Raw genomic sequence first — 72089 nt, 5'->3', positions numbered from 1 at the left:
GCGATCAAAAATTATTACATTTGTGGGTAAAGTGCATTATTACATTTGTGGGTGAAATTATTACATTTGTGGGTAAAGTGTTATTACATTTGTGGGCGTTATTACATTTGTGGGTAAAGTGTTATTACATTTGTGGGCGTTATTACATTTGTGGGCGTTATTACATTTGTGGGTGCAACAGGCCCCCAGCTTTGAACGCCGGTGCCTTAACCACTAGACCACAGAGACGGGTTAGTGGCTAGGCGACCCTGACCGTCAGATAGACAGATTTTCGACACCATACCAATTATACTTTGAAGTTAATGTGAAGTTGGGTTTTGAACAATGACAAGCCGCCATGCCTCAGCTGGATCAAAGCTATATTGCTTTTATACAAAGCTAGTGCTTTGATACAGTATAAGTAGGGGAGAAAGTATGGGTTCGATTCCCGGCAGAGACATTTTTTCGGCATCACCAATTTTTCCAAATAGTCCAGTAGATATTTTTCATACCCGGAAAAGTTGTTAAGTACAAGGTTTTTTTGTTGATTTGTGTTCTAGATGGGTATTGAAGTAAATTCAGCTTGGTTGCCACCTTGGCAACCTTGAGCAATTTTTTTAATTAGCCTAATTAGCATAATCATCTAATTAGCATATGTCCGATATGTAATATACTACTTCTCTTAAACCAGAAAGATTAAAAACACAAATAATATCATTTTACTAAGAGGTCCTGTGACGAGGAATCGATTTATAGCAATAATTTAGATATTTAAGTTATGCTATTATCGTAATCAGCCTAATTAGCATAATGAGCTAATTAGCATTAGTGTAATATATACGTATTTGTGGATGTCTATCCCCAAAATGCACAATATGTAGATAATGCATCCCTTCTAGGGTTTTCTATAGCGAGGAATTCATTTATGACATTATTTTTCAAATTTAAGCAATGTAATTGCTGTAATTAACATAATTAGCATAATGCACTAATTAACACATATACATGTATATGTGTAATAGATATAAGAATATATATTTCTTTGTCATTTCATATCGAGAATGTCCGAAATCATGATTAATACAGCTACCCTATGCCTGTTTTATATGGCGATGAATTCATTTATGACATTATTTTCCCTTCTTACCAATGTAATTGTCGTAATTAGCATAATCAGCATAATGTGCTAATTACCATTATACATGTGCAATATATACTTTCCTTTGTCATTTTATATCGAAAATGCTAAACACATAAATAAAACAGCTATCCCATGGTTTTCTATCACGAGGAATTAATTTCTGACGTTATTTTTTCCTCTTTGCCAATGTAATTGTCGTAATTAATATAATTAGCATAATGCGCTAATTAACATACATGTGCAATACATATATATTCCTTTGTCATTTTATAACGAAAATGCCCGAATACATGAATAATACAGCTATCCCATGTTTTTCTATGACGAGGAATTAATTTCTGACATTATTTTCCGCCTTTTTAACCAATGTAATTGTCGTAATTAGTATAATTAGCACAATGCGCTAATTAACATATATGTGCAGTATATATATTCATTTTATACTGAGTGAGAATTCCCGAAAACATAAATAATACAGCTATCCTGAGCATGATCGGTTAAGGGTTCGCATTGAGGTGAAAATTTTTTTTTTAGGTACTTCTATCAAATTTGTTTTTAAAATAATCTTTGATATCTCAGGTTTCAAAAAACTTAGTTTCATGAAGATTGATGATTCCGAAAGTACCGGAATAGTCCATTTTATTTCATGGGGGTGCTGTTACCTCTCATCACAGACGGACATTTCTACTCAAATTAAATTCACTCTAGTTTTATTGTTTTTAAAGTTACTCTAATTTGGTTTGGATGTGCTTGCACTCTGAACATTACTCTATTATCAGACATAATATAGTAGAAAAAAAATATTGGGAAGTAATTTTTTTTGGTAGGTGTTAACATTTCCATTTTGAAATTTCCGTCCGTGATGGAAAAAAGATGAAAAGTTTTTTTATTCTTTATCAGAATAGAAATAAAAAATAAAAAGGTGTAGAGGTATCTCTCTATACACTGTACATCATTTTATTTGAACATAGCTGAAATCCATACATTTTTTCCATATCATAAACTCAATCAAAAATGATCACGGACGGACATTAATTTCATCACGGACGGACAAAATTAATTCACTCAAATTCAATTCACTTTAATTTTATTGTTTTCAAAGTTACTCCAATTTTTTTCAATGGTCTTGCACTCTGAACATTAATCTATCATCAAACATAAATTAATAGGAAGAAAATATGGGAAGTAAACTTTCCTTGTAGATATTAACATTTCTGTCCGTCCGTGATGAAATTAAAGTCCGTCCGGGATCATTTTTATTAGGATAATGTCTATGGATTCAGCTTTTTATTCTTTATCAGAATAGAAACAGAAATAAAAGTGTGTAGAAGTATTTCACTGGACACTGTATATCATTTTATTTGAACATAGCTAAAATCCATACATTTTATGCATACAATATATCAATCAAAAATGATCACGGACGGACATTAATTTCATCCCAGACGGACAAGTGAAATACTTGTGGAAAGATTGATATATGCAAATGAGAAACTTTGCTGAGCAGATTATGAATTAATTTTAGCTTCTAATTGCAGTGAGAAGTGGCTCTGAGAATTATTCAGAACTCAAATGGAGTAACTACCTACAACTCGTCACATTTTATTGTGATATCTTTGTTTGGCCATTATTGGGGCTATATTTTTGTCAGGAAAATTTTTACAAATTATTGGAATGCAGATAGGGTTGGAAAGCTGCATGTACATGTATACGCCAAAAAAGCAGGTAATAAAATATGGCAAGAACAAGTCCAAAGCTGTAGATTTCATCAATTCAAGCTTGCAGAAAGTGATGGAGAAGAAAGTAGAATGCAATGCATAATCTGATATTAGCAGAAAAATCAATTTTTCCATGTTCAAACCTATGGATTCACGATGCTTCTAATAGAACATGACATCACAGTCTTGAGGCTTGTGAAAATTAAATGATTACCTTTTTTTTTGAAGTCCATTATGGAGCTAATTTTAAGCAAATCGCTTAATATCTGGTAAACTGTGAAAATGCATAAAGCTTGCACTGCAGTGTTTAAAAGTTTTAATAAGCTTTGGATTGGTATATCAATTTCAATTTTGGATTCGGTCAGTGCCTAAATACATGAGGGCTGTTGATATTATGGGGTGTCTCAACTATGATATGTGCAAAAGATGGATTTAAAGAGAGCCCCGACAAGTGTTGATCCAACAAACAAGCATAAGGATCAGCGACCTGTTGATCTTTTCAATTTAGATTTTTGACCTTAAAAAAAACCCTCTTTGCTCTTGGAAAATTAATGCCTAAAAATCATCAAGATCATAAAAATACTTGTATCAACATGATCATTGATCAACTAGCTGTTGATTTGGAACCTAGTATTCTACAATTTAAAAAAAAAATCTTATTTTGACAAGAACTGTGTTTAGAGCAATCATATGTCTAGATTATACTGTGCGTCTAGCATAGAAAACAAGTTGCTATACATCTTAAATCAAGTTGCAGCAACTTGATTGAAGTTGCAGCAACTCGATTGTGCAACTAATAATGTTTGATAATATTAAGATATGTACAAATCATCAATACAATAGCATTTGTTCCCCCAAGAAAGTATTAAGAACTTCTTACAGGGTACTTCCAATGTATTTTGATTGTGTCCGTCCGTGATGTCCGTCCGTGATGGAAAATATTTGCAATTCTCTCAGAACTTTGATATTGGTTAAGAATTCAATTTGCTGAACATAGAAGCTAACATACTCGAGTGTTAGTTGCCTTAACAATTATTGGTCCATGTTAAGCTGTTTAGATAGAAACAATAAAAATGTACAAAAATTCTAAAAACCACATTTCTATCATGTCCGTCCGTGATATGGCACATTTAGTGGATACCTATGTTTGTAGGTAACCATGGCAACAAACTTTTTTCATCATTCAGCATACTATGTCCTACCCTTCACTACAAAACACAAAGGAACCTTGTTCATCTTATTCCTAATTTGTTACAAGCCTTCAAAACTTTCAAAATCTATCAAATGTCCGTCCGTGATGAACCGATCACGCTCTCCTATAGTTTTTCGATGATGAGGAATTCTTTTGTGACATCTTTTTCCTTTTAATGTTATTGTTATAATTAGCTTAATTAGCATAATGCGCTAATTAATACATATTTGCAATGAATAGATTTCTGTGTCAAAGTACTGTCTACATCAGCCTGAAAACATATATAATTCAGCTCTTCTAATGTTTTCTATGTTGATGAATTCATTTATGACAGTAATTTTCCATTTTAACCAATGTCAATGCCTTAATTAGAATTACTGGCCCAATGCACTAATAAACATCTATGTGCAATATATCAAGTATATATTCATATGACCGGTGTGTTGGCTCAGTTGGTTGAGCGTCTGTCTCACAATCGGGAGGTCGGGGGTACAAACCCCGGCCGCGTCAGACCAAAAGACGTAAACGATGGGAGTTGTTGCTACCCTGTTTGACGTTCAACGATTAAAGGGATATAGCCTCGTAGATCTGGCCCTGCTCAGCGGCTGCCGGGCCCACGATCAATCGGGCAAAGCAAATTTTCGGAGTATTTCATTTCATGTCTATTTCGAACAATAAATTATGGATTTTCATTTTTTCATTTTTTCTATGTTAGTTTATATCGAGTGTGCCTGAAAACATGAAAAAATACAGCTATCCTATGGTTAGTGGTAATTAAAATACAGGTGCAATACATATATTTCGTTGTCATTGTAGTTATTGTCTCGCCTGCATAGCAGAGGGAAACTATAGGCGCCGCTTTTCCGACGGCGGCGGCGACGGCAGCGTCGTCAACATTGATATCATATAAACTAAGCAATGTAAATGTCATTATAACTTAGAAGTATATGAACCTAGTTCATAAAACTGGGACATAAAATTAATCAAGTATTACTGAACATCTTGCCTTAGTTTCAGGTCGCATGACTAAGGTCAATGGTCATTTACGGCCAATGAACTAAGATCTTGTTGGGGGAATACTTACCGGGTATATCAAAATCTTAACCAAGGATAAGTTTTTGAAATGTCGTCATAACCTAGAAAGTGTATGGACCTAGTTCACGAAACTTAAACATAAGGGTAATCAAGTAATACTGAATATTCTGTTTGAGTTTCAGGTCACATGACCTAGGTCAAAGGTCACTTAGCGTCAATGAACTTTGGCCATGTTGGGGGTATTTGTGGAATTGTCATAACTTTAAAAGTTTATGGATCCAGATGTAGTTAATGAAACTTGCAACCATGTAGGCCTATCCTTGTATATCCTGTGCGCATGTCAGATCAAATGACCAATATCAAAGGTAATATAAGGTCAATGAACTTTGGCCATGTTAGGGGTATTTTTTAACTTGGCATCATATCTTAGAAAGTTTATGGATCTAGTTCATGAAACATAAACATATGGGTAATCAAGGATGAAGGATTGTTTTGCATTCATGTTAGGTCATAGTGATCATGGTCTAAGGCCATTTTGGATCAATGGACATCTTATGAATTGTTCTTACGTGAATATTTTATGCAATAGCTGTTTTCAAAGTCAAAACTGCTGCTATATATAAAATCGCGTAATGCAGGCGAGACTGCCAGAGGCGTTCCACTTTGATTAGCTCATTATGCCAATTAAGCGAATTACACCATTAACATTGTTTAAAGTGAAATACGATATCATATTAATTCCTTGTCATAGAAAACTATGAAATAGCTGTATTATTCATGTTTTCAAACATATTTTAATATAAAATGACAAAGGAATATATATATATATATATATATATATATATATATATATATATATATATATATATATATATATATATATATATATATATATATATATATGTATATTGCACACATATATTAATTAGCGCATTATGCTAATTACGAAAATTACATTGGTAAAAAGGTAAATATAATGTCATAAGTGAATTCCTAGTCATAGGAAATCATAGGATAGCTGTACTATTCGTGTTTCCAGGCATTCATGATATAAAATTACAAAGGAATATATATTAACATGTAAAATATTGCTCATAAGTTAATTAGCGCATTATGCTAATTACGCTAGTTAAAACAGTAACATTTGTTAAACGGGAAAAATAATTTCACAAAACAATTCCTTATAGAATAATACCATATGATAGTTCTATTATTTATGTTTTCTGGCTGTTGTAGTACTTTGACAAATAAATAAATAAATATATATATATATATATATATATAAATGTGTAAAGTTATATATGTACAACAGCTTTTGGCAACTCTTTTTTATTTAAATATTGTAAGAAATGGATGAAGAGAACAATGGTAGGCGTAGCTTAAATCAAGGTTCCCCAGAGCTATCTACCCTTTGGAAAAATTGGTGATGCCGAAAAAATGTCTCTGCCGGGATACAATATTTAAATAAAAAAGAGTTGCCAAAAGCTGTTGTACATGTATAACTTTACACATTTGTATTTCTTCTCCCATATGTGTACTGTATTGAAGCAATAGCTTTGATCCAGCTGAGGCATGGCGGCTTGTCATTGTTCAAAACTCACCTTCACCCGACAAAGGAATATATAATTGGTATAGTGTCGAAAATCTGTCTATCTGACGGTCAATCGGATCGGGCTCGCCCTAGCTACTAACCGTCTCTGTGGTCTAGTGGTTAAGGCACCGGCGTTCAAAGCTGGGGGCCCGGGTTCGATTCCCGGCAGAGACATTTTTTCGGCATCACCAATTTTTCCAAAGGGTAGATAGCTCTGGGGAACCTTGATTTAAGCTACGCCTACCATTGTTCTCTTCATCCATTTCTTACAATATATATATATATATATATATATATATATATATATATATGTTCATTAGTGCATTAGGTTGATTATGCTAATTATGCTAATTACAGCGACTGCATTGGTTAAAATGGAAAAAATAAAGTCATAAATGAATTCCTCGCGGCATAGAAAACCATAGGATAGCTGTATTATTAATTTTTCGGGCATTCTCGATATGAAATGACAAAGAAACATGTATTTTATATATATTACACACATGTATGTTAATTACTGCATTATGCTAATTATGCTAATTACGGCGATTACATTGGTTAAAATGGAAAAATAATGTCATAAATGAATTCCTCGCTATAGAAAACCATAAAAGGGTTGCATTGTTTACGTATTGGGAATTTTCTGGATAGACATCCACAAATACATATATACAGTGTATTACGCTTATGCTAATTAACCCATTATGCTAATTAGGCTGATTACGATAATTGCATAACTTAGATATTTAAAATATTGTTATGCATGGATTCAACGCCACAGGATCTCTTAGAAAAATGATATTATTTATGTTTTTAGTCTTTCTTGTTTAAGAGAAGTAGTATATTACATATCGTACATATGCTAATTAGGCTAATTAAAAAAATTGCTCAAGGTTGCCAAGGTGGCAACCAAGCTGAATTTACTTCAATATCCATCTAGAACATGAATCAACAAAAAAACCTTGTACTTAACAACTTTTCCAGGTCTTGTACATGGCCTATGAGACCGTCTACTGGACTAAAAGGGTAAATAGCTCTAGGGAACCTTGATTTAAGCTACGCCTACCATTTTTCTCTTCATCCATTTCTTTACACAATATTTAAAATAAAAGAGTTGCCAAAGCTGTTGTACATGTATAGCTTCACACACACACACACATACAGTGCGTATAAATAAACGGGACAGTTTTGAAAGTCTATAAAAAAATTGTTTCAAATTATTATATCTATATTTTGATGTTAATAGATGCTCTAAGATCTTATCTTTGAAATGCCATTAAAAAAATAAATTTTGTTCATGCTTGAGCGAACACTGGACGTTTTTGTCGGGGGTTCAAAAAGAGGCTTGCGCCAAAATGGCAAAAATGAGAAATTTGATGATTAGACTTTTGGCTAATCAGCAGACTTCCTCTTAATGTTTTCATTATCTTTGCCATCATTTTCAAATTATGCTCTTAAATTTTATTTACGAATGTATTTATTTACCTGAATTGTATTGTTTTTCATTTAAACTTATTTTACCTTTGACTTTTCCTTCATAAGTAAGAAAAGACTTTTTGCCAACCCAAGTAAGAAGATTTGCATTATTAATTAGTAGAATATGTAATTATTCAAATCCTTTTATTATGTGAATCAAATTATGCTATGGAACCTATAAAAGACATGAATCCTATTTTCACGAGGTTAATGAATCCTCCACCAAGTTTAATTATGTGCTTGACAGGACAAACAGGAAAGGATTCATGTCTTTCAATGGCAATGGTGTATTGTGTCAATTTTGAAGGAGCAAGATATGGCAGATGGGATAAAATGTATTCAAAAGTTGTGAAGCGAGCAAGCAAAAATTACCACTTTTTTATCAAAATGTCAAATTTTGTGATTTTGACATAATATTCAGAAAATGAAATCATATTTCACTTTCTATGTTTTCTGTTATTTTCCTTTCCACTTTTTTTCCCTTGCACATAACTTTTTGTTTGTGGGGAGCACCCCGAGTCCCCACCCTCAGTATGCCACTGTTCATAGGCACCATAACTTTTGAAGCACACAATGAAAGGATTGGAAAAAATCACGCTCTCCCATACTTTGGTTTGAAAAAATGTTCTTGCCTAAAGAAGGAATATTCAAAGCTAAAGGAACAACACAACTATTCAAGCAAATAAGTAGATTTGGAAATGAATTTTGACCGCATAGTTTGAAAATTATGGCAAAGATAGTGAAAAGGTTTAGAGGAAGTCTGCTGATTAGCAAGAAGTCCGACCATCATATTTATCATTTTATGCCATTTTGGCGAAAGCCTCCTTTTTTACCCCAGACAAAAACATTCCGTGTTCGCTCAAGCATGAACGAAACTAAATTATTTTAATGGTATTTGAAGGATAAGAATCCAAAGCATGTATTGACACCAAAATTTGAGAGATTATGATATGAGACAAACATTTTTATAGACTTCAAATCTGTCCCGTTTTTTTTTTATACGCACTGTATATATATCTTGAGGTGCTTCAGTTCCCAGGGCCATGCCGAAATATGAAAACTGCTGAAATTATCGGTCAGGCTATCACAAGCAAAATGCTGAATTCATAAGGAAGCTATATATTATTGTTCACTCTGCATAGCCAACCTGATAAAGATGATTAAACTTGTGAAGACAGTGGTGGTGGTGGTGGTGGTGGTGGTGATGATGATGATGATGATGATATTGATGATGATGATGATATTGCACCATCCAGGCACAGAATCAAAAGGTAGTCAGGTACAGATTTGAGAAAAGTAGACTGATTTAGGCAAATCGTGTTAATGCTGAATTAGAAAGTGTTTTAGCATAAATTATTTGAGGATTCTGTGTCCAAATTTGATGTTAAAATGAAAAAAATATGGCCGCCCTATTCTTGACGTTTTTGCTCTACATATATTTTGACACCAAAATTTGCAACAAAAATGGTTATCAACTGTCTTTAAAAGCGTTTGATCTTAGGAATAACATAGTAAACATTTACCAAAATCCGCATCAAGGGAAGTATTTATTATGAAGATGGCGTGTAAAATGGCCGCCATTCACTGAATATAGTTATCCAGCCTAGATTTCCTTTTCGGGGGTTATTCAGGGGATTTGAGCGTAAATGGTCTGCTGATGCACTTAAGAGTGAACTACAGAGTACCTGGAAATCTAAGATGCAGTAAAAATGCCTGTCATAGATTAAACATTCAAAATGTATGTATTACCTATTTGAGTGTATCTAATTTGGGTGTTATTCATTGGTGGTTTTAAGGGTCAAGGAGTAATTGAGACAAGTTCCAAGGACCGCATATATTCGAAATTCCAAAGCTTCGTTATTGCGAAGGTTCGGATATTCCGAAGGTTCGTTATTGCACGTACCATTCAGCCACTATCAACTTTTACATGACATTTGTTAAAATTCTGCCTTGTCTGTCGTAGCATAATATTTGGCTTAGACCCATACCTATACCCCTTTGCTCGAGAATTTTAATTTAAATCATAGTTTTTGAGTGAGCGTGTGAAGCGTCCCCTGATTCTAACGACGAATTGCAATCATCATGACAATTATCATACAATAAAGCATGATATTAATTAATCATTAACCTCGTTATCAAATTTATTCAAACAATACACACCATTTATTTCTGTTCGTTTCTTATTTAAGTAAACAATAACTTTGAAATTGTTGTTAATTCAGATAAACTGTTAACTGATATTCCTAAATCACTATCAGGCCTTGTGCAAAGTACATCAATATCTTCCTTTCAGTGTTCTAACCCCTTTGAACGCAAAAGACCTAATGCCCAAGATAAATCAATAAAGGAAAACAACATAAAAATATAATTTTAAAGGGGCATATTACTTCAATGCTCACTCAATACCCCACCCCCTCATCCAATATATATTTTTAAAAACTTCAGATCTTCGATAGCATTTAATTGGATGCTTTGTTACCTGATATGCTCTGACAATTTTGACAGTAAAGGCGCCAAGGAATAAAGACAACGTTCTAAACCTCTTTTTAAAAACAGGTTCTTAGATTAAAGGATTGCTTGGTCTTAGATTTGGAGTTATTTCTATTTTTACTATAAGCGTTATTTTGAGAAAAAATGACTGGGTCTGGCTGAAAGATTACGCTATATATCCATGTTATCCAGCATTAATAAGATTATGGGGTCTTTATACAGCTTTTGTTGTTGTATTGTTATTTACAATTTTAAATAACAGGGTTTGGAGAAAAGGCTTAGCTCGATTTTCTTTTTTTTCCCACTGGAATATCATTAGGGTATCTTAATTTGGACTTATATTATAATTTTTGAAATAACCAAGTCTGGAAAAAGACTTTGGACTTATATTATAAATTTTGAAACTACCGGGTCTGGAAAAAGACTTTGGAATTTTGTGCTATATGAAGGCATTACTACACGGTTTTAGTTTTTAGTTTTAAATAACCGGGTCTGGAGCAAAGACTATGCTTGATTCTCAATTACTAATTCCTCATATATTAACAATACGTTCTGTATAAACTAACAACAACAAAGATATTGATTCCACCAGTTTTAATTAACCGGGTCTGGAGAGAAGACAAAGCTTGATTCTCATTTTTATTCCACTGGAACATCATTATTGTTATTAGTTTGGACTTATATCATAATATTTGAAATAATCTGGTGAAAAGACTTTTGATTTATATCATAATTTTTTAAACAACCGGGTCTGGAAAAAAGACTTTGGACTTATATTAATATTTTTGAAATAACCGTAAGGTGTTACTACATTAGTGGGCGTTATTACATTTGTTGGCGTTATTATATTTGTGGGTGCAACATCCCCCCCCCCCACTTTTTTCAAAAAGCATGTGCAAAAATGTAAAAATGACCATACGATTGTGATTTTTTGCATGGTCAGCCCCCATCCTCCAACTTTTGGCTCAGCTCCCTCCCCCCCCCCCCTTGAAAACCTTTCCGCAGCCCCAGGCCTGTATTATGATGTATCATCATAGGGGGTTAGGGTAGTATCCTTCACAACTTGCTTGATCATGTTAAAATTTGAAAATGTTGGTGGCTCCCCCGATTATAGGCCCCTTCCCCATTTTAAAATTCTGGATCCACCACTCATTTGCCCATAGATTAAAGTGGTCATGAGGAATTGTTACGAAAAGAATACATTTATGCCGTAGAAAGAGTATACATTCCTAAGTTTTCGAATGTGCTCGCTCAACAATGAAAATGTTTAAAATGAGTCTGTGACATTGAAAATACCAATTTTCCCACTTTGATGCGTGCTCACTCATCCATGAATAAACATATCGATTTCATTTTTGAACTGAATGCTGCCAATAGGTTGATAAAAATTACTGCCAAATGACATTGCTAAAGACAGCCTTTAAAAAATGTTCCACCATATTGAATGAGGGGATACTTATTCTTAAACATATGCACCGAAAATGTACACAAGTTTATGAGAGACGAAGTCAAAATTTTCACAAATATGAAATGAGGGTTTGTTTCATGAACGGTTTTTGCTACTTCTGCCAACCGTTATTTCATGAAACTTCATACATGGTTTCAGAGTAACACTATCCAAAAGGCGCGCACACCAAAATAACCATTCAACGCGGCACAGAGTGGGGCCAATGCTTATAACTTTCTTCTCATTTGCATAATTTTCGAATATTGTGTGCTCACTGATGCATTAAAAATCGGGATATTCATAAAAATCAATGAATTTGGACCATTTCAAAGTTATAAACGCCATATTTAGAAGGTCATCTTGTACTCCTTTTACACACTCAACGCCTATCTTGCATGTCTTCATGCATTTTCTGCCTTGAAAACTTTTTGATGATTCACTTTAATTTTTACGGTTGATAGTAGAATAAACTGCCGTTTTTGGACGCCATCTTGGTACCCCGGACGATCTTTTGTAACGTTATATACATGATATAACCTGTCTCAATACCATTAAAATTATGACATTTTGAAAACTAATTTCATTAAGATTTAGTTTGTAAAATGTCATAACTTTAATGGTATAAATATTATGACATTTCAAAAACTAAATTTCGTTAACATTTGATGTTGACTACGTCGCCGACGGAAAAGTGACGTCCATGCTTGTGTTTTGCAGATAAGCGAGGAAAAAATGACGGACACGCCAAAGCTATCCCAATGTGATTGTACCAGTATTGGCCAAAAATCATCAAACATTTGGCCATGTTATTTATCAATCAGCAGCTGTGAATCAGAAACTTGGCAGCCATCTTGGAATTAAAGATGGCTGATAAATTGATTGGATGCTTAATGTTTGCAACCCTCGATATCAAAGACAAAGCATACACCCCTATTTGTGAAATACAATCACCCAGAGAAATCGTTTTATATGAAAAACTGCAATAAAATGCCGCCATTTTTTGTCAATTGGAGGATAGAAACGTCGGAATCAAGTTTGGCAAACAGCATTTTTGGATTCAGATCGTTGGGCTAAATAAATTCAAAGCAATTGACAGAAACTAACAGAAATGCCCAAAGCTTTTTTTTTAAGAGATTTTTTTTAAAATATGGATCTACTTAAAAGGGGACATAGAACATATATCATAGACCTGAGGATATGTTTGGTATCTATGCTAGGCTTTCAACGGTAAACAAATGGATCTGGTTATAATCATATGTAGATATCTATTTTGCCTTGATAATAATAGTGATATTTTATTGAGCGCACACACCGTCCAAAGACGCTCACGCCGCTAGCGCAGCAACAGTTCCTTTGGATACCAACATTTTATACACGTACATTACAAACAACTACTTAGAAATATATAGAAATCTTTATTCATTACTAAGTACCATCCTCCGATCACCATCACTGAATTTCGCAGCTACATCCTGGTGGGGCCTGGTGCCCTTGTGTTAAAAATTACCTTAAAACCCAAGGTGGCTTCTTAAAATGGGTACTAAAATGACTGTTGTTTATGCTTAATAGTAGACATAATTAAGTCACTATCCACCTGTAATAAATAACTATGGTGCCTACACACTAAGGAAAAGGTTCCATTTTGAACCCCTGGGGTGCACCCTGGGATAGCGTATCGTATCAGCCGAGTGTACCCCTTGGATGCAAAATTGAACCTTTTTTCTTCGTGTGTACCCTTAAATGCATGCGGATAAGTTACCATTATTGTTTCATGAATTGCTAACAGACCCATTTGATGTAATTTTAGAATCTACCTTGGATTATTGGAAAGCTGACCATCTTTGCTACTTGTCTGGATGTATTATTTGACCCTTAACACCATGGTGCAGACACCGAAAAATATTTCTCTCAGATTGATATTGTATGAACTCTCACCATTATTGATTAAAAAATCATTTTACATGTAGATGCCACATTGAAAACCCTCTTGGGTTTTTAGGCAAAATGGACAACTGCATATCTTTGCAGCAAGTCCAAACGAATCATTTTAAATTTGAATTTGATACCGTAGTGTGGACAACGAAATCATATTTCCTGGGTGGATTTTCAGTGAATGGAGGCAAACTCGGATGCCATCTTAAAAATAACTACCTTCCCGGACGCGGATTTCGGTACATCATTCCTGAGGTCAAGAATTAACAAAAACAGTTGAAAAACCATTGGTTGAAATTTGTTCCGGGTAAGGATATATTTGTTCGTATATTGACCCATCTAATAATGCTATTGTAATGAAACGATTTCCTTCATTGGCGTGAAAGAGTACTTCACACAGATATTCATTCATTAACGGTGTAGGGCTAAGCCCGAGGGCTGTGCATGCTAAGGCACTTTGGAAGGCTAAAATAGTACAAAAAGCTGACATTATTTTCATGAAAATAGAAAATATGTGTTGTCTACAAACACTCATTTTTTTATTCTGAATATTTTGACCACAAAAACGGGCCGTTAATCTGTCTTAACCTCTTTTTCTAACCTCTGTCATATTTTTCATCTCTTTTCTCTCCTATTGCACCCTTAGTCAGATCCAGATTTGAAAAAATGCTCAGATCCAACAACTTTCTATGACTTGAATTTGCTAAGAACCACAGTTCCCGTAGTAACCGTCGGATAATACATACTTTTTTTTCTGATAATAGCAGTAATTTTTCGGGTTGCTGCTTCAATCGTCATGTTCATCCTTATTACTATTTTCATATATATTTTTCATTAAAACGATTTAATCTCTTCAGTAATATCACCGAGCAAACAAATACAGCTATATCTCCAACAAGTTGATTCAGATGAAAACCGACAATATTAAACAAGCATTAGAGCATAAAAAGGTAATCGGACTAAATTCAATTTTAAAATTAAAATTTATGTTCTAAACTTTCAAAGTCTCTCTTCTGCAAAACCGATACATTATTGCAAAGTTCTCCCAAGTTACGCCTGGTTATCTAACTAGGAATTTTTTCTCTAAAAGTACAAACCTTTATAATGCTTTTCTAGACGTTTGAGAAAAATATATTAGGTTAATTACACATTTCAATTACAAATATAACATGTCCCATAGTCAGTCAGGGGCCCGTTTCATAAAACTTTTGACTTGCAACTGTAACATCTCCCATATCTATGGCAAATCTTGTTATTGCAATGGCAACTTGTCATAGTTGCAAATATCCGTTTCATAAAAGCAATGACAAATTGTTATCGTAAATAAAAATAATTAAATGAAAAATAGTTCGTGAACGAGCCTGATATGCAGCTAATAACAGCCGGGTTTTTTCTTCACACACGTCGTCTGCGAGAAAATTTTGATGGTGACAGAATTTACGGAAAATTTGAATCGGAGATGTAAGTACTTTCTACTTATCGTATTTATATAATTATTACATCATTTGATAAAGTAATAAATAAATCACTTCCGAAAGAATGACATTGATAATACATGTCATATTTCCATCGTTTTCTACGAGGTAAACATGCATTTTGCCCGGGGATATCGTGGAGGTATCATCGAGATGCCGAGTGCTCGCTATCCCGGAGCTTCGGCGTAGTACACGGCAGTAGTGTTGATGTGTGTGGGGTGGAGCTCGAATGAGCGGCGTTGCGACTGTCTTGAGTTGCATCTGTCTTTCTTTCTGACTTAAGTCTTTAATTACCTAATTCAGTGCGATATGTGAACAGCTGTGTGAGAGTGAGCCTTTTTTTGTGGCTTGGGTTGTTGTGGGCGACAAAAATACAGTCAAGTCTCGAGAATCATGAATGGGTTAATAGATTGATGTTCACGCTCATGTTTGGCCTCGGCTTGGGCATGTTTTTTTTTAAGTTGAGGGGGCAGGGGGGGAGGGTTAACTTACACAAATATTGTACTCAAGCTCTGTAACTGTGAGGGGTTGTTTTTCTTAAAGTTTTCAGGGGGGGGGGGGTGGCTTGCGAGTATAAAAAGTTTGGTGGCCAGACAGTAATAAAAAAAAGGCAAAATTAATTTTTTTTTAAAGCTGTGAGTTAGCAAAAATTTGACCGGCAGGAAGTTGGTTGGATATTCGATATTCAAACTGTGAAGTTGGTTTGATATTCAGGTTCGATATTCAAATGCGTGTGAAGTTGGACGGATATTCAATATTCGATATTTAAAAATTAGGGGTTTTGAAAGCTAGCTAGGGGGTTTAAAAGGTGCAGCACGTCTCGGGCAACCATAAAATCACTGGCTTGCCCTAATACGAGGACTTTCAGGGGACAAAAGTCAGTGAATAAAAGGGTATGAAATTTTTTTAAATTTTATTTGAGAGAGGCCTAAAGGGTATTCCGACAGCCTAGCCGGGGTAATCACGTGTCCTAACTTGTAGAACTCGACTCGGGCAACAAGATAAGCCCTAGCTTGACCCGGCGCATGCACATTTAGGGCTCAAAGTAACAAAAATGAAGGGAATAAAGGGCTATTCAGAGCATTATTTGCATGTTTTTTGTTAAATTCAATTGACCATTGACCCCCCCCCCAAGAAAAAAAAATGAATAAATGAAATAAAAAAATTGAAAATAATAGAATAAAAAAACAGGCAAAATATGCATATGGGCAATTCCACAGGTTGGGACAAATCTGTAACGTGAGTAACCGACACATTCCAAACTTTGCCAGGAGCATAATAGAATTTCCCAAGTTTTGTTTTTATACAAAGGATAGTCAGACTGTGTACTTTGTTGTGATACGGAGATGTTTAGTTCCTATCAATAATAATGGAGTTACAGCTCCAAGTATGAGTCAAGGTGTCTCCAAATGTAACGTGAGTAACCGTGGAATAGCCCATATATATATTACCGGTATATATAATCTATACAGAGGGGGGGTGGAATCTAGATCTAATAATAATGTGTGCATTAGAAATTGCACATGGCGTTGATGATAGACACAATTTATGTGCTGGAAATGACCGCATTTGTCAGGCCTCGGAGCTGAGACATCAAGATAGAGCGACTGAGGCCAAGACATCAGGCTTCGAGGATGCAAATTCTGGTCCCGAGGCCAGCCTCGGTATACAACACTGAATATAGAATCAACATGCACTCTATACCCTACAAGATTGATAACAAAGACATATATGTGTTTCAACAAGAAATTGGTCAATGTATATCTGAATGGGGTATTGTACAGTACGATTGATCAACCAATGATACGAGTTGTGTTCTGATATTTAAATCCATGTTCCTCTTTGACCAATGTTGTCAAATAAAAACCTTGCTTTGAGCATAACATCCTCAAGGTGGTCTGAAATTCTATTAGAAGGTACATGTACTCTTCTGTGGAATTTCATTTTATGCTTTGACTGCTATATCTACAAGTTTTATTATCAATATACTAGTGTTCTGAAGTTGATGTGTTTATAATCAAATGTTTTCATGTTTATTCTACTTAAAACATAATAGATGGAGACCAGCAGCGTGGCAGCAGGAGCAAATTTTGGCCGTGATGAGGCGTATACCACCATCAACAATGCTGCAATTGCAGTCACTACCACCACTGCTGCCACCACTATCAGTGCTGCTGATGCCACCACCACCAAGTCTGCTTCTGCCACTGCCATCACCATTGCCACCGCCACTACCAAGACCACTCCTGACACAAAGCCCCCAAGTCCTCAACTGACCAGATATTGCAGCTGGAGAAGGATAGACCAGGAACTTCAAAGCCAGGGCTTGTTGGTCTCCTACAATAAGAAAAATGCCAAGGGCCCATCTAATGAACTTCTAGAATATTTGGCCACAGTTGTAGAAATGCAGAGACTAACATAATGCCCCAGGTAAAAATCAATTTTAGATATGATGGATAGTCTTTGAAATATGGGTTGCAGAATGAATATCAGTAAAATCCATCATGATGTGCAATCTGATTTAACCCTAAAACGGCGGTGGGGGTCCAAAAATTTTCATGTTAAATCCACAACATGAAAGATGGTGCCGCGTCATTATATGCCTTTTTTTTAAAGATTCATGAGTTTTCAGACAAAATTTTTTGACACCTGGGTACCCGGTTCTGAAATTACGCAACATCATGTAAGTACACATGTCAGAATTGCTTTAAAATGTGATTTCATGAACAAATCCAATGCAAAATCTGTTTCTAGCTAAAATTCATAATTGCATCATACTGGTTAATATTTATTTTACTGATTAAAATCAATTAATTTCATGGTGCTTATGATCAGAAAATTTTGTCAACAATATAAAAAGTATAAAAAACAAAGAAATACTTCAGAAAGGAAAAAAATACAGATGAAAGGGATTTGATTTTTATGTGTCTGAACAAAAAAAAACTTTAAGGGATTTGTTTATAGATTTCCAGCCAACTTCTAATTTCATGCATGATTTAGTAAAATATATTTATTAAAAATAAATTTAAATAATTCTAGAATGATCAAATATACAATTTTGTCATCTGTGGCAGGCATTTTGCATTTCTTCACAATTGCACAATTAACGGTCAATCTTGAGGGCCCCCACCCCCCTTCCGCCAATCTTTCCTGCCTCAAAAATACCCTTGCAGTCTTATTAGGGTTAGATTATGTTTACATTAAGCAAACATAAAATTCCTACAATGGATTTCAGTGGCGTAATGAGCCAAATATTTTGAGAGGACTAAATATGGCGGATGGAACAAAAGTTCTCCAAAGATGTGAGAGAGCAAAATTTTTGAACTTTTTAATACAGAAATCAAATATTTGGAAAGATTTTGATGTAATAATATTCAGTAAATACTTCTCTATTTTACCCTTTCCCGTTCCCTTTCTTTCTTATTCTCCTTTTTTTTCTTGGTCGTGAAACAGGGGGGGGGGGGCATGGCCCCCATCTATACGCCAGTGAAGGATTTAATACTTTTTGCATGTACGATGACGATGCTCGCTCTCTCTCCCCCTCACCCATCCTCACTATGTGTATATGTGTGTGCAAGATAAATTATGAGGAATAATTGCATGAAGTGACGTTTCTCAACCAGAGATTCCTTATATATTATTTACTGTTGCATGTTGCATTTTTGTTCATATTAACCCATCTTGAACCCTTTACCCCCACCCCCCCCCCCCCCCTGACAAAAACCTACTTTTTGAAAATTTCAATTTAATTTATTCCTTCAGGTGAGGCTTTGTCCGCAGTTCCGGAAAGACAAGCCATGCCAAAATCAACGACTGAAGGGTTTGGAGCGCCAGACAAAGAGCCTAGAAATGTGATTTATCCGTAAGTTAAACTTATTTATAATTCTGATTCATTTTGGCATAGGAAGTAAGTCACATAACAATTTGAATGATTTTTGTCTTCTTGATTTGCTCTTTGTCAAGAATCCAAATTTTAGAATTAAACTCTAAGTTTGAGGTGTTGATGAAATTTTTTTTTCAGCTGCAAAAGTAACAAACCAATATCAATCATTGGTAGATAATGTGACTTGCTTTCTCTTGCCAAATTGGTACATGTACATGAATATTCTGCATTTCTATAATGATTGACCCCCACCACTACCACCTATAAAGATGCAACATGTCAAATTACTGTCAAACTCACTTCATGTTTTTAATTATTAATATTCCAGTAAAGGAGTAAAAGGACTCAGAAAGATTACCCGAAGAAGCTCACAGAATTTTTTTTTTCTGGTAGACCCTTTACATTCATTTGATGAATTGAGTTCATACAAAATCAACTGAATATAGGTGTCACGCGCGTAAAACATTCCCCATAGACTTGTGTGTTAAAATGGCACTTTTGAAAAATTCATAAAAAATAAATGTGAAATTAGAGGGTGGAATGTTTACTACCATTGGATAGGATATATATCTGGCATTCCATATCTGACCAGGAAAGGGTAGCGTAGCCAGCTCATTTTAAAAATAAATTGCCATTTATGAAGATAACTATGAATGGGTCAAATTCATCGACTCAAACAGTAAAATAGCCCTAATTAGTCCGCCAGTCAAAAAAATAGTTCCAAGTCAATTTTTTATCTTCCCAATTTGGGCGAAGGAAGTTCAGTAGTTACCATTTCTAGAATCAGTGTTAGATTTTGAATCATATTCATACAGTTTTGTCAATCAGCCACATCAAATTGAAAAAAATTCGAATGGGTTGGGTCGAACGAATATCTTGAGCCCTCCTGATGTAATTAGGCTCATGGCACCTATAATGAGTACAAAATCCTGTTAATACATCTTACTAGATGAGGCTATTCTAGTAAGTCATCCGGGGGGGGGGGGGGTGCCTGAGGATCTTGTCCATTTGGATAAATCTTGCAAAGTATCAAAAGGTGCCTTCACCCCCCCCCCCCACTCTATTAAGGGTTAACAGTGAAAGTGAAATTAGGAATAACTTTAGTATCTTGCTTTCATGCATTATAAATTAATTACTATTTCAGGTACTTCAATCACATGAACAGTAGCAGGAGCAAAAACAGCAGCAAACACACAGGAGATGTAACGACTACATTGACCAATACCAACAACTACAGCAGCATCAACAATATCTGCAAAAACCACACTGGCAACCTCAACAACATCAAGATGTTCAACAACCACTCCGGGAATTCAACAAACACATCAGCAGAAACCAACAGCAGCAAAAACAGCACTTATGAAATGAATCTTATTTGAACTCAAAAGCCAATGGCGCAACATCTTTTACAAAATGAGACATCATTTATTCATTCTTTTACAGGATAAAGAAAAGCTTTTTGAAAGAGTAATTTTGCAGGAACACAATGGATGTTCCTATGTATCTATTTATTGAAATAAATTTTACTTTAAAAAGAAAGAATGATGATTCAATAAATATCTACTTTTTATTTGTCAATGAGTAAAAATACCTGTATTTTCTATTTAGAATGACAAAAAGCAATTTATCAAATCAAAATCATCAAAAAATTGAGCAATATGGCTGTTAGGCCCTCCAAATTGTTGATATTTTGATGAAAAAACTGTTTCTGCTGCAATATTTGATGCAACTCAAATAGTTGCGTCAAATTTGTGGCAGAAATAGTCATTTGCCGCTGAAAGTATCTGCGGCAAATATTTGACGCAGCTCAAATAGCTGCGTCAAATATTGCCGCAGAAATTGTCATTTGCCGCTGAAAGTATCTGCGGCAAAGTTTTATGAAACGGTAACTTGCCGCTGTTTTGAGATTTGCCGCAGAAACACAGATTTGCCGCTGAAAATGGGAGTTGCCGCTGCGGCAAATGTTTTATGAAACGGGCCCCAGGTATGGAATTTTTTTATAAAACGTTACGAAAATATGCAGGGGGTAAATCTACCGGGATATATCAACAAACCAATTATTTGATATTCATAGACCAGACAAGAGAACTTCAAACTGATGGGACATTTTTAATATACATTTTTTGACGAAAAAGAATGTGATATGAAAAAGTCTAGGCTAGTCCTACAGGTAGATCTACATTTTGTTTCCTTCTAAAAGTTAGGAAACACGGGGTCTATATTTTTGTATAAGAAGGATATGTTAAAAATCGATCTAATCAGTACTGTTTATTGTTATCAAACACGATATGAAATATTCACACAATTCTCTTTCAACCTTCATAATAATGCCATGAAGAAAAACTGACTTTGTAAGATACCTGTCTGTCGTGACGATGACTTTCGGCATGTATCAATATCTCGCTGTGAAAACTGAAGGAGGCATATCCTTATATAACAGCTGGTAACAAACTGTCCGACCAAAATATGGTCTTACATAACTGTAAACAGCTTTGAAGAGTTCCAAGTTGTCAATTTTATCGAACGTACATAAATTAGGTGCAAGAGCGAACAAAAGCTGAGATTATACCCAGTCCAGAATCTTAAACTCTCAGTGAAGAATCCAAGGTAATTGCCAGGTCTTCAAGTACGCGTCGAGACTACAAGTATCGAGAACAAATAGCTGGAAAGACATAGAGCTCGGTGCTTGTTGCCGCATACCCTTAACTGAATCTTCAGAAAGAGCAATCCAGTAACAGAACATTGAGTCATAACCACACCTAAAAAAACGTATGCGCACGCACAAGCAAGAGAAAAAGTTTAGAGAACTTTGTGCACCCTTGACCTTTGGAGCAATTCTTAAGGGGCCTTAAAAAGCGCGATGTCGGTCTATCCAGATATTTTTTTTCCCAGTATTGTATTTGGTCATCCCTCTTTAGTTTGAATTCATTGGCCAAGACTAGGATTTGTAGATTTTAAAGTCACATATTGTATTTTTTGTGGAAGGGCCGTAGTGTAAGTGTTCTGACTCTAGCCTTGAAAAACATACGATCGTGTGTACGAATCCCACCGCGGTCTACCGTCCCTTTTGGCAAGGCGTCAATACAACTTTGCCACTGCCGACCCATATGCTAAATGGGTACCCGGTAGGATTCGAAAGCCAATGGAGTATTACTAGCAATTTAGTCTTGGCACTCTTTCTGGAATGCTCCCAAGGGAACGGAGAAGGTGCATACATTGCAGGCGAGCATGCAGGGATCTGATGACCGGGGTAATAATAAGCTGTAAACGGTAAAGCGCTTTGGGCCATTATGGGGAAAAGCGCTACATAAAAACTAGCTATTATCATTAATGAGCAATCCCTAAAGGTGATCAGACATAATATCTGTATTTGATATGTTCCTTTTGAGACGTGGTAATCCACAGTCTTACTTCTATCTACATTCTTTTACTTCTCGTCCTCCATTCTGAATATAGTGTTGACTCTATTGGCGATGCGTTTCTGTTTCCGGTGGATTCTAAAGGTCGTGTTGTTGCTCTTTCCAGCAATATGGATATCAGTGGTAGAGAAACGTTATGAGGCGTTTATAGTGTAAGCAAACATTGCATTCCCAACTCAGCATTTTGAGTATAACATGCAATGCTATATGTTTATTTTACGTGTTTGTGTATCCAATCTTAAAACAATTTTTTTGAACTTGAAAATAATTTCGAAATATACGCGTATAGGCCTGCTTTTATATTCTCGTGAAGCATTTTGTGAAAATAAAGATATCGTTTTCGCGTATTTGATATTTTTTAAGGTTCTTCAGAGAAGTATAAAATTGTTCTTTACATTCCTTAAAGGGGAATCCAGCCATGGTCATAAAATGTTTTGTGGGAAAGGAAAATATATATATAAAACAGAATGGTGAAAGTTTGAAAGAAATCGGACAAGCAATGATAAAGTTATGGCTGCTTTCAAATCGAATTCCCTGAGACTATTAAGATTTCAAATTGACAAGTGGGTAAGTAAATTATAAGTGGCAAGTACAACTATCCCACAGGCCATGTACTTTATAATTAGGGATATGTGGTTTTCTCCAAAGTACCCACTCCCCTGGGGCAGTAATCAAAATAAAACTCAGGTAGCTTATCGTTTTATGTTCTCATGAAAAAAAAATATAAATTTGAAATATAACTTTTGAAAAACGTGACATTTTAGTCATTTTATGTAATGGAGTGAATGGAGGAGTAGTCCTTGCCTTACATAACTATGCCTTCACATATGTGGCAATTTGAAGTCTCCATGAATGCAGTGATTACCAAACAAATCTTAAAAGTTTATAAGTTTATTATTGGTGGTCCTATATCAATCAAACTTTTATCTATCAACTTGTCTATTTTTTATATTTTTCCTCTAAAAAAAAATGTTTATTTGAGTTGGATTTCATTTCAAGAACCGTTTAGGTTGAAACCATTAAAGGTCCATTGTGCAGCTTATAGGGCTATCAGTAGCGTGGAAAATCTCGAGAGTTTTAAATTGTCCATGATACAACCTTCTGGGTGTTTTTTACACCTTCAAACATTCAAGAGGTTGTATAAAGAAGCAGAAAGGGTTCCCTTACGAACAAAATTGGTTCTAAAGAAAACCCGTTTCTTCATAATTCTTTACAAGGAACAAACAAAAATCAATTTCTAAAATTTCTCAGAGAGTATACTGGACACAAAAAGATTTGAACAAATGATGAAATGATTGTTAATTACATAAATGATCATTGCACAAAACATTACGTCATCACCGTCCAGACGTTTGGAAGTTAACCTAATGATATCATACAAACTTTATTTATGTCCCCCCCTAAAAGCTTTGTTAAAGAGATAACTCGTATCAGGTACCTGTAAAACTCTCACCTAAACGTGCACACACACTCACTCACTTCACCTCGCCCTTTTTACCCTTTCCGCTTTTGTCTTAACATTTTAAATAATATACTTTTACAATATAAACCCGTGATTGTTTCTCTCACTGTTTTCATGTAGCTCACTCCCACCCGGTTGCTATTCTCTCATGCAGTTTGCTTACGATAGCTGCCCACTGCATTTCTTATCTCTTTTGTATTGCTTAAAGTGGCGTACCGTGGGTCTCGGCATTGGGGGCATGAGCAAAAATTTGGAGTCACTTAGTGGGCACGCGAAGCATGCTCAATTACCAGGAAGGCTTGTACTGACATGAGAAAGAAATTTTAAGAATTGTGGCATTAAACGGATATGTATCTCATTGATCAATCAATGTGAGCTCAAAGTGCGAGCTGAATTTAGACCTAAAAAGAGACATTATAAGCAAATGTTTATAGTCATGACACATACCTGTCTCACTACACAAACAATGCGAGCGCGAAGCGCAGGCTGATTATTTTTTGCATATATTGAACCCAAGCAGGGACACTTTAAGGACTTTTTTTAAACCATGAAGTGCATCTGACCATAGCTATCTAATGCGAGCGCCAAGCACTTCCTTATTTCGTCAGAATTATTTTTAAAAAACATGAAGCACTTTTTGTAGTCATTGTAGCCATGAACATGATAATTCAAATATTGCGAGCGCTAAGCGCCAGCTGAAAATTTCTGAAATTCAAACATGAAGAGGCATTCTAATGCTTGCTCGTAGGAATTCACTAAGACCATAAGCATTTCATTATACGAATGAAGAGCTCGCTTGCAAAAGGGGTTAGGTCATTTTTTCATCAAATTTGATTTTTTTTCTTTTGGTCTTAACGTATAGCTCTGTAAGATGATACCGCAAAAAGTTGAAGTTCCATTGAAATGTGATCCCTTTTTTCAAAAGGGGCTAGGTCCATTTCAGTTTAGTTGCAAAAGGTGTTAGCTCCACACAGAATTATTTTTTGAAAAGAATATTTTAAAAAAATATGAAGACAGGACGATTTATTTTATACCCAATGTAATGTTCTCATGGTAGGATATCGTGAAAATTTAATTTTGCATAACAATATTGCAATATGGGAGAATAAAAAAAATGATTTTCTTGGAGCGGACCTAACCCCTTTCGCAAACAAACTCTCGTGAAGAGCTCATTTGTCAAAAGGGGTTTGGTCCATTGTTCATAAATTTTATTGTTTTCCGTCTCAAAACCTTTATATTTTAATTCGCTCTGATGAAAACAAGGAAATTATCAAATTGATATGAAAACGTGAATAAAAGAATTCATTTCAGTTTACTTGCAAAAGGTGTTAGGTCCTGAGTGATAATATTTTAAAAGAATATATAGAAAAAAATGAAGACAGGTAGATTTATTTTATACCCAATTTTATGTTCACATGATAGGATAGTACATCATGACAATTTAGTTTCTCATAAAAAAATTGCAGTAAGTGAGAATAAAAGAACATGTTTTTTTCTCGGAATGTTCCAAAGTGGAACTAACCCCTTTTGCAACTAAACTCTTCAAATGATGCAAGTGCGGAGCGCGAGCTGAAAATTTTCGATATTCAGACTAGAAAATTGACATTTTAAGATTTTTTTTAGGAAATCATGAAGAGCTAACATATCTCACCAATCAACTAACGCAAACGTACATGTACATGTATAACATATTTTATATATATATTTTGAGGACAATGACCTTTAGAGGTCAGCAGAGGTCAAATATGACCTGCATCCTAATTTTAAAATGAATCCTATGTAAGATATAATACTGGTAAACGTTAAATGCTTTAATCATAATTTTTAAGGTCATATGATAAGACCAGTGCTGGTACTACTACTAATAATCATGGAAAGTTCTCACGATGGCTGCCATTTTGGATTTATTCAAATTAGACGTCTTTCCGCGACATGGGTTTATCTCGACTTTTAGTTTGTCATTTTGGAGACCTCATGGAAATGCATTACAATATCTACATGCTGAAATGAATGTATTGCAAATTTACACGAGAAGCATATTTATCATAAACCAATGATGCTATAAAGTGTCAATATTATACATGTAGTAAGTTAAGGTCATTGACCTTTGTCAGAGGTCTGGGGTCAAAATGTATGATACACAAATTTTATTCTAGAATATCAGGATTCCCCGAAAGTCAATATTGAATAATTTTGTTTGCATCATAACAATATTTATCAAGAACTGATGATGCTAAACGTCACTTTTCTGATATTTTCAGGTCATTGACCTCTAAAAGTCAGTATACATGTAAGTCAAGTCTGACTTGTATTCTAATAGTAGAATAAAGCCTATGGTAATATATAAATGTAACACTGGAGAACGTTTAATATCTTAATCATAACTTTTAAAAGTGCTATGATCAGATCAGTGGTTTTACTACTATTAATTATCATGAAAAGTTCTTACGATGTCCGCCATTTTGGATTTATACAAATTAGACGTCCTACACCACTTGAATTTTTCTGGACTGTTAGTATGTTTTTTGGAGACTTCATTGAAATGTATTGCGGTTTAAAAAATACAATAATACAGATACAATTCATTTGAGGTCAAACCTTATTTTTCCTGGACTAAAAAAGAGATCAGGGTTCGTTCAAGCATTCACAGTGGTTATATTTTTATTGTCCTCTGATGGGAACACTTATTTATACAATTGCAGTAGGTAGGCGGCACTACCGAATCTCAATAATATCGAAAGCAAGCAGTTAGAAACTTCAACGGGCCAAATTTAACGTGTTTTTTCTTCGTTTATGCAATGTAAATTTGAGCCTAGAACTCAGTACATAGAATATCTTTATTAAATCATGTAGAAACAACTTTTCAACATAAATACATGTATATTGAATATTTATTTGTTTCTTGTATTCTTTATTCAGTAAATGAAGAATATACAATGAATATGTAACACATCATTTAATTTATGATATGTAGTAGAAACACAGATTTTGAGTGACGGGCAGAAATGGGTAATTAGGGCAATAAACCTTCTGTAGTACTGTATTATTACTCACAGAACGATCATGAATAATAAATGTATTTAAATATTAAGTATTTCTATATGCCTCCACAGAATGAATCATTCATGTTCTAAAAATCTAAAAAACTTATCCAAAATTTATATAGAAATCGATCTTACCAGAAGTATCATGTCTAGTAGTAGGCCTACATGTTTAAATTAATATGAATTACGAATTAAAATAATCACAAAACATTAAACAATATGGAATATAAAAGATTTCAGCGAGGCAAAATAAGCCTGGATGATAACAGATAATAATAGTCGTTCTGATTCTTCCATTTAAATCGTCGGGTCGTAGGATCGAATCTTACCTCAGGCGTTATTTTCACTCAGCAATATAAACATAAATTAAAAATTAAAAATAATCACAAGACAATAAGCAATATAGAGTATGCGAAAAAAAATTTCACCGAGTCTACATAAACCTGGATGATAACAGAGACTAGTAGTCATGGCAGTGGTTCTGATTCTTCTTTGTCAATTATCAGGTCGTAGGATCGAATCCAATTCCAGGGCTAAATCCAGGCGTCACTTACACTCATCAATTATTTATCAACAACACACACGATGTTTGTTAGGGACAATAAGCACTTAGTAACCAGTATGTAACACACGTCATAAACACACTAATCTTTCAGCAACATTCTTCCCCTTCTCGCCCTTTAAAAAAAGTAAATGACATTGTATAGTTGTTAGAAAACACAGTATATATACATGCGATCATGTCCAACTTTTTAGTTATTATTTGGGCTTTTTCTTTAAAAGCATACTTAGAATACAAATCTATTGATTGGATTTCTATGCAGTATGTTACATGTTGCCTCAACAGCAAAAATCTTTGTTTCTGTTGGCTTGAACTCGAGTATTCAACTAAACTAAACATCGGAAATGGGCCTCGGATTAGCACAATGTTAAACGTTAAAACACTCTTATACTATAACTCAAGTACATTAACTTTAGTGGAAGATTAATGTAACCTCTTGATGATCAATATATGATAATACCCGGAGCAGACAGAGTCTTAGACACTTTTTTAACAAACTATATACAAATTTAATCAATTTACGTTGTAAGGTTATAATCATACAAATATATATACGACATTGTGTGCCCTTGTAGACTTCAAACATAAGAACTAGAACTATCGATGTAGGTTGCCAATTCCCCCACCTGTGTTTTGTTACCATATCAACAGTTTCCAACACATGAACATATATATCTTAACTTTTCTTACCCCAAGACTAAAGTGTGAGATACATATCATGATAACTGTTTACAAACGGATGAACTAGTACATTTTTTGCATAACTTTTGAGATAAGTAGTTAGCACGGCAACACGATTTGTGACGTAGGGAAACATTATTTCCTGCAAATTTTTACCTTAAGACCAATGTGTGAGCCACATTTCATTTCAAACTTCTTTTTGCAGGCCATAGTAAATGACTACCGTAATGCGTAACAATTCACAGAAAAAGCAATGAACAAATAATATAATGACGTTTTGTAATAATATACAGACACCCCTTTTAAACTATTTACATCAGATACCATGTGATTTGATACAATACAGCAACAAGCAATATTGTGAGTATGTAGAGATTGTTGAACATAATCCGTTTTTTTATTCAACATTAGAGAACCATTTATGACTGATTAACCAGTTTTCCTGCACGCCAGTTTTAGGTTTACCACGCATGTTTGTCACGTACTTCGCATTCATTTTACTGCCCTGTATTGACAAAAATGGTGATCCTGATCTCTTTCGTGTTATTTCTCTTTAATTTTGTGCAATTTGCAGGCAATTAGGTTTTTCCTTTTTCTGATTTTTTTATCATAATATTTTAGAAAATGCACTCTACAATAATAATAATAGGCATATATATAAAGCGCCATTTATGTATAAATATTCTATTCCGAGGTGCGATGTCATTATTACTTCCCCCAGCTTGAGCTCGAGCTGCCTTTCAGCGCTCATCTCATGCATTCAATCTCTCTACAAACTTTTTCGACGGCATCTTCCATTCATAACCAGTTTGAATGATTGTACTGTATTTGCTTATTATGTCAAGATGAACAAACAAAACATTATATGCCATCGCGGGAAATTGGAAAGTGATATGAAAAATTGAATGAAATTATGAGATGATAGAAACTCATGGGTTTTTGTTTTTATTTCGGCATCCCATCAATCTCTACAGTATATAAAATGCTACAAAACAGGACATCAACCCAATTATGTAATGAGCAATATAAAATTATAATGTTTTTAATAGACATATTAGGATGTTTGCATTTCTCTGCTTAGATTACGTTTGGAACAAATAATGTAGTTACTCTATTTACATACGATTCAACTTCGTATAACACATTAAAATAATTGCTTGTTTCTAAACAAGATAATAACAATGTAAAAGTTCAATGAAAAGATACAACAAAATAGAGTAATAAGTATCGTATCAGGCATTAGAAATTAATTGTGTTTGAACGTCCATTATTTTCTTAAAGGTTGTAACTGCTTGGTAGGAATGAAATGTCTGATAGAACTATGACAATATTCAATCAAATACAACCCTCCATGGTAGAGGACGGTCTTACAGCTGCAGTGGTTATGTTTGGGTATCTTTTTATCTTCGACCCTTTTGAATCGGTCGGTCACAAAAAATAATTTAAGGACCTGTCCAACACCAAGAAAATAAATTTGAATGAAATAGGGGAAGCAAATCAAGTGTAACAAGCGAATTTTCTTCAAAATCGGATGTAAAATATGGACCGACGTTTTCAGCACCGAATTGTGACGTCACGGTGTCATGGCAATGAACCGGTTGGTTCTAAACAGAGTCGCAGCTGACAATCGTTTATACACATTCTAATTTTGAAAAATGATGATGTGTTTGTCCCTGGTTGTTACCATTATTGTGAGGTTGCAAGCGATGAAATTCCGATAGCAACCTTTTTTTCCTGAGAAACACGTGCTTTGTGATATGAGCAGTTCGCAATACTTCCGGGTTCACTTGCTTAGAACCAGGCCGCCATGGCAGCATGGCAACCGACGTCATCGCTTCAGTAAGCTATATGAGTTTAAGAAGTTACACACCTTTTAAAGAGTCTCGCTTATTTCCACAAAACAGTTATAATTCTTTTTTAATTCTATTATCCAATGTATGTTTTTTTTTACATAAGGAAATCAATTGTCACTGAATCACCATAGATTGCAACAATGGCACATAACATGTAGGAGTACTTGATAATGAAACACAACAGGAATAATGAGTCGGTTACTGTATTAATTCTTCATTTGCATAACGACCAGAATGCGCATACCCCCCTTCCCCCCATGAGTATTATGCAGTGTCCGCGTAAGCGGGGGCGGTGGGGGAGGGGCGGGGCTTTAACCCCCTAAAAATCATTCCGTGGCCAATGTTGCTGAATTTCATTCGGTTTATATGTTTTCTACTTTCATCCTACCATGTTCCGCTATCAATTTGGCCTTGAGTGTAACAAACGAAATTTCTTCAAAATCGGATGTAAAATATGGACCGCCGTTTTCAGCACCGAATTGTGACGTCACGGTGTCATGGCAATGAACCGGTTGGTTCTAAACAGAGTCGCAGCTGACAATCGTTTATACACATTCTAATTTTGAAAAATGATGATGTGTTTGTCCCTGGTTGTTACCATTATTGTGAGGTTGCAAGCGATGAAATTCCGATAGCAACCTTCTTTTCCTGAGAAACACGTGCTTTGTGATATGAGCAGTTCGCAATACTTCCGGGTTCACTTGCTTAGAACCAGGCCGCCATGGCACCATGGCAACCGACGTCGTCGCTTCAGTAATCTATATGAGTTTAAGAAGTTACACACCTTTTAAAGAGTCTCGCTTATTTCCACAAAACAGTTATAATTCTTTTTTAATTCTATTATCCAATGTATGTTTTTTTTTACATAAGGAAATCAATTGTCACTGAATCACCATAGATTGCAACAATGGCACATAACCTGAGTACTTGATAATGAAACACAACAGGAATAATGAGTCGGTTACTGTATTAATTCTTCATTTGCATAACGACCAGAATGCGCATACCCCCCTTCCCCCCATGAGTATTATGCAGTGTCCGCGTAAGCGGGGGCGGTGGGGGAGGGGCGGGGCTTCAACTCCCTACAAAATCATGCCGTGGCCAATGTTGCTGAATTTCATTCGGTTTATATGTTTTTTACTTTCATCCTACCATGTTCCGCTGTCAATTCGGCCTTGAGTGTAACAAACGAAATTTCTTCAAAATCGGATGTGAAATATGGATCGACGTTTTCAGTACCGAATTGTGACGTCACGGTGTCATTGCAATGAACCGGTTGGTTCTAAACCGAGTCGCAGGTGACAATCGTTTATACACATTCTAATTTTGAAAAATGATGATGTGTTTGTCCCTGGTTGTTACCATTATTGTGAGGTTGCAAGCGATGAAATTCCGATAGCAACCTTCTTTTCCTGAGAAACACGTGCTTTGTGATATGAGCAGTTCGCAATACTTCCGGGTTCACTTGTTTAGAACCAGGCCGCCATGGCAGCATGGCAACCGACGTCATCGCTTCAGTAAGCTAAAAAACTTTAATAAATTACACACCTTTTAAAGAGTCTCGCTTATTTCCACAAAACAGTTATAATTCTTTTTTAATTCTATTATCCAATGTATGTTTTTTTTTTACATAAGGAAATCAATTGTCACTGAATCACCACAGATTGTAACAATGGCAAATAACATATAGGAATACTTTATAATGAAACATAACAGGAATAAAAATGAGTCGGTTACTGTATTAATTCCTAATTTGCATAACAACCAGAATGCGCCTACATCCCCCCCCCCCGAGTATTACGCAGGGTCGGCGTGAGCGGGGACTGCCGGGGAGAGGCGGGCATTCAACCCTTAACAAAATCATTCCGTGGCCAATGTTGCTAAATTTTATTCGGTTTATATGTTTTCTTATTTCATCCTACCATGTTCCGCCGTCAATCCGGCCTTGAGGTGGAAGAAGCAGTTCGTGATAAGGCATCGATATTGCACAAACTGCATGCGCAGAAGATGAAAAATCACTCAAATCCTAAGAAATAAATGTACAGTTCTAGTTTACCATATGCATATTTCAAGAGAGATGCAATATTGTGATTGATTGCCTAATATTTATAATCCTTTTTTTATCCTGATATTCAAGATATACATAGCGCATATTATGTAGAGAGCGTTTATCTCTTAATTTGATTAAGGTCATTATCTTCGTCCGAAAGTCAGCGGATAAAATGATAATTTAATTTATTCACAAATTCGGCTGCTTCCTAATTTTGCTGCTTCGAATCTAAAGCATGTTCACTGAAAAGCATTGTCGAATACAGGGCATCGGCCAACATAACTAAAACCAGTAAAGTTGTGCTTTGAAAGTAATGAGATACGCCTATAGTCGCTATTGTCAAAATGTCTGTATGTTCTCATTAAGATGCACATTATCAGGGCGGCGGATCTCGTTCGATCAAAGAAATGATATCGTTGAATGTCTAATAGGTCCATGATTTAACCGACACATGAACAAATGGTTGAGGTGTGGGATCTTCATTATCAGTAAATCTGTTCCAATTATGGTACTCCGAAATAAAATAACTCATGGCTTCTTGTTGGCTGCCATCCTTAAATATTAAGCTCGTCTGATTCGTCATGACCTTGATGCCGCAACTTCATCTTCAAAATGTCTTACTGTGCAGTGGTGTGTGAGAGAAGAGAAAGAAATATACACATATTAATGAGGTTGTTGTGTATTGGGAATAAATAAGACTAATAATAAAATAAGAAAATGAGAAAATAGAGAAAGAGTTATTAACGAGTAATACAAAGAGAGATTCGCATTTTATAGAGTCTGGGGAGAAAGTGAGGGGAGAGGAAAAAAAAAATAAATAGAAAGGGAGAGGGCGCGTTTACTCAAAGAGGGGGGGGGAGGGTATTACACAGTAATAGGGTTGCAAAGGGCGGGAATCTTTCCGGAGATTTTGGACAATTTCCATGGAAATTTTCATTTTTTCACAAAAAGTGACAAATTCTGTTTAAAAAAAAATTATGAATTGATATCCTCGAATATTATATTTTCCATTTGTATTAAAACTATTTTTCATTCTTTAAATTGCCCAACGTATAAATGTTTTATCAAACTGTAAATTATAGTACATGTATCCATTACACATGGAAAAAAACTTTGCATTACACTATTTTTCATTTTTCTTTGAATGTCAATAGTTTTTGATGCCATTTTATAAAAACACGTTAAGAAAATATTGCGCCCCTACATATAGTCTGCACGCACAGACCCATATTGAAGCTTTGATCCATAAGTGGGTCTTCACACAAGACTAGCACAAATACAACTTTTTGTTGAACAAAAGGATCTTCTGGCAGAAACTTTAGGCTGCATATTCAGACCACTTTCCTCGAGGAAGGGTTTGCACTTGTCTACTGTGCAAAGCTTTCACTCGAGTTAAGGATCTGAATGTGCAGCCTACTCATGCCTTGTGCACTGAAGGCCCTCTCGCTCAGGAAGCAACAAGATTTTATGTGCTAGTCTTTGCATGGATACCCACTTGTTAATCAAAGTTCCATCCATGGTGTGTGCCTGCAGGCTAGGTATGCACAGCATACTTATCCCACCAGCGGCAATGGCACTGGCTTGAGTCTTCAAATGGGAAAAAAATCAGGTTCAGGAACAAAAATATTACATTGCTAATTTATTTTTAAAATGCCCCTTACCAACCCCGAAAAAATGAGTGGGGGGGGGGCAAGAAATAGCAACAATGGCTGACTTTGAAAGCAATCAAGATGTAGGATTTTTCACAAAGGGGGGGGGGGGGAAACATGCACTAAGTTTGTTGACCTCAAATGACCTTTGACCTTGATTGGGATGAGAAACTTGTTATTAATTTAATATCTTTTATGATATTAAAAATGACAATCTCATATCAGTTTCATTATATTTGATCTACAGTATTTTCAAAATAACGCACAAAATGTTTAGTTCTAAGAGGGTTAATTGAATTGAATTAAACTTTAAGCTTGAACCTGCAATCTGTATTTATACTCATCAAATTAACGCCACAAACAGCACAAAGTTCTGACTTATGCTATGCAGAAATAAATGATAAATAAAAAAATGGTAATAAAATATTAATAATTCTACTAACAATAATGTTATAATTATCATTAATAATGATTATCCTCATCTGCAAAAAATTAGAATATCCAATAGGCATAATTGCATGAACAGTGTATATATATATCCCTTGTGAAAGCATTTGCAGTGTACATGTAATCATGGACCCTACCAGGGTCCATGATGTAATGCCATCGCACGTAGCATTCAGCCATTAATACAGTAATCAATTGTTACTTGAAATTCATTGAAATTCTGCCTTGTCTGACTGTCTTAGCATAATATTTGGCTAAATAAACTTGCTGAGAAAGCACAATCAAGCTTCATCTGCCAGGGTAATCCTTTCAAATCCTGTATATAAATATGAGAAAACTTCTATTTCATTTCAATTCCCGACATTTCTTTAAAATTCCCAATAATTTCCCGTTTATTCCCATGGATAATTTCCACCACAAAAATTCCCCGGAATTTTGCAACCCTGACCTTTATATTAAATTCGATTCAATTGGGCATATGAATATGAAACAGGCCCAAGTCCTTAGGACGTCATTTCGAGAAAATCTGATTTTTTTTAATATACAGTGCGTCCCAGAATAAACGAAACCGAGATTTAGCGATCATTTATCATAACTTAATCATAAATATAATAGACAAATGACCTACCAATCTAAAGCTTAGAATCTCCTCTTTCATCTGATATTACCTAGATTATTTCTTATTCACGCATGAGTGAGCAAAAACAATTTGAAGAAAGGATACCAAAACCTCATTTGGCGGGGAGTATCTGGGTTTCAAAATGAAACCACATTTCCGAAAAGTTCAATATCTGCTCTTTAATTTGGTACCTCAATTACAGAAAATGGTCAAGAAATAAAAAAGTTCTGGTCATTTGAAATAAGGCTTGTATTTCCATAATTTCATGAGATAAACGTGTTTTCACCGGTTTCCCACAGAAGTTTTCGCATGGTGAACAAAAGATTTAACGCATGGCTGATCGTCAACAAAACGGAGTGTCAAGTGAGTTTGAACGCTAGCCTGGAGAACCTCTTCATTTTATGAAATTATTGAAATTCAAGCCTTATTTCAAAGGACCAGAACTTTGTTATTTCTTGACCATTTTCTGTCATTTAGGTATCAAATTAAAGAGGTGATATTGAATTTTTCAGAAATGTGGTTTTCTTTTTGAAACCCAGATACCCCCCGCCAAATGAGTTTTTGATACCCTTTCTTCAAATTGTATTTGCTCACTCATGCGTGAATGAGAAACAATCTAAGTAATATCAGATGAAAGAGGAGATTCTAAGCTTTAAATTGGTAGGTCATTTGTCTATTTTATTTATGATTAAGTAATGATAAATGATCGCTAAATCTCGGTTTCGTTTTTTCTGGGACGCACTGTATATTTCTGGGGGGCAATTAATGTAGGCCTAGATTTGGCGAAATTACAAAATATCATAAAACAAATTTAAGTATCATATGATAAATGTGTCATGTGATATATGACAAAACTGCATATGACACAAGTGTATATTTTTTAGGAACATTAATGCTCAAGTTAATTGTGGGTGGGTTCTTTTCTCTGATGAACTTGGGTCGCTTTATGAATCATGTGAACTTGGAACATTCTTACATTCATATACTTGGTAGAATTCTGTAGTAAGTAGTAAAGGAATCAGAAAGGTCAGTATGATATGAATGTAAGAAAAGCCCATGTCTAGGACTTGGGCTTTTCTTACACTCATATCAGATTTTCCTCCTTTATTTAAGACATTTCTGAAATGATTTTAGATTCATCATTAATACACAAAATTAGTCATTTTATAAGGAATAATTTCCCATAGGCCTGTATAAAAGTCAATTTCGCCAAAATTAAGACTTGGGCTGTTTTTCATCCAGATACTATATTAAATTCCTTATTCTATTTCCATTCGAAAAATAATGCTAAGTAATATAAATCAGAAACAATGTTACAGATTAACATTCTTACTTCCATAAAAAATACAATTTAGCATATAAATGGAAATGAGGGGGGGGGGGGGTAGGTCCACTAAAAGCAAGTCTTTTAAAGCGTGAATCCTCCTTGGAAATGAAAAAAAAAATATTGTGGACTTATTCATGTATGCGTACATATTATAAAGGAAAGAAAAAAAAGAAGGAACAGAAAGGTGGAAATCAGATTAATGTAAACATATTTTAAATCACTGACCAAATGCAAAGCTAGTCACACAAAGAGGTCTCCGCTGTGAAGGATATATTGCGCATTTCACAGAAAAAAAAAGAGAGAGGGAATGACAAAACATAGAAGACAAGACATAACAAGAGGCAGAACAGGGCAAGACAAGATAAGAAAATAATATGTACATGAGACAAGAGGGGGAAAAGTCAGAAGAGTGAGGATTCTTTATTAGGACAGGTAATTTTCGAAATAGCGTGTGCATAGTGAGTGTAGTAAATCAGCGTGTACCATGCTGAGAAGGTACTCATTAATAGGTTCACAACGTGATAGGATGAATATATTTCCCCACTGAAAAACAAAATCATGTTCGATTTTCAAGTACCGCATTGTAAGCTAACGATGTATACTTTGCATTATCAGATGGTCTCCTTATCATTATGATCAAGTGGTCAAGTTCTTTGTTGAATAATTAGGTTCCTGAAAATTTCAACTACATGTATGTCTAAATAATCATGATAAAGTGAGAAAATAGAGGTAGCCATGCCAGGGATGAAAGAGTTCGGTTTCTGTAGCTGATTTCAGGTATTTGTTTGGCCATTGATTTTCAGTTCGTATTTGTATTCCTGTCTAAAAAAAAGTATGGGAGATCATCTGACTTTCAACTGTTTTAAACGCTCTAAACTTTAGTCAGCTCGTGTTATTTCTGACTACCCCCCCCCCCCCGAATGCAGATTTATAATGTGATTTCTCTGCTTAAGACTACGCGACCCAAAACACATTTATTGCTTCATTATAAATATTCGAAGGCATACTTTCTATCAAAATATTTAATATATATCATAAGGAGATAAGATGGAAGAGCACAATGCACGGATAAGATTTATTTTGCATACTATATGGTTGTACATGTATATCTGAAAAGTAAGCAATGATGCTCGCCATATATCATGGCCAATTGTAAATGGAGACAGAAAATTCGTACATGAGAAACAAACAAGAAAAAAAGACACCTAGCTAATTCCTCTGTATAAGAAATTTGAACTAGATATGTTGAAAAGGGGAATTGTTTGATAAAACGAGGTCTTATGACTTACCTGAAACGGTATGCCATGTTCTGTCTCTACCTCTACCTTATGATCATCATCAGAATCAATACGAGAACGATCTAATCTCTCATCAGTCCCACATCTTATGAATCTAATAATATTAACGTGGAGAGAAGAAGGATTTTGTGTATCTTATATGGTGGAAGGCCGGTGTTTGGTGGGTCTGCTCTGGGGAACGAAAAGTAAAAACACCAGCAAAGGCAGAGACAAAACTGATTAGTTTAATCATTGTTGCAGTCTTAAGGTATAAGATATTAGATTGTAACTACAAGGAAACTAGATTTACAACAAATGAAATCAAATCAAAATGAAATAAAATGTTAGAGCAAGGTATTGTCGTCCTTAACCAGAAGCGCACTACCCCATGCATGCCCATTGCCCATGAACATAAAGTGAAATGTAAGACAACAAATCATTACGCTAATTCAAGTATGGAAACATTTGGTAGGATCTAAACTATGTCACATTATAATAATCATGTCAATACGTGGGGTTCCACATTGTAGACAGACATTCCAAAGAGGGATTGAATTTTAAAGTATCATAATCTTTAATCTCTATATGGTAAAGAGCAGCATAACGCATATTCGGTTTTTTTGCTCTATGATGAGCATTTATTTTACGTTATACATGCACTGTATATGCATGATGTATTATATTCAAAAGTACATGTTTAACATTGTCACGGAGTTCCAAAAGGGGTTCTTATTATAATTTCAGGAAATACCTATTCTCCACAATAAAGAATCAAACCTTGAAAAATTGAAAATGGTGCACCTATATATCAACCGATAAACGCTCGTCATGACCAAACGGAGTATTAAATAAACTGAATATATCATACCTTACGATCTTCAGAAGTTTGAGGTCGTCCGATGATCTGAAAGCTTGAATGATGTCTCTAACCTCACTATTACCGATGTTGAGATCTGTGAATGTGACCTTGACAAGCTGAGATGAGACTTTGTGAAGTGCATTGGGTAGTGAAGTGGGATCATCGTGGAGATAAGCCGAATGACGCTCATATGTTTGAATGGTGAGCTCTGTCGCTGCTGGTAGATGGATCCTCTGGATGACGTCACATCTGATCGTGCCCCGTACCTGTATGGTGATCCTCTTCACATTGTCAAACATCGAACCACAATCCTGCCAACCTCTCAGTGTCTCATCTGTAACAGTCAGATCAGTCACAGTTGAGCTCGTGTTGCAGTCATCCTACAATAGATAAAAAAATAAAAAATAAACCTAAGAGATGACAAGACATCATACTAGTGGAAACATTATATTTATTACCATCCACATCGACTGACAATATATAAGCATACGTATATGAAAGTATAATTATTCACACATTGTCAATAAATGGAAATTGTGTACATGCCGTGCAAATACATAATTAAGACAACAGATTAATTATTCATACACAAAGTAATGTAACATGAACAATATAATTTACACAATGGAGATAATGAAGAGAGGGAGAAATTATCTAAAACGCTAAAGAAGAAAAAACATCCAAAACAAATCATCAATGAAGTGTTCTCTTTACTACGATTGTATTATTGACATTTTAATCATAATTTTTTTAAATGCATTAAGTTTGTTTCCTAGTAACTTTTCCTGCACCCCATATTCAGAACATACTTTCGAATTTAAAGGCTAAATTCACTTATAAACTAACATGTCTTGCAAATTATTTCATGAATAATAACAGCGAACCAATAATTCCATAGAAAATAGAACGAGACAAATAAAAGAAATACCATAGCATTGATGATTTCATCAAAATTTGATTTAAATTAGAAACTTATGGCTGGCATAGATTTTTTTTTCAAAAAACACACTATGCGTAGCATACCAATATGCAAAAGAGATAGTCGATGCTCCTAATTCCCTATCCATTTCGTAATTTGTCGATTTAATTAAACAATGTTTTTATTTTAACAGTACAGAGACTCTACATCAAAGCACAATGATGTTACAAAAATGGCAATTTACATTGATTAGAGATAAATCAAACTATGTTTTACATGAGGAGAAATATATCAAAATACAATTGTAAGTGGGTGAATTTATCAGTTTCCTCATCTGCATGACAATCAAAATGTGTTCATAACTATTTTAGTCATAGCCCTATTAGACAAATTAATGGCAACAGCATTAGGAGCATGAACAAAAATAAGAACTTGTATGGTTTGCATTTAAGTGCTACTTTCTATACATGTAAAAACCTCCTATACCATATATTACCTTAGTAGTTGATGCCATAGTAACATGCAGATGAAATCAAGGTTACAGTATATTAATCCGTAGACAGAAATGGGAGCATTAATTAAATTCATCATGAATATCATCCACTAAACAACACACCAATCTAGTATGACTGTAATCACGGTAATACTAAATCATAATACAAAATATTAACGGAAATCGCGTTTTGCATACGCCTAACTGCTAACATACCACACTCCGTTTTTTGTAGTATCGGCCAGATTATTAACTGAAAATGCAAAATAAAAATTTAAGGTGACATATAAAGCCCCTTTAGTCAAATGAAACAAATGTTTGGTTATAGCACATTAACTTGTAGGGTTTGTGAGTTACTAACATTGAAAATGTTTTCTAATAGGTTGTTAGGTTTAGATAAATAGATTTATTCATTACAAGTGGATTATTGGACACAATAGCACCAATGAAACCAGTACATGATTTGATATTTTAACTATTGAATAAATTGTTCATAATACTCTTTAATGAATTTGAATAAGATATGTGCTACTTGAATACCTAAACATATTTGAAAGAATCAAATAAGATTTACAAGAATAACAATTCAGTAAAGATATGTACAATTTCGCTTTATATGAGGCATCATAGCCCCATTAGACAAATTAATGGCAACAGAATGAGGAGCATGAACAAAAATCAGAACTTGTATGGCTTGTTTGTAAGTCCTAGTTTCGTACGTGTAAAAACCTCCTACATTTATCACCTTTGTAGTTGATGCCATCGACGATGCTGTTGAGTAGAAGTCATCATGATACTGACCGTAGAGTGTGAGGTTCTTCAGATGATTCATCTTACAGATGAACTGAGCGAAATCACGTGATGCAGACGGACGTTCACTGAGATTCTCATTGTGATGAAGAATCTCAATCTGATATAATAGTAACATGAAGATGAAATCAAGGTTACAATACAATAATCCGTACACAGAAATTGTAATATTAAAATCAAATTCATAATGAATATCATCCACGAAACAACACACCAATCTAGTATGGCTGTAATAATGGTAATAAACAAATTATATCATAACAGAAAATCACAATCAAAATAGCGTTTTGAATGTCTGATAACTTACCACACTTCGTATTTTTTTAAAGTATTCGCCCCGAAAAAGTTAAGGTGAAATATATAGTCCTTTTAGTCACATGAAACAAATGTTTCGTTAAAGCACAATAACTTGGTGGGTTAATGAGTTACTAACATTAAAAACATATTTGAAGAGGTTTTAGGTTTTTATGAATAGATTTATTCGTTTAATTTCTAGAATTGCAAGTGGTTTATTGAATAAAATAGCACAAATGAAACCAAAATATGATTTGATATTTTAACTGCTGAATAAAATTTTCATGATACTTTATAATAATTCGTAATAAGAGGTGTGATACTTGAATACCCATAACATATTTGAAGGTAATAAAATAGGATTTACAATAATAACAATTCAGTACAGATATGTACAGTTTCACCTTATATGAGGCATCATAGCCCCATTAGACAAATTAATGCCAACAGAAAGAGGAGCATGAACAAAAATCAGAACTTGTATGGTATGCTTGTAAGTGCGACTTTTTTACATGTAAAAACCTCCTAACATATATTACCTTGGTAGTTGATGCCATCGACGATGATGTTGAGTAGAAGTCATCATGATACCCATCGTAGAGTGTGAGGTTCTTCAGATGATTCATCTTACAGATGAACTGAGCGAGATCACGTGATGCAGACGGACGTTCACTGAGATCATTCTCGTGATGAAGAATCTCAATCTGATATAATAGTAACATAAAGATGAAATCAAGGTTACAGTACATTAATCGGTAGACAGAAATGTGAATATAAAAATCAAATTTATCATGAATATCATCCAGGAAACAACACGCCAATCTAGCATGACTGTAATCATAGTTATACAAAAAGATAAAATATAAAATCTTAATCGAAATCGCGTTTTGCATATCTGCTAACATACCACACTCCGTATTTATGAAAGTATCGGCCCGATTATTAACTGAAAATACACAATAAATACTTAAGGTGAAATATATAGTCCTTTTAGTCAGATGAAACAAATGTTTGGTTATAGCACAATAACTTAGTGGGTTTATGAGTTAATAACATTCAAAATGATTTACAAATGATTTTAGGTTTTGATAAATATATTTATTCATTTAATTTCAAGAATTGCAAGTAGTTTATTGACCACAAAAGCACCAATGAAACCAAAACATGATTTGATATCTAACTGTTGAATAAAATTTTCATGATACTCTATAATGAATTGGAATAAGTGTGCTACTTAGAAACCCTAAACATATTTGAAAGAATCATGTAAGATTTAAGGATAACAGTGCAATATATATAGATATGTACCATTTCGCTTTATATGAGGCATCATAGCCCCATTAGATAAATTAATGGCAACATAATGAGGAGCATGAATAAAAATCATAACCTGTATGGTTTACTTGTAAGTGCTATTTTTTTACACGTAAAAAAACCTCCTAACATATATTACCTTTGCAGATGATGCCATCGATGATGATGTTGAGTAGAAGTCATCATGATACTGACCGTAGAGTGTGAGGTTATTCAGATGATTCATCTCACAGATGAACTGAGCGAAATCACGTGATGCAGACGGACGTTTACTGAGATTCTCATAGTGATGAAGAACCTCAATCTGATATAATATTAACATAAAGATGAAATCAAGATTACTGTACATTAATCCGTACACAGAAATGGGAATATAACAATCAAATTTAACATGAATACAATGCAATAAACAACACACCAATCTAGTATTGCTGTAATCATGGTAATACAAAAAGATATCATAATATAAAATCTTCATCGAAATCGCGTTTTGCATATCATACATGTACATACCACACTTCGTATTTACGAAAGTATCGGCCCGATTATTAACTGAAAATACACAAATACTTAAGGTGAAAGATATAGTCCTTTTAGTCAGATGAAACAAATGTTTGGTTATAGCACAATAACTTGGTGGGTTTATGAGTTAATAACATTCAAAATGTTTACAAATGATTTTAGGTTTTGATAAATAGATTTATTCATTTAATTTCAAGAATTGCAAGTAGTTTATTGATCACAAAAGCACCAATGAAACCAAAACATGATTTGATATCTGATTTGATATGATATTTACAAGAATAACGATTCAGTAAAGATATGTACAATTTCACCTTATATGAGGCATCATAGGCCCATTAGACAAATTAATGGCAGCCGAATGAGGAGCATGAATAAAAATCAGAACTTGTATGGTTTGCTTGTAAGTGCTATTTTTTACATGTAAAAACCTCTTAACATATATTACCTTTGAAGTTGATGCCATCGACGATGCTGTTGAGTAGAAGTCATCATGATACTGACCGTAGTTGAGTGTGAGGTTTTTCAGATGATTCATCTTACAGATGAACTGAGCGAAATCACGTGATGCAGATGGACGTTTAGTGAGAATCTCTCTGAGATCAAGAATCTCAATCTGATATAATAGTAACATAAAGATGAAATCAAGGATACTTTACATTAATCTGTACACAGAAAGGTGACTATAAAAATCAAATTTATCATGAATATCATCCAGGAAACAATACACCAATCTAGTATGGCTGTAATCATGGTAATACAAAAAGATATCATAATATAAAATCTTCATCGAAATCGCGTTTTGCATATCTGCTAACATACCACACTCCGTGTTTTTGATAGTATCGGCCCGATTATTAACTGAAAGAAAATACACAATAAAAAAGGGTAAAATATATAGTCCTTTTAGTCAGATGAAACACATGTTTGGTTATAGCACAATAACTTGGAGGGTTCATGAATTACTAACATTTAAAATGCTTTTAAAAGGATTTTAGGTTTTGATAAATAGATTTATTAAATTAATTTCAAGAACTGCAGTGGTTTATTGAACACAATAGCACCAATGGAACCAAAACATGATTTGCTATCTTAACTGATGAATAAAACTATCATAATAACTATATTGAATTCGAATAACGTAAGAAACAATGAATAATAAAGTTGGATTTTAAGTACTAATAATTGATATGTAGAGCATTGTTGCCCAGTGTATTAGTCTTGAAACAGAGGATCGTGAGTTCGATTTCCAGCCATGGCGTAATGTCCTTCAGCAAGCAATTTATCGAAGCTGTGCTGCACCCAACCCAAGTGAGGAACATTAATGGATACACGGCAGAATTAATTTTCTCAAACGCACTGAGCGCTGAAAGGCAGCTATAGCTAAAGTCGAGTAATAATAATAATTAGCAGTGCGCCTCGGATTAGATTACGTCTTGGTAGATGGCGCTATATAAATACCTATCAATTTATTCATCATTATGTAGACGGGTTCTGTGCTCAAGATGCTTGTTTCATTTAAAGCATAAATCTAACAATCTTCATTTTGTACGCCATGAAAAATACCACATCAAAATCATACTGAAATTAATGATTTTCATACTACAGACTATCGTTAATGTTGGATGAGTCTATTAACTTAAGCAACTTCAGTTCTGGATGTGTTTATCACATTATGTTTTATTTCACAGAAATAAAGCATAGTGGCAAATTGATATAAACTCTAAGAAATAAAAGTTTTGACTGAACAGTAGACGCAAGTTTCAATTCTTGGGCCATTGTCTGAGGTACATTCATTACAAATCCTTATGCAAAAGATAATTAGACAACATCATAATTTCATGAGATACGAATGCATATACATGTAAAGTTTCATTGAAACAAATGGAAAGAAACGAACCAGAGAGAAAAAAAAACGAATTTTGTGTTCATCTTCCGTGCTCATGAACAATTCAAATGAAATGAGCTTTTTACCCTATACAAATTTTGGTTCATATTGGTAATGTAGAGAATGTGTTAAAAGAAATATTTTTTCCCGATCGTTTTTAATTATTATTGTTTTTTTTACATCGATAGCACTAATCAAATATTTGCTGTTTTTTACAGAATAAAAGACTGGACTAATGTTTGTCATTTCGAATATTGTATGCATCTTGATGGCTGTATATTAACTTTGAAATGACAAATTGCCTTTTTCATAAACCTTGCAAAATGTAACTAGATTTTTTTTCAAAACACACACAAAAAAGAAAGCTTTAAATCAAGATTATCATGATTAAAACGAAACCAAGGCGATCGTGATTATATGCTTATCCCTAGACGCTTCAATAATTATAAGGTAAAATAGGTTTAAAGAGGCAAAAATATACCTTTCAGATAATGCTAAAGATTATTTAAACGTAATATTTTAGACATCACGTACATTACCAGACTGACGCGTCTGTCGTTATTTGTTCTTTCATCGTTTGTTTCTATTATATACGTACTTGTCAACAGGGGAAAAGACTAACAAGTAATGGTTCATTTCAATAAAAAAAATCAAATAAACCCCTACCTCCTGACCTTTGACAAACCTAAAATAAAAATGTTAATGGTCTAATATCATTCAAAAAGGAAAATGTAAATACATTGCGTCACCGAAAATAGGGACACCGGAATAAATGTATTTTTTGCCATTAGAATCGTAACTTTTCCTCATAAAATTAATGGAAAAATAATTAGGCTTCAATTCTTTTATTTAATACCTCAACATTTATATAACGCATGCATGACTGAATTAAAACAATGGAAAAAACCCGGCAGGATTAATTCCTTGAATGCATGAGCGCTGAGAGGCAGCTCGAGCTAAAGCCGGGGTAATAATAATAACAACGCGCCTTGGAATAGAATATTTCTAGATAGATGGCTCTATATAAATGCCTATTATTATTATTATTATTATTAAAATGGTGCTACGAATCTAATTTGCACGAGAAAAATTTGCAATTTTTAGTCAGTTTTTCTGGCTTTTACTATTTTGGAAAAACAAATAATACATCGATCAGCCATCTTTTCCCCTTCCATATGAGACCAAAAGCGTAAAATATGATTAACGCAAGGTTAAGAAAAGGTTGGATAAAAACATGCTTGATTTTTACCTATTCAACGGATGGTTGGAAACATGGGCGGAAATCCAGGGGGACAGGGGGGACGTGTCCCCTCTACTCAAAATAGTAGGGGGACACAATATCAAATGTCCCCCTACTATTTTTGGTCTTTGGTGAGGCTAAGAAATATATCACTCAAAATGGGAATAAAACGTGCGTTTTGAGACGAGATGTCCTTTTTTTGCTTGCTTGTCAAATACATTTTCGTCGAAATGACCTTAAATTTTAGGTAATAGCCTTTTCTTTTTTTTTTTTGCTTGTCAAATTTTCCAGACCCTTGTCCCCCCCTACCTTTTGGGAGAGATTTCAGCCCCTGGTTGGAAACAAGCATCCCTCCCCTCCACAAACACACACACAACCGCAGACAATAGGCTAACGTTGAATGCTTCTTGGGCTGGGGAAGGAAAGCCCTTTTTTGTTGCAGGCTGGGTTATGTCACTATAAGATGGTGAAATTAAGATTATCATGATTGATTGATATATTGACTGAATTTATTCTACTTCTCTTTCAATTCAAACGCAAACTACAATACGAAGTTAAGTAAAATATAAAAGAAAAGGGAATCCACTTTGAAGCAATTATGTCTGCTCATTTCGGTTCCCTGGAATAGCGGATTATAATGAACTTATGATAATAATTAAGAATGTTTAACAGAATAATATAATAATACAAACTGGGCCAAGCGCGTTATGTCTATACACAATGTTCGAACTACATATCGTTCCTCTGGTATATAACATTTGACAAATTTGAGTTGAAGAAATTGAATATCCTTATCACTTCATACTGCAATAATTGGAAGAAAATAAGAAACTGAAAATATACCTTTGCAGACGATGCCAAGGATGATAACGTTGAATAGAACTCGTCATGAAATGTGGGTCTGTAGTATTCATCACCTAGACAAAGTTCCCTGAGATGGGGCATCTTACAAATGAACTGAGCCAGATCACGCGATGCAGACCGACGTTGACTGAGATCAGTGTAATTGATGTCAAGACACTCAATCTGGAATAATAGTGACATAATGTTGAAAAAAAATACGTCATCAACAAGGGTCTAATTGAACCATTGAACTCTATTCTACATTCGGTTAAATGAACAAACCTGGATCATCGACTTATTGTGAATTACTCTTCGTCGATCACATAATGTTATGAAAATCACAGTAATTAGCTCTAACAACGATGAATGGAAATATAATTATTCTTAATCATGATAATGTTTATCTAATCAAAGGCTGTTAATTTGCCATATTTCCTTTAATGAAAAAACCTGGTCGGTGTTACGTGAAGATTCATCATTCATTAAATAGGCATGGTGATCCGGGTATTATGTATTCGTTATGCAACATTTGAAATTTCTAAAAAGACATTGAAAAAGACATCAAAGTCATTTCATCTCGTAAAAAAAATAATGGATATGTCGGCCTGTATACTGCCTTCTTACAAATCGCTGATGTTTTTCAATATATTTATATTCATATTTCTATATCAGCTGGAAACTATTAAGATACCATCCTTTCTACCTTTGTCTCATCTTCTCTATGACTTTGCCAGTGTAAATATATATCCTTGCAGTTTAAATGGTACCCCGGGGTGAAATAATTATATCTAAGTAATGTTAAATTCAACGACCAAAAACTGTAAATTCCGGCAATATCTGATGTATAATTTAATCATTGAATTTCAATAATTATTATTTTGCGAAAACAGTCAATTACGCTGTCATGAAAACAGTATGCAATTGTTGTGCTGATGATTTCAGTTCCCGGCTTTCTTTTGTTTCGATATGAAATCCTATCAATACAGAATTAAACATTTGGATATGGTATGTCTCACTTGCAACGAAACCAGTCGGAAAAATACAACAGTGTTGTAATAAAAATCTTATTTTTGTTCATTCACTGTTGACAATGCTTGAATTAATGTAATTTCATACAATATAAAAATGATATTGAAATGTCATCATAAGCGTCTTCATCATGGTCATTGCATATTCACGAATACATGTATTAAACTGCTTTACCAAATGTAAAGCAATCTTCCTTATTCCATGTAGTTTAGATCAAATTATCAACATGTTATTTCTCTGAGTTTGCTTTATCAATTCAAATTATATTGCGTTCAGCATGAAACAAGGCCTTAATAAAGGAATAGAACATACAGGTTACCTTTATTGTGAGCCACTTAGGTTATATGTCATATTCATTTAAATTTCGATTGAATTCGAAGGTACAAGGATATTCAAATTGCTTGTTTTAAATTAGAAGAAACAGCCTCCGAATATATTTGATGAAACAATTAACATTCGAATGGCACCTACAGGTTCATAGTTTATCATTTGAACGTAATATTTTAGACATTGTGTACATTACTAGACGGACGCGTCTGTCGTTATTTGTTCTATTATTATTTACGTACTTGTGAACAAGGGAAAAGACTAACAAATAATGGTTCATTTCAATAAAAAATCAAATGAACCTCTCCTGACCTACATGTATGACAAATCTGAAATAGAAATTATAACGGTCTTTAATCATTCAGGAGAGAAAATGTAAAGTACAGTACGTCCCATGAAAGAGGGATTGAGTATAATTAGCGGACTGGAGTGTGTGACTATAAGGACTATAAGAAGGAGAAATCAAGAATATCATTATGGATTGATTGAATTCATTTTGCTGCTATTTCAATTCAAAAACAAATTGAAATACAAACTTAAGTAAAATATAAAGAACAAACAAGTGGAATGCATCTGGCCGTCTCACCTGCATCACGCGATTTCATATAGCAGCAGTGCTGATTTTTGATAACTACTATAACTCACACAAGATGTTCAGTGATAATTGGTTACTCTTATTTCCACGTTTTATAAAGTTGACCAATACACTTATAGAGATATGATGGCAATTCAACAGATACCTCTAACGTGGCCAAAGTTCATCGACCTTAAATGACCTTTGACCTTAATCATGTGACCTGAAACTCGCACGGGATGTTCAGTGATACTTGATTATTATTATTTCTAAGTTTCATGAATCAGATCCATAAATTTTCAGTTATGGTAATTCAACAGATAGCCCAAATTTGGCCAAAGTTCATTGACCCTAAATGACCTGTGGCCTTGATCATGTGGCGTGAAACCCATGCATGATGTTCAGTGATACTTGATTAACCTTATGTATAAGTTTCATGAACTAAATCTATATATTTTCTAAGTTATGCTGTCATTCAAAAAAACTTAACCTCAGGTTAAGACTTGGTATTGACGCCGCCGCCATCGAAAAAAGTAGGTGAGACAAAAAGAAAAGGAAATCAACTTTGAAGCAAAGTCTGCTTATCTCGGTTTCCTGGAATAACTACCGGATTGAAATTAAAATTTCAAACTGTTAAAATGAAATCATGGTAATAGAAAAGAATGTTCAACAGAATAACAAAAATAATACAAATTGGGCAAAACGCTTTATGCCTTTACACAATGATGAAACTATAATAATATATCATTCCTCTGGTATAAAACATTAGACAAATTTCAGTTTGAGAATGTGAATATCCTCATCACTTCATAATGCACTAATTGGAAGAAAATGCTATAAAACATGAAGAGAACGAAACTAAGAAACTGAAAATATACCTTGGCAGACGATGCTAAGGATGATAACGTTGAATAGAACTCTTCATGAAGTGAGGGACTGGTGGTTTCATATCTATCCCCGAGATGAAGTTCCCTGATATGAGGCATCTTACAAATGAACTGAGCCAGATCACGTGATGTAGACTGACGTTGACTGAGATCAATGTACTTGATATTAAGACGCTCAATCTGCAATAATCGTGGCATAATGTTGAAATGAAAATACGTCATCAAACAAGGGTCTGACTAAACCATTGAACTCTATTCTACATTTGATTAAAGAACAATTAATTATAACCACTATAAATAGGTACATTGTAAATAAATGAAAAGCATTAGAAAAGAAGACATGGGAAATGATAAAGACGGCAATGGGAGGTAGACAGAGAAAGGTGAGTAAAGGGAAAAGGGTCATCAAAAGAGGATATAGATAAAAAAAAATACAGAGAGAAGATTGGGCCAGAGAGATGAAGAAATTTTAGCAAATATTAAAAACAAAAACAAATAAAAGCACGCGGAGACTGTATAAGTCTTTCTTGTAACAAAATAAGTTGCAAGTATACAGTGCGTATCAAAAAAGTTTACACTTGGAAACAAATCCTGTAAAATCACACATTTGTAATATTCGGAAGATTTTTCCACATCTTAACATTGCTGATGTGGTTTACGGTACACCATGTGGAGTGTTATAGAAGCAGTGGATAGAAGAGAGGAAGTGGATAGGCGAGAAAGTGGAGATTTGAGAATAGAGTATTCTTTCTTGAGAATAGTCCTGAAAAGGACTGTAAACCAGAAGGAATGTTGAGTGAGAACAGCTTGAGTAGTAGAGCTGATGAGGAGATGCTGGCTTGCGTCGGCGAGTAGAGATGATGAGTAGTAGAGAGACTCGACGTTTCGGACAGGTTGACTGTCCGTCTTCAGGAGCCAGCATCTCCTCATCAGCTCTACTACTCAAGCTGTTCTCACTCAACATTCCTTCTGGTTTACAGTCCTTTTCAGGACTATTCTCAAGAAAGAATACTCTATTCTCAAATCTCCACTTTCTCGCCTATCCACTTCCTCTCTTCTTCTATCCACTACTTCTATAACACTCCACATGGTGTACCGTAAACCACATCAGCAATTGTACATGCCACCATGCAAACCTTCAAACAACATCTTAACATTGGTAAAGATACATTTAAGCAAATAACGATATAACTGTCGAAAAAGATTCAGTGTCTTCTATGGGACAAACACGCTGGGAAAATACAGAATAATAAAATAATACAAATTTGGTCAAACGCTTTATGCCCATACACAATGTTCAAATCATAATGATACATCTTTCCTCTAGTATATAACAGTTTGAGAAAGTGAATGTCTTTATCACTTCATACTGCACTAAAAAAATGCTATGAAACACGAAGAGAACGAAAATAAGAAACTGAAAATATACCTTTGCAGACGATGCTAAGGATGATAACGTTGAATAGAACTTGTCATGAAGCGAGGGACTGGCGTCTTTATCACCGAGACGAAGTTCCCTGAGATTAGGCAGGTTACAAATGAACTGAGCCAGATCACGTGATGCAGACTGACGTTGACTGAGATCAATGTACTCGATATCAAGATGCTCAATCTGGAATAATAGTGACATAGTGTTGAAATAAAAATACGTTATCAACAAGGATCTGAATAATTTTATTGTACTCTATTCTACATTCGATTAAAGAACAAACATGGATTATCGAATCATTGAAAATTACTCTTGGTCGTTCACATAATGTTATGAAAATCACATCAATTTGCCCTAAAGCCTCTAACAACTATATGATAAATGAAAGGGATTTTTTTTAATCATGCTATATTTGCTGGTGTAATCGAAGGCTGTTATTTTGCTCTTTATTCTTATTGATAAAAAGAAATATGGTTGAATTTCATAAGTAAAGCAGCCAAGCAGGCTGCCATAAATGCAGTATGCAATAGTTGATGTGATGACTTCAGTTCCCAGCTTTCCTTTGACACAACAAGATATCTAATCAATTCAAACAATGGTTTATTAAACTTGCTCCGCATCCAAAGGCTGAATAAAAAGCATGTGTCCAATTTACAATGACAGAATAATACTTACAGTACAAACATGAAATGATATAAATTGAATGCAATTACTAGCATTTTTATCATAACACAAGGAAATAAATTGTTGAAAAAAAATCATACATTGTATTAAATATTTTAATGTTAAGTACGCACATTTAATTATAACCACTAGAAAGAGGCACATTGGACATAAATGGAAATTATTAGAAAAGAAGAGATGGGAAATAATAAAGACGGCAAAGGGAGGCAGACAGAGAAAAGGTGAGTAAAGTGAAAGGGTAATTAAAAGGGCATATAGATAGAACATAAAGAGAGAAGATTGGGCCAGAAAGACGAAGAAAATTATGGCAAAGATTAAAAACAAAGCAAACAAAATCACGTGGATGCTGTATATGTCTTTCTTGTAACAAAATTAGTTGCAAATATACAGTGCGTATAAAAAGTACTCTTAGAAAAAAATCCTGTAAAATTAGACATTTGTAATATCCTTAAGATTTTTGCCTCATCTTAACATTGGTACGGATACATCTAAGCAAATTACGATATAACTGTCACAAAATATTTCGGCTTGAGTAAGCACCACTTACCTTTGAAAAGTTAGTGATAAATTATTTGCACAAGACTTTAAAATAGTTAGGCGAATAAGTGTAGACCTTAATAATGAAGAAGAAAAAAATTGAATTGAAGATATCTTTTACTATTTTTAACTTAACTTGTTTTATTGCCCAAAACACTTCAAAGGGCTTATACTAATCACAAGGGTCGCGCGCGAAATCGCTTGGGTTTTGGATTTCTGGCGTTTTTTTTTTTAATTTCGACTCGATTTTATTTCCCATCGGTGTCTTCAATGGGACAAACACTCTGGGAAAAGAAAATGAAATTGAAATTCGAGTTTCGTTTTAAACTGGCAAGTGCCTTAAATGGTATTACATGATTTCTGTTTTTTTCTGTTTAACATGTAGACGGGTCAATATACGACCCAACGCGCCCTTACCCGGAACAAATTGCAACAAATAATTTTTCAACGGTGTTCTGTACTATTCGACCTCAGGAATAATATACTAAAAATCTACCAAAATCCGCATCCGAGATAGTGGTTAGTTGTACAAGATGGCGTCCAGGATGGCCGCCATTCACTGAAAATGGATACAACTGACACATTATCCAACCTAGAATCCTATTTCGGTTCATATTCCATGGTCTGGGGGTAAAACATTGATTTAGGGTAGAATGAATAATAGGCCCTCCAGTGTACCAGACAAATCCAAGATGGCACCCGAAATGCTGCCGTAGGCTGAAAATCCACAATTAATCTAAATTATTTTATTTTATTCAGGGGTTTTAAGGGTTATATGTATTGTACATTGAAGCAAGTTACAAGGAAATCTAGTGGTCTGGTGTGTCTACAAATCCAAAATTGATTCGAAAAATGGAGTTTAAAATGGCTGTTGATAATTAAAATGGACATAGTTCATTTGATATCCCCATGGGATATAATGATTTTGGTGACTAGACCATGATTTCAATGGTCAAAAAAGACATTGAGAAAAGTTACAAGGACAGTCAGTGGTCCAGTATGTTCAACAATCGAAGATGGCTCCAAAAAGGGAGTCGAAAAGGGAGTCGAAAATGGCTGAAAAAAAAATACGATGCCAAGGATGATAACGTTGAATAGAACTCGTCATGAAGCGAGGGACTGATCTTTCTGTAAGCATCACCGAGATGAACTTCCCTGAGATGAAGCATCTTACAAATGAACTGAGCGAGATCACATGATGCAGACTGACGTTGACTGAGTTTAATGTCATTGATATCAAGACTCTCAATCTGGAATAATAGTGACATTATTTTGAAATAAGAAATACGTCATCGAACAAGGGTCTGACTAAACCATTGAACTCTATTCTACATTCGATTAAAGACCAAACATGGATCATCGAATCATTGGAAATAACTCTTGGTCGTTCATATAATGTTATGAAAATCACAGTAATTTGCTCTAAAGCCTCTACCCACTATAAATGAAAGGAAAATTATTGTTTACTTATGCTGTATTTGCTTATGCAATCGAAGGCTGTAAATTTGCCATTTATATCTTATTAATAAAAAGAAATATGGTTGAAATTCATAATTAAGCTTTATTTTGTGAAAACGGTCAAAAGCACGCTGCCATGAATGCAGTATGCAATAGTTGTGCTGATGACTTCAATTCCCAGCTTTCCTTCGACATAACATGATACCTAATCAATTCAAAATTGAAACATGTGGATTCAATTCAAAAATGGTTTATTAAACTTGCCTCGCAGCCAAAGGTGGAATAAAAAAACATGTGTCCAATTTACAATGACAGAATAATACTTACACAAACATTAAATAATATAAATCCAATACAATTACTAGTACTACTTATTATAATAAAAGGAAATAAATTGTTGAAAATAAAAACAAATTATACATTGTTTTAACATTGTAAATGTTAATAACGCACACTTTAACCACTACAAAGTGGCATATTGTACATAAATGGAAAGCATAAGAAAAGTTGAGATGGAAAAGGATATAGACGACAAAGGGAGCTAAAGAGAGGAAAGATGAGTAAAGAGAGTATGCAATAGGTGTGCTGATGACTTCAGTTCCCAGCTTTCCTTTGACATAACATGATATCCAATCAATTCAGAATTGAAACATGTGGATCTAATTCAATAACAAAAATGGTTTATTAAACATGCCTCGCAGCCAAAGGCTGAATAAAAAATACATGTAACCAAATTACGATAACAGAATAAAACTTACAATCCAAATATGAAATGATATAAATTGAATGCAATTACAAACATTTTTATCATAACAAAAAAGGAAATAAATTGTTGAAAAAATAATACATTGTTTTAAACATTGTAATGTTAAGCACGCACATATAGCCACTAGAAAGAGGCACATTGTACATATTAATGGAAAGTATTAGAAAAGAAGAGATGGGAAATGATCAAGACGGCAATGGGAGACAGACAGAGAAAATGTGAGTAAAGGTAAAGGGTAATTAAAAAGAGATATAGATATAACAAACAGAGAGAGGATTGGACCAGAAAAATGAAGAAAGTTGTGGAAAGAGACTAAAAACAACAAACAAACCAAAGCACCTGAATGTTGTATATGTCTCACTTGCAACAAAATCAGTTGCAATAGTATTTATCTCACAATTAAATCAGATCTGTACACAAATGAAATTTTGTTCGTTCGCGGTTCACAGTAGTTTGATAAATGTAGTTTCAAACAATGAAAAATGTTAAGTGGAGATTTGAAATGAGCGTTTTTATCAAGATTGTTTGCATATTCATTGAAGACATGCCTCAAACTGTTTCATCAAATATAATGCAATCTTAGTTATTCCCGGTCTGGTTATATAATCAAATTGTGTTCTTTGTCTAAGTTTGATTTAGCTATACAGTGCGTCCCAGAAAAAAAACGAAACCGTGATTTAGCGATCATTTACCAATACGTAACCATAAATAGAATAGACAACTGACTTTCCAACTTAAAACTTAGAATCTCCTCTTTTATCTGATATTACTTTTGTTATTTCTCATTCACGCGTGAGTGAGCAAAAACAATTTGAAGAAAGGATACCAAAAACTCATTTAGCGGGGGTATCTGGATTTCAAAAAGAAAACCACATTTTTGAAGAGTTCAATATCTGCTCTTAAATGTGATACCTCGATTACAGAAAATGGTCAAGAAATAAAAAAGTACTGGTCATTTGAAATAATGCTTGTATTTCCATAATTTCATCAGATAAACGTGTTTTCACCAGTTTCCCACAGAAGCTATCGCATGGTGAACAAAAGATTGAATGCATGGCTGATCGTCATCAAAACGGAGTGTCGAGTGAGTTTCCAAAAAAAATTAGCTCTCGATCGCTTTACGCTCGCACTATTTAATAGGGGATTATAGGATTTAACATTTATGTTGGTTAATAAGAATAAAGCTGACTGTTACAGGGGCCACGGAATGGTTTTCAAAGGGGGGGGGGTGGCATGACCACGCAAAAAATCGCAATCCTATGGTAATTTTTAATTTTTAAAGTTTTTTTTAACAACGATTGACGAGCGTATACACGGAATCAGCAGACTACGCTCGCAGGGATATTTTGGGTTGGTAAAAGTGGAATGGCCAGCGATCGACGAAATAATCAGTCGTGGACGGTAGTGGGCGCTATGCGAGTGTTCGTAAATTCAGCAAAATGCTGTTTGAATTCAGCGAGGAAAATGATTTCATTTCTCAGTGTTTATTTGAAATTTTAATATTTCCAAGAAAAAATTCTGTCAATTTCTCATTGAACTGTTATCAGCAATTGTTATTCAATGGAAAAGATCCATTCAAGCGGATTTTTTTGTATCCTTTACCAACACTATCCACGAGCTTTAAAAGGTTGTTAGGTTTTTATTAATATATTTATTCATTTAATTTCAAGAATTGCAAATGGTTTATTGAACACAATATCACCAATGAAACCAAAATATGATTTGATATTTTACTGTTGAATACATCTTGCATAATACTCTAAAATAAATTGGAATAAGAGGTGTGCTACTTGAATACCCTAAACATTTTTTTAAATAATCAAATAAGAATAACAAGAATAACAATTCAGTATAGATATGTACAATTTCGCCTTAATTGAGGCATCATAGCCCCAATGGACAAATTAATGGCAACAGAATAAGGAGCATGAACAAAATTCAGAACTTGTATGGTTATACATGTAAAAACCTCCTAACAGACATTACCTTCGTAGTTGATGCCATTGACGATGATGTTGAATAGAAGTCATTATGATACTGACCACGAAGTGTGAGGTTCTTCAGATGATTCATCTTACTGATAAACTGAGCGAAATCACGTGATGCAGACGGAAGTTGACTGAGATAACACTCCACATGAAAAATCTCAATCTGATTTAATAGTAACATAAAGATGAAATCAAGGTTAAGCCAGGCTGACACTTGCACGACTTTTGGCCACGATTTTGTCGTGGCAAGTCGTGCCCTTTTGGGGGCACGAACTGGGAGGCTCCCGCACAATTTAAGACTAGTTCACGCATATTTCACGACAAGTTCACGACGAGTTCACGAATAGTTCACGAATGCGTTCCCGTCAGTGTCCATATTGACACGAACTGGCACGATGAGTTCACGCATAGTTTGCGCATAGTTTACGCACTTCCCGCATTGGCACGACGAGTTTGCACAATTCGGACGGTGTCGTGCTGAACTATTCGTGAAAACGACGTGAGCTGTTCGTGAACTATTCGTGACAGTCGTGGCATGGCGCGCACTGGCACGCATCCTCCCGCATCGTCCCGACGAGTTCAAGACGAGTTCACGAACAGTTTGCGCATAGTTAACGACCCGGTCGCTAAATTTTGTCATGACCAAAATTTTGAAACATTTCAAACTTCTCGTCCCGACATGATACGCAGTCACGACGTGTTTACGCACACTTCACGCCAGTTCACGACTAGTTTGCATACTGGCATGACTTGAGTCGTGCCAATGCGTGACACAAAATCATGCTTAATCCGTACACAGAAATGGGAGTATTAACATCAGATTTATCATGAATATATTCCACGAAACAACACACCAATCTAGTATGGCGGTAATCCTGGTAATAAAAAAAGATATCTGAATAGAAAAACTTAATGGAAATCGCGTTTTCCACATGTGCTAATATTCTACACTCCGTGTTTTTAAAGTATCGGCCCGATTATTAGCTGAAAATAGAAAATAAAAAGGTGAGGTGAAATATACATGTATAGTCCTTTTATGCAGATGAAACAAATGCTTGGTTATAGCACAATAACTTGGTGGGCGTTGTGAGTTACTTACATCGAAATGTGCTCGCAAGTTTTTAGGTATAATAGATTTATTTATAATTCTTTAATTTCAAATCATTTAAAGAACTGTAGGTTTTGTCATTGTACACAATGGCACCAATGAAATCAAAATATGATTTGATATCTTGACTATTGAATAAATTTTCATAATAAACTATAATGAATTCGAATAAGAAACAATGAATAATATAGGTGGATTTTAAATACTAATAATTTACATGTAGAGCGTTGTGACAGTGTATTAACCTTGAAACATAGGGTCGTGGGTTCGAATCCCAACTATGGCGTTATTTCCTTCAGCAAGCAAATTTATCCACGTTATGCTGCACCCAACCCAAGTGAGAAACTTGAATGGATACACGGCAGAATTAATTTCCCAAACGCACTGAGCGCTGAAAGTCAGCTATAGCTAAAGTTGAGTAATAATAATAATTAACAGTGCGCCTCGGATTAGATTGTGTCTTGATAGATGGCACTATATGAATGCCTATCATTTTATATCATTATGTAGACGGGTTCTGTGCTCAAGATGCTTGTTTCATTTAAAGTATAAACCTAAGAATCTTCATTTCGTACCCAATGAAAAATACCACATCAAAAACATACTGAAATTAATTATTGCTATACTACAGACTATTGTTAATTTTGAACGAGTCTATCAACTTAAGCAACTTCAGTTCTGGATGTGTTTATAACATTATGTTTTATTATACAAAAAATAAACCATAGTGGCAAATTGATATATGCTTTAAAAATTCAATAGTTTTGACTGAACAGTAGACGCAAATTTCACTTCTTTTGCATTTGTCTGAGGTACATTCATTACAAATCCTTATGCAAAAGATAATTAAACAACATCATAATTTCATGAGATACGAATACATGTAAAGTTTTAATGAAACAAATGAAAAGAAGCGAACCAGAGAGAGAAAAAAAAACGAATTTTGTTTTCACTTTCCATGCTCATGAACAATGGAAATGAGACAGCTTTTTACCCTAAACAAATTTTGTTTATATGGGCAATGTAGAGAATGCGCTCAAATGAATATTTTTTCCGATCGTTTTTAATTATTATTAATGTTTTTTACGTCGATAGCACTAATCAAACATTTGCTGTTTTTATACATAATAAATGACTGGACTAATGTTTGTCATTTCGAATATTGTATGCATCTTGATGGCTGTATATTAATTTTCAAATGACAAATTGTCTTTGTCATAAACCTTGCAAAATGTAACTAGATTTATTTTTTCAAAACACACACACAAAAGAGAAAGCTTTAAATCAAGATCATCATAATTAAAACGAAACAAAGGTTATCATGATTATATGCTTATCCCTAGACGCTTCAATAATTAGAAGGTAAAAATAGGTTTAAAGAGGTAAAAATATACCTTTGCAGATGATGCTAAAGATTATTTGAACGTAGTATTTTAGATATTATGTACATTACTAATCGGACGCGTCTGTCGTTATTTGTTCTATCATCGTTTGTTTATATTATATACGTACTTGTCAACAGGGGAAAAGAGTAACAAGTAGTGGTTCATTTTAATAAACAATCAAATAAACCCCTACCTCCTGACCTATGACAAATCTGAAATAAAAATGTACATCGTCTTAAATTATTCAAAAAGGAAAATGTAAAGTACAGAGCGTCACCGAAAAGAGGGACACCGGAATAAATGTAATTTTTGCCATTAGAATCATACATTTTCCTCATAAAATGAATGGAAAAATAATTATGCTTCAATTCTTTTACTTGATATTCACCTCAACATTTATATAACGAATGCATGACTGAGTTAAAACAATGGGCAAAGGTGCTGCAAATCTAATTTTGCACGAGAAAATTTGCAATTTTGAGTGAGTTTTTCTGGCTTTTACTGCTATCTATTTGGAAAAAAATTATACACCGATTTTCCATCCTTTCCTCTTCCATATGAGACCAAAAGTGTAAAATAAGATTGACGCAAGGTTGAGAAAAGGTTGGATACAAATATGCTTGATTTCTACCTATTCGACGGATGGTTGGAAACAAGCATCCCCTCCCCCTGCACACACACACAACCGCAGACAATATGCTAACGTCTAATGCTTCTCGGGCTGGGGAAGGAAAGCCTTTTATTGTTGCGTGCTGGGCTGTGTCACTATAAGATAGTGAAATTAAGATTATCATGATTGATTGATTGATTGACTGAATTTATTCTGCTTCTCTTTCAATTCATACACAAACTACAAAACAAACTTAAGTAAAATTTAAAGACGTAGAAGAAAAGGGAATCCACTTTGAAGCAATGTCTGCTCTTCTCGTTTCCCTGGAATAAATAACAGATAATGAAATTATGATAATAATTAAGAATATTTAACAGAATAATAAAACAATACAAACTGGGCCAAGGGCGTTATGCCTATACACAATGTTCAAACTATAATGATATAGTTCCTCTGGTATATAACAGACAAATTTGAGTTGAAGAAAGTGAATATTCGCATCACTTCATACTGCAATGATTGAAAGAAAATAAGAAACTGAAAATATACCTTTGCACACGATGCCAAGGATGATAATGTTGAATACAAGTCGTCATGAAATTTCGGACTGTTTTGAGAAGAACCTAGATTAAGTTCCCTGAGATGAGGCATCTTACAAATGAACTGAGCCAGATCACGTGATGCAGACTGACATTGACTGAGATCAATGTAATTGATATCAAGACGCTCAATCTGGAATAATAGTAACGTGATGAAGAAAAAAAAATCATCAAACAAGGGCCTGACTAAACCATTGAACTCTATTCTACATTCGATTGAAGAACAAACATGGATCGTGGAATCATTGGAAATAACTGTTGATCGTTCACCTAATGTTATGAAAATCACAGTAATTTGCTCTAAAGCCCCTACCAACTATAAATGAAAGGAAAATTATTGTTTTATTCATGCTATATTTGCTTATGTAATCGAATGCTGTTAATCTGCCTTTCATATTTTATTAATAATAAGAAATATGATTGAATTTCATAATTAAGCTTTATTTTGTGGAAACGGCCAAGCACGCTGCCATAAATGCAGTATGCAATAGTTGTGCTGATGACCTCCATTCCCAGCTTTCCTTCGACATAACATGATACCTAATCAATTCAAAATTGAAACATGTGGATTCAATTCAAAAATGGTTTATTAAACTTGCCTCGCAGCCAAAGGTGGAATAAAAAAACATGTGTCCAATTTACAATGACAGAATAATACTTACACAAACATGAAATAATATAAATGGAATACAATTACTAGTACTACTTATTATAATAAAAGGAAATAAATTGTTGAAAATAAAAACAAATTATACATTGTTTTAACATTGTAAATGTTAATAACGCACATTATAACCACTACAAAGTGGCATATTGTACATAAATGGAAAGCATAAGAAAAGTTGAGATGGAAAAGGATATAGACGACAAAGGAGCTAAAGAGAGGAAAGATGAGTAAAGAGAGTATGCAATAGGTGTGCTGATGACTTCAGTTCCCAGCTTTCCTTTGACATAACATGATATCCAATCAATTCAAAATTGAAACATGTGGATTCAATTCAATTCAAAAATGGTTTATTAAACATGCCTCGCAGCCAAAGGCTGAATAAAAAATACATGTAACCAATTTACAATAACAGAATAAAACTTACAATCCAAACATGAAATGATATAAATTGAATGCAATTACAAACATTTTTATCATAACAAAAAAGGGAAATAAATTGTTGAAAAAAATCATACATTGTATTAAACATTGTAATGTTAAGCACGCACATATAGCCACTAGAAAGAGGCACATTGTACATATTAATGGAAAGTATTAGAAAAGAAGAGATGGGAAATGATCAAGACGGCAATGGGAGACAGACAGAGAAAATGTGAGTAAAGGTAAAGGGTAATTAAAAAGAGATATAGATATAACAAACAGAGAGAGGATTGGACCAGAAAAATGAAGAAAGTTGTGGAAAGAGACTAAAAACAACAAACAAACCAAAGCACCTGAATGTTGTTGTCACAATGCGACTGTAAGTCTATTTGGTGTTAACCCCTAGTAACCATTCAGCTTGTATATAATAAAAGGAATTTGGGTGGTTGACTCTTGTCATAGTCCCAGAGTCAATCAACTGTATCTTTAGTGATCAAACCCGCTGGGGTGTAAGGATTAGAATTTTACTTTGACTTCTTGACAAGCTTAGGTCATGAGCATTGGGTCATTTAACTTGATAAATTTAGTTAAGTTCAATGGGGCTCTAAAATTCCATAGATGTTTGTTTTTATGTATGAGAGGAAAAGACTGTTGAGAATGTTGGAGATGGGAGTTTTGAATATGTGAAATTAAAGATTGGATAGTTAAGTAGTTTTAATTGGATATGTTCAGCGTGGAAGAGTAAAGCAGAGGAATATTGAGAATGTTAATGACTTTGTCTTTGTGAGAGTCAAGATGGAGTGGTGTTTGAGTAAAAGCAAATCAGAAATCGTTTGATTCTCGGGAGAGGAAGACCCTTCCACATTTGGTCTTAACTCGGAGTGTGAGGGTGTGGTTCTCGTAGGCCATTACTTTGGGTGAATGTTGCAGGCTGTGTAGTGCAGGCACAGCTGAGTCTTAATCCCCATCGTTGGCAGGCTGGATCCAGGCAGCACAGGCCAGGTAAAGCCACCACATCTGCCCTCATCTCACCAGGCACGACTGTTCCAAAGAACTGGACGAGCTGGGCTCGTACTTCATCCTCGAACTCAGAGTTCGTGACTTGTGATTCATCGTAGCAATCTTGTGGCTCTCAGCCCTCATCATTTCGTCCGCGAATCTGGACTGGCTTTTCGTCGAGAGTTCGCTCGCTTTACTTCGCGTCGTCGAAGCCACCGCAGTTCGCTCTTAGACGACTATATTCATCGGACCAACGATAGTCATTGACGATGTCGAAGGGGTCCTTGTTCTGAACTATCTAAATTATAACCAGATTAGATATACTACGGTCCAGTGTAGGTATTCATCCAAGTATAAACCCTCTTTTGATGAAACTTAATTGGTGGAATTAATAACCAAAAATATTGTCACGTTTGGATGCCAAATTATTAGGCCTTGATTAAATATAAATAAATCACTCTCATTAGATACATATTGCAACATATTCAGTATAGGTTAATTCATGCTGATGCTAACTGCTAAATACAGTTTGATGTTATGTTGATATGCATGTGATTCATGATTTAATTCCGATTGTTCAATTTCTTTAATTATATGTACATTTATAGAGCTGGTCTCTCTGAATTAAATTTATGTTACATATAGATATTGAATGATTGTGTGATTATTGCAAGTGGTAACTACTTTCGTTTCAAACAGAACCAAATCTATTACCAGACTGGGAATTTCAGTCCCAAGATCTGACAGTTGTATATGTCTCACTTGCAACAAAATCAGTTGCAATAGTATTTATCTCACAATTAAATCAGTTCTGTACACAAATGAAATTTTGTTCGTTCGCGGTTCACAGTAGTTTGATAAATGTAGTTTCAAACAATGAAAAATGTTAAGTGGAGATTTGAAATGAGCGTTTTTATCATGTTTGTTTTCATATTCATTGAAGACATGCCTCAAACTGTTTCATCAAATATAATGCAATCTTCGTTATTCCCGGTCTGGTTATATAATCAAATTGTGTTCTTTGTCTAAGTTTGATTTAGCTATACAGTGCGTCCCAGAAAAAACGAAACCGTGATTTAGCGATCATTTATCATAACGTCACCATAAATAGAATAGACAAATGACCTACCAACTTAAAGCTTAGAATCTCCTCTTTTATCTGATATTACTTTTGTTATTTCTCATTCACGCGTGAGTGAGCAAAAACAATTTGAAGAAAGGATACAAAAATCTCATTTGGCGGGGGTATCTGGATTTCAAAAAGAAAACCACATTTTTGAAAAGTTCAATATCTGCTCTTAAATGTGATACCTCGATTACAGAAAATGGTCAAGAAATAAAAAAATTCTGGTCATTTGAAATAATGCTTGTATTTCCATAAATTCATTAGATAAACGTGTTTTCACCAGTTTCCCACAGAAGCTATGGCATGGTGAACAGAAGATTTAATGCATGGCTGATCGTCATCAAAACGGAGTGTCGAGTGAGTTTCAACGCTAGCCTGGAGAACCTCTTCATTTTATGAAATTATTGAAATTCAAGCCTTATTTCAAATGACCAGAACTTTATTATTTCTTGACCATTTTCTGTAATTGAGGTATCAAATTAAAGAGCAGATATTGAGCTTTTCAAAAGATGTGGTTTTCTTTTTGAAACCTAGATACCCCTGTTACACCCACAAATGTAATAATCGCCCACAAATGTAATAACGCCCACAAATATAATAACGCCCACAAATGTAATAACACTTTACCCACAAATGTAATAATTTTACCCACAAATGTAATAATGCACTTTACCCACAAACGTAGCATTTTTTGATCGCCCACAAATGTAATAATGACTTTACCCACAAATGTAATAAATTTGAAGGGATTTTTGGCGAATCCGTTCTAAACTAATATCCTATAGTAGCACGTTCTTATAGCACAAAAGTGCAAAGACTTTAGTTCCAGACACGGATAATAAGAAAATTCCAAAGTCTTTTTTCCAGACCCGGGGGCTGTTTCATCAATATTGTCGCCCGACAACTGTCAGCGCTGACTAAATTTGTCAGCGCTGACAATTTAGTCAGCGCTGACAAAAATTGCATTTCACGAAACTCACGGAGCTCCTCTGACTATTGTCAGAGGATTTTTATTTTACAAATCGTCTTGAACGAGGTTCGCTGACTAATTAGGCCACGCCCACTCCCAAAGTCATGAAAAAAAATGAAAAGTTTGTTTGATGTTTTCGCCGCGACGATTCGAAATGAAACGAAGAAATTAGTAGAAGCGAAGGTCCCCGGAGAGATGAATGAGGATTTTACCGTAAGTAAAAGCATTCAAAATGTCGTTCATATTATATGTAAGGTGATTGAATTATTTGTGGTGCGTAATTATCAAATGAATTACAAGAAAAGAGAATCTTCTGGCAGGACCCCTGTCGATACGATCGACAAACTTGACAGTACATAATCCAGTTTAGTCCCATACCCGTTTTCTGTGTCCGCAGAACTAAGTATCTGACTGAGCTGAGCTGAGGTCCAGACCACTCCTAGTACCAATGAGGTCCAAACACATGTATGGACCTCATAGGCGACATCAGTGGATTTAGAAATCTTTGAGTACAGGATATTTCGATATTATTTCACAAGTACGCGCTCTATTTCTTTTTTTGTTAAATATTATAATTAAGGATCGTAAATACATTGTTAGCAACAAAAATAAAATGAAAGATATTAAGGGAAACTTACATTTTGACGACTTTTTCCTGATTTTCTTGGCAGTTGCTCTTCACTTCTGACTCGCGATCGAAGCTGTTATGCAGATCAGGTGATACGCTTTCTCGTCAGGTGATCGGTTGGTTATTCTTTTCGCCAGACGTTGATAATGATATATTTCATAACGCTAGCATTCATCGCAAATTCAGGTGAAAGCGATTGGAGTTAACAGCGCAAGCTTTAAATTTTTAAAAAAATAAAGTTTAATTTATTGCATAAGTTTCGCGCCGGACATGAAGGATCATTTGGTCCCATATTGGCGTAATGCATAACAACGGGGGGGGGGGGGGGGTGTCCCTACCACTTCAACGACTATAGCCAGAAATTATGATTTTTTTTTCTCTCCTAGGTTTTTAACCAAAATACCCCCCCCCCCAAAGAAAAAAAAGGGAACTAGTGTTAAAAGAGAAAGAGAATTATGATAGAGGAACACAAAATACTTTATTTTTTTCAGCTTTTATTTATTCGACTTATAAACCCATAATCAAATATTAAATGGGGCTTCCACAGTTTTTTAAGCCCGGGACCACTTACATTGACGAGTGGATGCCAAATGCGCGACCAAAAAAAAATCTTGTTCACTATAGGGCACGTTACGTACGTAACGTGATAAGGGTGTCAAAAACACAAAAATAATGAAAAAGGGGTATATCTATTTCGCTAGGAAAATTACGTGTTTTAGGGTCGAATTTGAGGGGATGATAAAACAAGATTAAAATGTTTTATAAAGGATGTCCTTGTTTTCCCCAACACTTCGTGTTTAGAGTCCAATTTGCGCAAGGTGTAGAAGCTAGGTTGGGTCGTACTAAGCCAAATAAGGTAAAAAAGGTAATAAACATTCCTGTACTTGTTTAGGGGTCATTTCAGGGAATATTTAAAGAGTATCGTTTTGTTTCCAATTCTTGTCAAGGGTACGGTACACGTCAATACTTGTTAGGGGGTGCATTTTCAGAATCAGGAAATTACGTGTTTAGGTGCTTTTTGAGACCCCATGATCGTGCATGGTATCCACTCGTGAATTGAAGTGGCCCCCGGCTTTTAAAGTCAGTTCATAAAAATATTCCTCGGGATTTGAGCTTTCTTTCATGAAATATCAATCTTTTTCGTGATTACCAAAAATACTTAAAATGTCATTTTTTTTTCTTTGTATAAAGCTTTAGCTCATGCGTTGCGCCTGCAATATTTTAATGTTGAGATACAACTTTATGCTATTAATGAATTCCTAAAAACACTAAATTCTCAGATCATTTGTCCCAATCGAATGATTGGAAATGAATGATTAATAAGTTTCATGAATAATGTTTAAAATGCGTCTCTCTATCAGTTTTGAATATTTAAAAGAAATGTCAGCTCGTGCTTTTTGCTCGCAATATTTTGATTAGTAAGAAGTTCTTGTATATGCTAGTTTGATAGATAAATATAGAGAGAGGGGGGAGGGTCCCTCAGCTACTTGTCCTCGCTTGTTCCATTTTTTTTTATTATGCTCGTACGTGTTGTGAGGTTTTCAAAGTCTTCTTTTTCTCACCCTTTTTATTGTCTCGTAGCTTCCCTCTATTTCTTTGCTACGATGTATAGCTCTTCTTACTTGTTTCAATTCTTTTATGTTCTCATTTCACTGAAAACATAATTATTAAACTGACGTAGAAGACTTTACAACAAAATTTTGATATTGTTTTTTTTTTTTTGGCTTTCTTTTTTCTTCTCCTCATTCTTGTTTTTCTTCTAATTAGTTTCCCTTTCCTTATTTCTCTTATTTCATTTCATGAGGCATCCGCCAACTTATATACAACAACAAACATATTTAGAGGCCGATATCCATTGAGGGGGCGTGGTGGTATGCCCCTCTAAAAAAGGAGGAAAATAGGAAGGAAAAAAAGAAGGGAAGGGGAAAAAATAAGAAAAAAGAAAGACAATGATGGCAATGATGATGATGATGACAATTATCTTGGTGAAGATGATAGTGGTGGTGATGGTGGCGGTGATGATGATGATGATGATAATGATGGTGGTAGTGGTGATGAAGATGAGAATGAAGTTGGTGACGATGCTATGATGATGATGACTAGATGTAATTTTGTTATTTTGTCTTTTAAAAATAATAGTGTACAGGCGAAATCATTTAAAGTTTATTATGAAAATAGCAGAAAAAATAATTTGAAAAATTGCACCGTTGCGTATCCAGTGGAAAATCCATCCCCCACCAAAAAAGAAAAAAAGTGAGATTTTGTTTTGTTATTTGTGACGGCGTAGGTCTATGCGAGCAGATGGGAAAAAAGTAAATGAAATGTCAAGAAATATATGATAATGACTTTTATTGTACATTCAGTATATCAGTAGATAACTTCATACTCTTTCCAAAAAAGAAAAAAGTGGGTATATTATGGACCATTAAAAATGGGCAGTTGCTCTGTGTATTATATTACATAGAATATATAGAGCAACTGCTCGTGTGTAGCGGTAAGTTATTTACTGATCTACATAATTCATGCGGCGCACGGCGCGTGCGCAATGTTGAATAATTATTGCTGTCAACACAATGGCCCGAATTCACGAAAAACCTAGCTCCTGGTTTTTGGTGGTTTAAACCCCCTCCTGGTTTAAACCCCGAGCTGGGTTTTTCATTTACGTTTCACGAAAGAGGTTTAAACCCCGAGGGGGTTTAAATGCGTCATAAAACGTCATGAAACGTCATATTTTTTAGTCTGCTCTTAGATGTGGTTTAAACCATGGTTTAATTTTACGAGCATGCGCACTTGAGGAGTTTGTGAAAAATCCGTGAAGCGAAGAAAATTTTTCTTGCGGTCCTGGACCTGACAAGTGGTCTTCTTGATTAGAAATTCGTAAGTATTCTTCTTTGAATTCGTAAAAAAAAATTCCCGCTTTCCTTCTCTGGAATATATTGATACGTTTTAAGCAGTTATATGAAATTGGTAGTGTTGTTTTTCATGATTGCGAACGAGGTTTTGGTATTGACAAGTCCAGACGATGCACTTTATCGTCGCGTGTGTATTGCCACAGTCCCATCCGTGCATTTAAGTGTTGGGATATTTTGTCGCTGTGTCGTTGAACGAATTGAAGGTGCTCAGCCGCGGGCCGGGCTTAATTGTTTTATGAGCTTCACGAGGATATTTATATTATTATGCCATCTATATCTTCATTTGTCAATGTCAAGATGAAAATGAAATATCTAAATCTATAATAATTTTTTGTACTATTTGGTGCATTTTAAGAGGAGAAACTGCAAGAGTCAGAAAGATTTTTTTTTTTTCAATTTGAATTTTGATTATTTTGATTTTGAATTTGCCTTGACTAAACTTGGTAGGCCTACTAAAAAGCCTAAATTGCATTTCAAATTCAAAATATACATTTGTAGATCGAGACCTACCTTTTTGCTTTCAGCACAGGCCAATTTTTGAGGCTGTAGGAATATTAAAGAGTTGATTACTCAAAATTTGGTCTAAAGTCTTTTCACTTGCAAATAGAGAAAATAAAGCCCCCCCCAAAAAAAAACAGATTTAAGTTAAGTCGTTACGCCTAGGCCTAATTTTGAAAGGCATATTCCAGTTTCAAACAAATTATTACAATGTTTTTTTTTTATTTATTTATCATTCACAGTGTTTACTGTGAGATTTGCATTTAAAAAGTGATAAACCAATGAATATTTTTTTTAATGAAAAATTATTTTTTTTTATTTGACCATTGTTTCACAGAATTACATCGGCATCAGAGGTACCATACAGTGTAGGTCTCTATGGATTATCTCCATCTTCTTCACAGCTTTAAATTACTAAGAGGTATGATTATTAATTTGATTTACATTGTTTTGATTTGTTTAAAAGTATTATTGAAATGATTTAAGATATCGAACATGAAATATTTAGACTGAAGAAATGAAATGGCTTGAATGTAGTTTTTGTTAATCTCAGGAAGTAAATTAAGATTGCAGTAATTATGTTGGCAGATCAAATCTACATGCACATGTACAGTTTGGAATGATTATAAAGATCACAAAATAAAATAATTAAAAATAATATTCAACTCTTCTGCATACAGCTACCTTTCCCAAGACATTGTGGGCTACATGATGCTAAAAATCCATCGAAATCGTACAAGGATGGGCCATCTCGAGATCAGTATCGACTCAAAAGAAACCGTCACCAATATGCTGGAAGCCGAAATGAAGAGGGACACACAGCTCAGAGGATAGATCAACTTCCTGTTTATTTGCAGGTGTTGACAACTCCATTTTTATGCAGTGGGTAAGTAATTTAATTTTTCATAAACGATTATTGAATGTTTCTTGGCACTGTTAAATCTAAATGACTGAGATTGTTTTAGGACTCCAGATAAAGCTGATGACATGACAATATCTAGAAATCAGAGGAGCACATAAATACGAGTATCATTTCAGCAACAGTCAAGTACCTATGAATTGCATAATTTAAAAATTCCAAAACTACCACAGCAATAGTGAGGCTCTGCTTTTACAACTGTTATGTCAGGTTAGAGTTATAAATTTTGCCATTAACCCGTGGTAGAGCTTCATGAGGTTCACCAAACTTGTACACAAAATTTTGAAATTTTGAATATAAAATTATGCTAATTTATGCAAAATTTATTCATGCTAATTTATGCAAAATTCATAATCACAAAAAATGCTTCTGTATTTGTAGACCAATTTTGATTTTTTTTTCATCCGTCTGGTAGAGCTACATGTACATGAGGGTCCCCAAATTTCCACACAGACTTTTGAAATTTTGACTAGAAAATTATTTGTTAATTTATGCAAAATTTATTCATATATCACAAAAAATGCTTCTATGTCACTTCTCTATTAATTTCAATTCTGTTTCCTCAATTTATGTCACAAATATAATTCACTAGTGACGACTTGGCTGAAATTAAAAATTGATGGTACATTGTTCGGGTACTGTACAACCCAATTATTTTTTCTACCTTTAATCAAAAGATGTGCAAAACTTCAAGGTAAAAAGTCATTAAAGCACTGGGCAAAAAATTATTCAATAGTTGTTTTTGAAGTCAGCACTGCTGCTATATTGAATCGCATAATGATGGCGAGACTGCCAAAGGCGTTCCACTTGTTAAAATATATTGGAGAAAATTGTATGATATTTGTACAAGATGAATATTCATTGTTTAACATCTGTATGTGCTTCAATGAAATGTTTTAAATTACCTCAAAACAATCACCTCACCCATCAACCATATGGTTTGTTTTTATTTTACAGGATCATTTTAAAAGATGCATGGTGATGAGGCAGCAATATCGCAGTCATCAATGTGTCAGAAGCTAAAGCAAGAAGGAAGAGCCAATACATGAAGATTCCTACAAGAGAAGAAGTTGAAGCAACTCGGAGACAGTTCTATCTAACTGTTAGATTTCCAGGAGTGAAAGGTGCAATTGATGGGACACATGTCTACATCAAGAGCCGGGGGGGGGATTGGGCCATATGCTTCTTATAAACCCCTTCCAACTTCATGTGGAGAGGAATGCCTATTAACAATGGCAAAAGCATTAAGAACATAGAAACACAGAGTTCATTCAAATTTATGAAGAATACTTTACTTCTTTATTTGTTGATAAATTGATTATTATAACCCTGTGATTCCTGCAGCTTAGCTTCAGCAACCTCTCTTTCTTTATTCAAAACGTCCATTCGTAGTTTGTGCTCCTACAAGCTCATATCGTGTCTTTCAATCTCATTTCATGCTCTTTCAATCTCATATGTTCTTTCACTCTCATCTTGTACTCTTTATAAAGTCGAGACCATGTTTCTTCCATTGAACTTCAATTCTAATGGCATGCATGCACTTCTACCAGCTCAAACTCTTCTGACAGATGATTCTTTTTTCCTTGAGATGGGTAATTCAAATTCCATTTTGCAGAACAAAGGTTTGTGGTATTGCTGCAGGGTTAAAATTCAATATTGAAATGCATTTAAGTACATAACATATAGTAACAGTACAGTTGTAAAACAAATACTATAAATCATGTTGTCAAAGATGTATGTTGTTTAACGTACTGGTAACTCTCTACTTGATAGGTTCAGCTTCTGACACCAATGTACATTGTGTTTTCTGATTGTTCTCGGAACCATAAATTGAATTTTTGAAAACATTAAAGACTTAATTATACAAATTTCTTTAAAAACAGACAATGCAATGCATTCTTTTCAGAAGTATACAATATTCAGTGCACAGTTCATTGAATTGCTTGAATCTGGTAACATACATATATTGAAGCCCTTTTCATACTTCAAATGATTCACCCTCCCAGTTCAGTTTTATAAATCCCTCTTCACCTCTAAATACCTTACTACATATCTGTAGTATATTCAGATTATTTTGTGTGTACCAGTGTATTGTGCATCCAATTGATCTTGTAATTACATGTACATGTACTTGATTTGGGGATCATGTTTAATTTGCTACAGTATTTAACATCTATTTCAACTACTGATATATGAGTCTGGCCAAAAAATATTCTGGCAGAAAGGGTCAATGGAAAAGGGAAAAAAAGGCATGGTAATTTTAATGATACTAAATTACCTTGAAGAGGAATGCGATTTTGAAGAAATTCCACCAGTCTGGGAATGTTTCCTTGATACCTCAGACAAATGAATTTGTAGAATTTGTCCTTGTTGTGAAAGAAATAGATGAACTTCTGTTCTTTTGAAGATTTATAAATATCAACAATGTGTCACATTCATCTCAGTTGGGAGGGTTTTATTTTTTTTTTTCAAGGAAAGTGATGAATACTCTTGATAATGTAATTATATTATGATTTGGGAAGTATTTTGAGAGGTCCACTATGTGAGATAGTTTTTATTCAAAAAAGCTTCAACTGGACATGGAGTTTTCACATTTGCAATCATTATTTGTGTATTAATTGCAACAAGCATAATAAAG

The 72089-nt window shown here is 34.4% G+C and overlaps 1 protein-coding gene and 2 long non-coding RNA genes across 3 annotated transcripts; 2 read left to right on the top strand and 1 right to left on the bottom strand.

Moving 5' to 3' along the window:
- The first annotated feature begins 15191 nt into the window (after positions 1 to 15191).
- Positions 15192 to 20694, top strand: LOC121414363. Its single transcript, XR_005969847.1, has 4 exons — positions 15192 to 15462; positions 17533 to 17906; positions 19239 to 19338; positions 20504 to 20694. It is a non-coding gene; the product is annotated as an uncharacterized LOC121414363 (long non-coding RNA).
- A 16983-nt stretch (positions 20695 to 37677) lies between these two features.
- Positions 37678 to 56695, bottom strand: LOC121413081. Its single transcript, XM_041605844.1, has 10 exons — positions 56609 to 56695; positions 51178 to 51360; positions 49740 to 49928; positions 46932 to 47114; positions 43409 to 43576; positions 42578 to 42742; positions 41664 to 41828; positions 40766 to 40930; positions 38618 to 38988; positions 37678 to 37864 (listed from the first exon to the last, which is right to left on the bottom strand). The coding sequence occupies exons 1-10, from the start codon at positions 56693 to 56695 to the stop codon at positions 37678 to 37680; spliced, it is 1863 nt and encodes a 620-aa protein (XP_041461778.1).
- A 10998-nt stretch (positions 56696 to 67693) lies between these two features.
- On the top strand, positions 67694 to 72084 carry LOC121414362. Its single transcript, XR_005969846.1, has 4 exons — positions 67694 to 67999; positions 68870 to 68953; positions 69213 to 69418; positions 70409 to 72084. It is a non-coding gene; the product is annotated as an uncharacterized LOC121414362 (long non-coding RNA).
- The last annotated feature ends 5 nt before the right edge of the window (positions 72085 to 72089 follow it).

This window comes from Lytechinus variegatus, chromosome 4 (genome assembly GCF_018143015.1).
Source record: "Lytechinus variegatus isolate NC3 chromosome 4, Lvar_3.0, whole genome shotgun sequence".
In the NCBI taxonomy this organism is placed as follows: Eukaryota; Metazoa; Echinodermata; class Echinoidea; order Temnopleuroida; family Toxopneustidae; genus Lytechinus; species Lytechinus variegatus.
This window is presented reverse-complemented; position numbering and strand designations above follow the sequence as displayed.

What these genes read in the sequence shown, in the direction of transcription:
- LOC121413081 (XM_041605844.1), bottom strand. Translation starts at nt 56,695, where the DNA reads ATGAATCATCTGAAGAACCTCACACTTCGTGGTCAGTATCATAATGAC. An exon ending in CCTTAGCATCGTCTGCCAAG is followed by an intron (nt 47,115 to 49,739) that starts GTATATTTTCAG and finishes CTATTATTCCAG; the next exon opens with ATTGAGTGTCTTGACATCAA. An exon ending in AAACTTCTGAAGATCGTAAG is followed by an intron (nt 37,865 to 38,617) that starts GTATGATATATT and finishes TAATATTATTAG; the next exon opens with ATTCATAAGATGTGGGACTG.